The following is a 72089-nucleotide window of genomic DNA, read 5'->3' on the forward strand; positions in this document are numbered from 1 at the left end:
AAGTGGTATCAGTAACCCAGGGTTTTTTCCCTTGAAATTCACATTGGTATGTTGTAATTCGTTCTTGTGAAACTACTACATATCCCCTGAAAAAGTAGCAGGAGATAGAAACACAGTATTAAGTACCAGGTAAATATACAGTGACTCAGTGTTTCTTATTATGCAATCATAGATACCAGTTCAAATAATACAATATTCATGGCAGTCTCAGCAGGGGGGAAAGGAATGAATAGGTATGGAGACCGACCTACCCTCTGACTCTTAAAACTGATCCATAAGGATAGAGTTGCATTGACTGGGGAGAAGGGGGCAGTACTGGAAAGCTTGTATCTGATCTATGGCCAAATACAGGATTTCAATATCCAGGCCTGCAGTAACTTCATTTTAAAATTTGAGGCCAGATCCTCAGCTGGTGCAAATCAGCAGAGTTCTTTTGACTTTAAGTGAGCGATTCAAATTTTTACCAGCTGAGGATCTGATTTTGTTTAAGTATCACTAATAAGATGACAAAGAATGTAACTCTTTAAGACAGGAAAATGTATAGGCTCTGTCCCTAATAAGTGGAAAGACTCATTTACTTCAGTGAGGTTTATAAAAAATTGACTGTCACACAATATATTAGACATAGGCCATTTAAAATGTTTATTATTAAACTGAAGAAACCAAGTAATTTCCATTAGGGATTATTGCTTCAGTTGTTTGGAAAACAGTGGAAATTAACATCCTATATTTCTGCAGTGCTTTTCATCCAGAAGGATGCCCCAGTCTTTTATAATATGCATAGAAAGATATACTTTCAGACAGACTTATTAAAGGTATACTTAGAATATCAATTTGTAACAATTGCCATCTTGGTTGATGAATCATGGATTGAACTGGCGACCACCAGCATAAAACACAGGAGCTGTGCTAGACACTATAACAGACTTGTAACCTCCACCGATAAGCACAAAGGGTGACTTATAGCACACACTCATCAGTGGGTTACACACTTTCTCTGCTCAAAGGAAGCTTGTCCTGAGCATCAGAAGTCCACAGTAGTTTGAATCCTAGGCGACCCTCTACTTGTGTAACATTTTCCATCATGGCCAACAGACCAGCCATTGAACCAGGGATCTCCAGAGCAAAAAGCAGGCATAGCTGTAGCTTGAATTAGTGAGCCAAAGCTTTGTATGCTAGCAGCATAATCAGTCATGTCCTCTGGAGACCAGGCACAGAGTGTGACCTGACAGACACTCACCAATGGGTTACATTTACCCATGCTTGAATTTGGCTATAGACACAGAAAACCAGTTTTGATTAGGTGTTTATAATGTAAATACCTAATTAAAACTGGTTTTTATTATAAACACTTAAATAGTTTTCATTGGAAACATCCTTGACTTCCCTCCTAAAAATTGGATGGAGAGTGGGGTCAGTGCAAAATGGCTTTCTTGTAAGTGTAACTACTTCTAGCTCCAAACTTAAGTGACCAGGAGAGAATGATTAATAATAACGTACTCATGTAAAAAGTGCTGTGGCATCTTCTAATGTTCACAAATGTCAGGACCTCAACTTTAAGTATCACCTGAAAAATACCACTTGCAACTAATTCCTCTTAACACCATTCAGGGGCTCTGGTTCAGCACTGACTCAGAAAAGAATACGACCTACTGAATCATTGCTTCCATTACTACATTATTCTCTGCAGCACCCTGGAATTTCCTTCGAAGTCTCCCATCCAAGTACTTAAACAGGTCCAAACCAGTTTGCTTTCTGATGTTTGGCAAGATTGGACAACCCAAGGTGGTACATAGCTAAAGGCAACAGAATAGGTAAGGATTATCCCCAGTAATGAACTCTGTGATTATTTGATAGAGAATAAAATTCACCTGCATGCAAAAAACACTTTCAGTTCTCTAGAGAACGTAATTTGCCTCACATGTCTGCCACATCTATAAAAGTTGCTATTTCCTCAAGAAGATAAGCAAACTGAAGGTAACTGTGGTAACTCAGTCCCTTTCTCTGGCTGGCCAAAGTGGAGTACTGCTGTTAGTGGAGCAACACATGTATTTTGAACTCCTCTGCATAATAAAACAGAGATGTTGTCATTTTTTAGGCCAGAGTGCAGTAGCATATTCTGCTGTCAACCTCTTCCACCAATTTGGAGTGAATTGATAATGATAATACCTAGCTTTTATAAGGGCTTTTCTTCAGTAGATCTCAAAGCACTTTACAAAGGAGGACAGGATCGTTATTTCACAGATGGGGACACAGTGGCACAGAGAGATGAAGTGGCTGGCCCCAGGTCACCCAGCAGGACAGTGGCAGAGCTGGGAATGCAACCTAGGTCTTCTATGTCCTAGTCCAGTAGCCTTCCAAAACCAAAAGACACAATAGGCACTAAGTATTAGACAAGCACTCACTCCTCATGAAGGAGATCCAGTCACATAAATAATATTGCTACATCTCTTTAGAAAATGGAAAGTAAGATCACTCTTTGTTAGTGCAGGAACCTCACCAGGTCCGTGTATTGGGGGAGGAGAAGGGCTTGTCCTGAAGAAGTAACTCAAGTAGCTAGATCCCCTGATGCTGTTCTTCTGGGAGAATCTGGCCATAGAGCTAATGTATCCAGGCCCCAGGTGAATCACTCCAGTACAAGAGGACTCCTCTGGTGATATAATGGCTTCTGGGCCACCAACTGCTTGCTGACAGTGTAGGGGGTGTGACTGCAAGAAGGGAACATGGACGGGATGCCTCTCTGCTGCCTTAGTACCCATCTGAGATTTCAGCCAGTTGGGCCACTAGCAGCTGGCTTAAGCAAGAACAGCCCTCCGTCTGCTCTAACTTATGCTAGGGGACTGGCCATGCATACAGTGGCCCCAGGATCTGAGTCGTGCAATGGTGTAAAGGTGAGCTTTACACCATTTTTGCACACACACACATCCCCATGCTCTGTATGTAGTTTGGCCAGGCCTACGGATCTCTCCTACAGAATCCAATGGAAGCAATCATTGTATTTTGTGTGCTCTTCTGAGTGCGTCGGGGAGGGTTGTCACAGCTGGCCCTTATTTTCCTAGGAGGTCTATGGCAATTGTGGTGGTTCTTATTTCACTGGAACTTCATCTTCCTGAAAATTCACTTTTCCTGTGATGCCTAAAAAATACAGCCTATAAATAACAGTCAAGCTATCTAGTGGACTGTTATATAGTGCACAGAGCTGGTCTACTCAAAAACATGCTCATAGTCACCTTGGCCTCCATTCCCTCACCCATCACCACTTTTTTCTACCCACCAGTTGTATCTTGTCATTTACCAAGGCCCCAATCCTACAAAGACCAGTGGCGGATTATCCAATGGGCCCATGGGACTCGTGCCCAGGGCCCCCGGACAATTGGGGGCCCCTGGAAAATGGGCTGTGCAGCCCGCAGCATAAATCTGCCATAGGGTGGAGGAAGCCTGGAGCCCTGTCAGAAGTCATGGGGCAGCCCAGCACCCCAACCCATCCCTGGCAGCAGCGTCAGGCAGGTAGGGTCGGAGAAGCCCCAGCGCCCTGACCCCGGTCCCCAGCAGCAGCCCTGGGTGACACGGGGGAAGCTCCAGAGCCACAACTCTGGTCCCCAGCATCAGAGCTGGGTGGGCAGCGTGGGGGAAGCCCCAGCACCCGGACCCTAGGTGTGGTCCCAGGACTGGAGAAGCTCTTGCTCCCCACTGCGGCCCCAGGGCTATGGCGGGGTGTGTGTGTGTGTGTGTGCGCGCGCGGGTGGGGGGTGGGGAAGAGCTTCTCTGGTCTTGGGACTGCAGTGGGGGGGACAGAAAGAAGAAATGGGGGCTAGACTGCAGTGGGGGGGACGGAATGGGCCAGGGCTGCGGTGGAAGTGGCAGAATGGGGGCAGGGCCATGGGTGGGGCCATGGTTTCAGCGGGGGGGGGACACTTGCTCTGGCCCAGGGCCCTAGGAGACCTTATTCTGCCTCTGAGACTAACACATGTGCTCAACTTTACACACGGTGAGTAATCCCCAGGGGTGGCTCCAGCTTTTTTGCCACCCCAAGCACAGCAGTCAGGATGCCTTCGGCGGCTTGCCTGCGGGAGGTCCGCCGGTCCTGCGGCTTTGGCGTACCTGCCGCTGAATTGCCGCCAAATCCGCAGGACCGATGGACCTCCCTCAGGCAAGCCGCTGAAGGCAGCCTGACTGCTGCACTCGTAGGGACTGGCAGGGCGCCCCCCGCGGCTTGCTGCCCCAGGCACACGCTTGGAGTGCTGGTGCCTGGAGCCGCTGCTGGTAATCCCATTGAAGTCACACTGCATAAAGGCAAGCACATGTGTAAATCTTTTGCAGGATTAGGTCTCAAGACTGCAAGCTCTTTGGGTCTGGAACTATCTTTTTACTACATATGTGTACAGCACCAAGCACAAAGGGGCCCTGATCTCTGACTGGGGCTTCTAGGTGTTGTTATAATAATTTGGCCATACCTACCAGAGAACACAAATAGTTCATTTAAATTTTAACATTAAATGTATAAACTGCAATGACTACGTACATTTAAAGATCTCGTTTTGCTTTGAGTGTAGTAGGTCTACTCTGCCTTTCAATGGTATATTTCTGCTTCAAAACTTGTCGAGTACCATTCTCAGAAGAGAAATTGCACAGAGTTCTTCAGCTTATGACATATCTGGTGTAGGTAGGTGCAACTGAGCTACGGTCTATGGAGATCTTACATCAGGTTACAATTGAATCACTGTCTGAGATGCTTACTACCAGTTTTAGGTCATAGTACGTGTATAATTTATAATCATGGGGAAGCCACTAACAATGTTTTGAAGGAATCAAAGTCCTCAATTTCCAATTGAATTGGCTTTCAGGTGGACTATCTTCCAAAAATTGTACTTTTGTGCAAGTAAAATTGGCATAAGCAAGCTTGAAGTCGTTTAAAGGTTTTCCCTCCCCAGTTGCTAAGCTTATGGCTAGTAGCTTCCTGTCAAGGAAACGTTTAGTCTGCTTTTGGCTTTGTTAGTCAAGTCTGGCATTCCCCTCTTTAGAAAAAAAAGTAGATCTGTAAAAAAAAAGAATGCAAGCAAGCAAGGCCATCTATATATAGATAGATAGATAGATAGATATAGATACTCATGCTGGTGGCCTGAAATATTCACCACAATGCTTACCACTTCCAAAGGACATTCATTTCTAAGAAAATAGTAGCTTCTGATTGCCAGATGCCATAGGTCAGCACAAAATGATGTGAAGAATATCACATGCACTTTTTCCCCAGCCCAGCTAAGCCCATAATATAACGTACATTTTCACTGCATGAATCGGCCAAGGAACAAACATGATGTGCCAGCGACTTAAATCTTATCTGCCCTTGCCTCAAATAGCTATGCCAGCAAGTGACCCAGATAAGCCATTCTTTGGGTGATACTCATCGTGTGACCGGGGTGAAGAAAAATGGTTGTGTGTCAGCAGCTGCTCCTAAGCAACAACTGATCTGTTCTGGCCACTGATGGTGATGAAGAGAGGGGAAGGCTGACAAAGATTTAAAAATCTGGACTAGAAAATTCATCACTTTGGGAGACCTACTGTCATAAACGTAAACATTTTGTAGTTTCATATATTGGGGAAGCAAGAGGAAAGCCTGGGGTGGTTTGACCTCACCTCATTTCTCAGATTAGCAATTCTTATTGAACAATTTTCCTTTTGGAGATATGTGCATACTAAGAGAAAAGCACCTGCTGTCTATAGCTGCAGTGGTAATGCGAATGACCTCCCACACTACTTTGCAGTATTGCATAAACTACAATATGTTACCATGTAACTCCACTGAATGGAGTTATTGCATAACATGTCATGATATGTAAGCCACAATATGTGCATTCACAGGTGAACATATACACACACCATTGAGTTGACTCCTAACATCCCACAGGCAATGCCTGTCGGCTGGCAAATGCACACACTGAAATGTCTGATTTTATTTGTGGGGCAAGATTTTCCAAAGTGGCTAGTAGAGGTGAGTGAGCAGCCCACCCTTTGAAAATCAGGTCTCTATAAAGTTGCCTAAGTTAGGCATCCAAAAATTGAGGCACTCAAAATTAATGAGTCGTTTTTGAAAACCTTAGAAAGTAGTTATTTTAATTTTTTAAAAACTGTTAATGGTTGTACTATTTTCAAATTCAGCCTACATATAATTTTCTAAACAGGACATTTGTACTTTTTATTTGTACATATTATTCAGTTACAAGATTATATGTGAAATTGTCCATTACCTAATTTGGCGGTGGTTTTTCTTTAGAAATCAGAGCTGCTGTGCTGATACTGCCACTCCGGGAGGGAGTTAAAACAACTCTTCTTCCTGAAATGTTTAATAGAATGGTGTCTTCTTACATATTAAGTAGAGTGGATAATGATTTGGTGGGGGAAGAGAATTTATATCCTAATGCCTATGCTTGTAGAAAAATTAAGTCAATGGATTTAGAATCCACCTCAGCCAAATAGATTGCAACTTTCATCCAAGACATCCTATAAATGTCAGTATCCCACTAGCTAACTAGAGTGAGCATCAAGTCTTTGTAAAATAATAACAATGGCATGAGTTAGCATCTAGGGCCTGGGCTACACAATTTTTATACCAGTATAGCTGTACCAGTTAGGGGTGTGATTTTATACTAAAATATTTTACCAATAGAACCCATAGTGTGGAGGCAGTTATATCAGTATAAAGATACCTCATACCCATATAGATTATTTCCCTACCCATAGGGGAATAGCTATATCAATATAGAGCACCTTTATACCAATATAAATGCATCCACACTAGGGTGGGGTTGTACCACATTAGCTATACATTTGTGTGTAGACAAGGGGTAAAATTTTCAAAACACCTAAGTGACCCAGAAGTCTAAGTCTCATTTTCAAAGGACACTTAAGTAGCTAAGTCTCAATGTAAGTGCCACTTAGGCTCTTAACTAAGTCAGTTAGAGGTGTGATTTTTTGCTGACATAGTTATGCCCACAAAAGCCCCAGTGTATATGCACTTGTACCAGCAGAAGGTGCTTTATACTGGTATGCCTTATTTCATTTCCTGAACGACAATGAGCTCTACTTGCATAAGCACTATTATCCGTCACGACCTAGACTGGATCCAACCACAACAGATATCCAGTCAGGGACTGGGAATTGACCAAGTTGTGAAATATGGCAAGCATTTTTGCAGTTTTAACTATGCCAGTATAGTTAAGTAACAGACCTTAGCACAGACAAGGCCTAAGATGCTTTTGAAAATTAAATACTTTTGAAAATCTCATTCAAGCCTTTATTATGCAAAGATTACGTGTGGTTGGTTTTTGTGACCAGTTTATCTGGCAGTGGGATGTTTCAGTGTATGTGTATCTGCAAAGTGACCAACTGATATTTCATAGATTCATAGGCCCATTAGACCCTCTAGTCTGATCTCCTGTATACCACTGACCATTCAATTTCATAGAATTAACCCCATATTGAACCCAATAAGTTGTGTTTGGCTACAGTATAACTTGTGTTTCACTAGAGCGTATCTTCCAGAAAGGCATCCAGTCTTGATGTGATGACAAGAAATGGAGAATCCACTTCTTGCCTTAGTAGTTTATTCCAATGGTTAATCGCCCTCACTGTTAAGAAATTATGCCTTATTTCAAATTTGAATTTGTCTCACTTCAGCTTCCAGCTACTGGCTCTTGTTATGCCTTTCTCCTCTAAATTAAAGAGCCTTTTAGTGCCTGTGAAAGAACTTAGATACTATAATCAAGTCACCTCTTGTTGGTAAACTTAGCAGATTGAATTTTTTAAGTCTCTCACTGAAAGTCATTTTCTCCATTCCTCAAATCATTTGTATCTCTTTTCTATACCAATTTTTCAACAGCCTTTTTAAAATGTGAATGCCAGAACCACATGCAGCAATCCAGTATTGGTCTCATCAATGCTGTATACAGAGGTAAAATCACCTCTCTATTCCTACTCACCAGTTTATACATCCAAGGATCACATTAATCTTTCCAAGCATTTAGAATTTGAAGAACATAGAATTTGCAGTATATAGTTTGACAGTTCTTGGAGTACCGAGGCCTGTGAGTCATCCTGTTACACGCTGCCTCAAGCATGAACGAGTACCGCTTGTGGTAACCAGATGTCAGTTCCTTAGCACCACCAGACTTTCAGTCACTGAAGCATTTTCTTCTGGGTCACTCCAGTCCTATCTTTGCCTTGCAGATTAACAGAAGGTGCACCCCAGTCCCTTGAAGTGTTCCTCTGATATCCAACCCCATGACACTGGCTACTCACAAAAATCCCAGATGCTCTGTCCCCAAAGAAGCATTATGTCCCACTTTAACCATAACCCACCGCTCTTGTATAATACAGCTCTTGTAATGAAACAAAAGGTTTATTTATGAAAGGATAGAGATTCTACTAGACACAAGAGAGTACTCCACATGTGGCCTCACCAATGTCGAATAGAGGGGAATGATCACATCCCTTGATCTGCTGGCAATGCCCCTATTTATACAGCCTAAAATACCATTAGCCTTCTTGGCCTTCTTGGCAACAAGGGCACCTACTTATATAGCCCAAAATACCATTACCCTTCTTGGCAACAAGGGCACACTTTGACTCATATCCAGCTTCTCGTCCACTGTAACCCCTAGGTCCTTTTCTGCAGAACTGCTGCCTAGCCATTCGGTCCCTAGTCTGTAGCAATGCATGGGATTCTTCCGTCCTAAGTGCAGGACTCTGCACTTGTCCTTGTTGAACCTCATCAAGTTTCTTTTGGCCCAATCCTGTAATTTATCTAGGTCCCTCTGTATCCTATCCCTACCCTCCAGCATATCTACCACTCCTCCCAGTTTAGTGTCATCTGCAAACTTGCTAAGGGTGCAGTCCACGCCATCCTCCAGATCGTTAATGAAGATATTGAACAAAACCGGCCCCAGGACCGACCCTTGGGGCACTCCGCTTGATACCGGCTGCCAACTAGAAATGGAGCCATTGATCACTACCCGTTGAGCCTGATGATCTAGCCAACTTTCTATCCACCTTATAGTCCATTCATCCAGCCCATATTTCTTTAACTTGCCAGCAAGAATACTGTAGGAGACCATATCAAAAGCTTTGCTAACCTTGCTCGATCCCAGATAACACTGATATAGACAGTGTTAGAGCAAGACAGCAGGGGAGCAGAATAGGTCATTAAAAGCACAGGAGAGACAGGGTCCCTGTTCACAGTCCTGGTGCCCAGGCCCACCCCAGCCCAGAGCAGCTGGGAGGAGCCATTATAGGGAAAGGCCAGCTTCACCCCTGTAACTCCTGGGCTTGGAAGGATCATAATCAGCGGCTCTAGGGGACAGGTTCATGCACAGTCCTCTCAGATACAATAGCTGTGCGGGGACAGAGCATGCTCAGTGAGGATGAACTCTTCTGAGATTTTAGTTGTTAAACATTAAGTCTCTACTGATCATGTGCAAACTCTGATTTTGCAAAGGCTTAAACAAATTTGGACAGATTTTCATAGGGGTGGCCAAAGGCCAGGGCCGGATTTACACCTTACACCCCCTTAGGCACAGCATCTTCAGCGCCCCCCTCTCCATCTGCTTACAGCTGACCTTTGTTGTTTTCCATAAAAAATTAAACTTTTAACCCACTTTTTACTTTTAGGTGCCCCTAGAATGCCGATGCCACTAGGCACGTGCCTACTGTGCCTAATTGGAAATCCAACCCTGCCAAAGGCACATTCCTAACACATCCCTGCCAAATTTCAAGCCTCTGCTCCAAAGCAAGGAAGCACTAGAGCTGTTCAAAGAAAAGGTTACCAGAATTTTCTCCTACCCTTATTCTCAGAAACAGCTGAACGATTTTGGCTGAAAATTTCCAAAAAATTCAGCTTGAGGCAGACACCTGATATGGAAAATTTCAGCACAAAATGTTAAAGTTTGGCAAAGTTATCAGCAACTGAAACCAGTTTTATAATGGGAAGTGCTGGGCAACCTTAATAATAAGCAGCGCTGCTAGACTTGCCTATAATTGCAAGTAAGGGCTGCAAATCATTTTTTGACATGTTAACTTACCCTGCTGGGATTCATTGTCTCAGGCATCTCCAAACAATAATCAACATGGTGCTTTAAAATGACGGTGGCAGCCAGTGATCGTTGGAGTCTGGAGTAAAAGAGCTGTTGTGGTTAAAGTAAAGAAAACCTGCTGCAATGTCACTTGTTCTATAAGATGTTTCCACTGTAAAACAAGATGACTGCTATGATCCTTACTTTGTTAAGGCCAGATTGTAGCTTGTCCTTATACAGCTGCACAGGAGTCAGAAAAGCACAAGGAACCTTTCTTATGCAAGATGTATAGGAAGCAGCCAAAAATGCAAGATGGGGAACAGAGACTGCTCCCTCCCTACGTCCAGAGGGATGCACTCAACCACAAAAGGAGACAAGTGAAGGCCCGCCTACGGCCTCATTCTAGCCCACAGAGGAGCAGCACATAGGGTGAGAGTATGCTGCAATTGCACCACTGAAGGTGTGTAGCGGCAGGAGCTCAGAGATTGTCTTTTTGTCCAGTGCTTGTACACTGTTAGCACAATGGGGCCCTGGTTTATGATGAGGCTTCTGGGCACTACTGGCTTCTGGGCACTACTTGCTGCTACTACCACTGCTAGTAACAACTATGGAGGAATTCTGCCTCAGAGACAGTGTATCTCGGCTCCACACGACCACTTACTCCAGGCTGTGTATAATTTGTACTATCTTGCCTTTAATGACCATATGACAGGGCACCTCTTGAGCCATATGGAGGTTGAGAAACAGTACCCTGAACAGATGATCTGGTGGTATCAGAAGAAGAGTCTGAAGCTTATCACCACACTTTATTTTCTGTCACTCTGAAATGAATCGGGTTATTGCCTTGGCTGTGTGTTAGCTCGGAATCACATTCATCACTGAGCACAATGTTTTTAAACCCACGTGATACTCAAAATCTGGTATTTTCTTGTTCAGGTGGGTGAATGCTGATGCAGAAGCAGTGATGGAGAGATGTGAAAGTTCAGTTCAGTTTGGATCATTTTTGTTACTGTAGTAATAGTAGCAATCATTTGAGCAGACCGAATGCACACAACATTTCACAAATCACAAGGTGTCAAAGGGTTCATGGGGCAGGGTCAGAAAACCCACTGCTGAGTGCATCAAAAGGGAAAAGTGTCATTGGGAAATTTATGGAGATGACTTCTCCAAACTATGGAGTTTCAGCCCTCAGTCTGGGAGAGCTCCAAGATCTCTATTCCTATCATTCACGTTCGGCTGCCTCTTTCACCCTGACATCTGTCCTCCTTTGTTTCCTCCCACACCCTCATGTCCCTGTATTTGTTTGGTGATGATAAAACCATTGATAAACACAGGAATTACACTGTACATTCTGCTTGGCTAAGTTACTAATTCAGTTAGAATCAGTTTAAACAGGAAATCCATTCTGATCTCACAAAGTTTTGCATTTAGGAGCTGCTCCCTGATGACTCCCACCTTCTTGAAGGTTATGTCATCCATGTTCCCACAGTGCCTTGCAGACATGCATATGCTGCAGACAGCCCTAGTTTTGGTGACATACTATACTGTCATTTTATTTTCCCTCCACCTGGCCCTTCTAAGCTCTTTCTTATTTACATTACATAAAACTGTCTATCTGTTTGTCCCCAGATAATGCAAATCAATTATGTCTCCCTCTTCCTCTGAGCTACAATCACCACTCAAATGCAGCCTCCTCTTAGGTGGAATGAGGAAGCTGCTAAACAGTGCACAAAATTACACAAGGACATTACATTAGGACAGGAAATGAAAAAATGCTGTGACCCAACTGAATTCGCCAGTGGAACCTAGGTAGGCAGATGTACTGTAATTACCCAAGTTGAAGTTTGGTCAAGACAGCAAAGTTAATAACCCTACAGTTGTAAAAAATTCCATGGAATCTTTAATGACCATGAAAACCTTGTGTTTATGTCTCATGTATTTTCATAAAGTTTCATGATAATGTTTTGGAAAATTAATCATCTACTTAGTTTTTCTTTTGTATCTGTTTAAAAAACTTTTGGGGGTGTTTTTTTTGGGGGGGAGTGTTTGTTTTTGTAATACATATAAACATAAAAGGGAAAAATGACATTAGCAGAAGAGAGGAAGTGTACATGCAAAGAACAACTTGCAATGCAACTTGAAACTGCTGTGCACTGGCCTTTTAGGTTAATTGTTCGATTGCTGCTTCAGGAGGCAAACAAGCACTTACTGGAATAAAGCCTTAGGTACTGTATCTGTATTTCCACTACTGAACTTTTGACCAGCCTTGAAACAGGCCACAATGGGAAACATCCCTAGATTCATACCAACTGTCAAGAAACAACAACAAAAATCTGCTAAATCTTCTTACACGCAATAGCTATTCTTCTATAGAAAGAGAACTTCAAGTGTAAACAAATTTTCAGCCTGCTCTTAATGGACCGAGTTTCATTTTAGAAGCTCTCCAGCTTAAATGATCTAATTTAGTAATAGGAAAGGCACAGAAATCCAGTGTATTAAATAAAATGTTCCTAGTCTAAATAGTGGTCTAAATTCATCTCTCTGATTACAAAATTAAACAAAACCTACAGTGCCTTTTTGAACAATCAACAATTATAGCTCAATGTCAAAGGCCAAATAATTTTAGCCACTCAAAAAGTACAAAAATTTCCCTGCAATGCAGAGTCTGAAATATCTTCTGAAATGGAATTCTTCTATTCCCTAAAAATACGGGAAACAGACAGACTGGTGCTTTTGCTGGATATCATTGATACAGAACAATCAGTAAGCCTCATTTTTATACTGTAGGACTGTCACTACTTATCACTGGGGTGCATCCTGGCAGCTCATCTGGGGATTGGCTCTCGGCCAGGCTGACACCCCCCTCCTTTGGTTGCTCTCCCTCTCTCTGGGCTCGGCCCTTCAGCCACATCACTATAGTTCTCCCTTTCCAGGGTAGCAAAGACCCACCAGCCAAACAATCTATCTGCAGTCTCAGTCTTCTGATCCACTTCCCAACCCATGCGACTTTCCCAGTGGCCAGCAGAACTCAGACCCATCCATTACTCCAGGTTCCAGCCCAGGGACCCTATGCCCAGTAACCATGGTCTACTCAAGCTCTGACCTTGTTGCTGATTCCCATGACTTTTTCCTACCTTTCTTCCCCATCTTCTGCCCTCCAACCCCCGTCAGGTTACCCATACGAAGAGCTCTACAAATTCATGACCAGGAAAAACACATCACAGGCTGTGAAATCTGGCCATTTGTGTGCTTTTACCCTGTACTATACAGATTTCACAGGGGAGACTGGAATTTCTCAAACTGGGGGCCCTGAGCCAAAAGGGAGTTGCACTGGGGTCACAAGGTAATTGGGGGGGGGGGGGATTGCAATATTTCCATCCTTACTTCTGTGCTGCCTTCAGAGCTGGGTGACCAGAGAGCAATGGCTGCTGGCCAGGCATCCAGCTCTGAAGGCGGCACCCCGCCAACAGCAGCACAGATTAAGGTAATACCATATCATGCCACTCTTACTTCTGCGCTGCTACCTGCAGAGCTGGCGGCCGGAGAGTGGTGGCTGCTGACTGAGGGCCCAGCTCTGCAGGCAGCAGAGCAGAAGTGAAGGTGGCCATACCATACCATGGCATCCTTCCTTCTGTGCTGCTGCTGGTGGCGGCTCTGCCTTCAGAGCTGGGCTCCCGGCCAGCAGTCACCACTCTCCAGCTGCCCAACTCTGAAGGCAGCGCCAAGAGCAGCAGCAAAGTAAGGAAAGCAGTACTGCAACCCCCCCTACAATAACCTTGTGACCGCCTCCCCCCACACAACTCCTTTTTGGGTCAGGATCCCTACAAACACAACACTGTGAAATTTCCAATTTAAATAGCTGAAATCCTGAACAACAATTTTTAAAATTTTAAAATCCTATGACCATGAAATTGACAAAAATGGACCCTGAATTTGGTAGGGCCCTACCCATAGGCACTGACATTTTATTTTGCCAGTGCATGCACCACACTGGCTCCGCCCCCTCACCCAAGGCCACACCCCCTCTCTGCCCCCAGGGCCCTGCCCCACGCCATCTCTTCTCACCCTTGCTCTGCCCCCTCCCCCAAGACCCCCTCTGCTGAGCACCTCCCACCTGCCTCTCACTTCTTCCTGCCCCCTCCTGCCTTAAGGGCAGGGAGGGGGCAGAGAGCAGCGAGCGGTGGGGCAGCCCCACTCAACAGCTGAAGGGTGAGGCAACTGCTGAAGAGCTGCTACGAGCATAGGGCCAGATGCTGAGCAGCTGATTGCCAGCCAGCCCCAGGGCCACCAGAGCAGTAGCCCCAGACAGCCCTGGAGGTGCTGAGCACCCCTTATTTTTTCTTCAGGGGTGTTTGAGCCCGAGCACCCATGGAGTCAGGGCCTATGATGTTACAACTGGGTTTCCGCTCCGTGTGGCAACTTCACCCCATCTCAGGTTCTTGCCACAGTCTATAGTCCAAGGTAGGATTCCAGGGCTTACTCCTTCCCTATATTGCCTCTTTGTACCTAGCTGACTCTCCTCCCCTCTAGAGAGTGACTCCACAGCTCCCCAACAGCCCCCTCTTACCATAACTTCCTCTCTTGATACCTAACCCCACTCCTCCCCCAGCTGGGCTTCATTAGTCTCATCAGTCCCGGGCTTCCCTCTGGGTACAGCCTATAAAGTTAATTGGTCTATTTTACCTCTTCAGGCCTTGTGTAGAATAGATACTCCATCATGAGGACCTTGATGATTTAAAGGCAATTAATAGGAATACTTGATAGGGGAGCAATAAGCCCTCTTTCAACCCAGGTATTGCCAACCATGTGAAGCAGTGATGAAGGCAGCAGTGACTGGCTTTTTATTCTGTGCTTGTACAGCTCCTAGCACAGTGGGATCCTGGTCCATGATTGGGACTCATAAGTGTGACGATGATGATAATAACGTGGGACCCCATGAATGGGGTAGCATGCTGAGAAGATACTCCCATCTTCTGTGTTCTCAAAACCATCTTCAACAGCTTTTGCTTCCCTCCACCCACATATGTAGAGGAGAGCACCAGGCTAATAGTAATTTATAGCAGGCAGTTTGTGGGTTGTGGTTTGTAGCAGCAGCAGTTATAGAAGTCGGGGCATGTAACAAAACTACCAAAACATTCCCTATTTGGGGATGCCAAGATCTTACACACAAATCTCTATTTTAGTTTGGAATAAAGGATATTATTAGTCTCAGCAATAAATACTGTCACTGTCAAGATAGTGAGCCTGATTCTCCTCTTTCTGACACTGGTGCAAATCCGGAGAAATTCCACTGAACACAATAGACTTAAGCCAGTGTAAAACTTGGTCAAGTGAGGTCAGAATCAGGCCCACTGGAGTTGATTACATTGAACCCATATATGTACAGCAAATATCTGATTTCCCCTCAAAAGGTTTATTTCCTATAAATTAACAAAACCATGGCACTCTTGTTGTTTCATTTGGGAACAAAGTGCTGTAATTCCCATCCACGTCCAAACATCCTTCTTTGGCGGATTTTTCTTGGGAAAATTCTGACTGCACTGATTCAGGATGAATTCGGTTCTCTCCATATGACACATTAGGCTAGATTTCCTGGACACTCATTAGGGCACGTTGTCGTGGCTGGTTATTCCCCATGCACAGGATATGCCTTACATTTGGGAAATGTCTTTCCAAAGGACAGGAATGAATTGCGTTTCCTTATTGCCATAAAATGTGTCCACATACTTGAACTTTGAACGTAACCCAGGTTTATTTAACCTGTTAAAATACAAGCTCTTGGGCCCAAAATGATACCAGTCCTAGGACAAAACACTGCTTTGCTGGTCTCGTCAGGGACTGTCTGTATCTCCTAGACTTACTTTGAATTAGGCTTTAGAGTAAGCTTTTTGGGTCAGAGACCTCTTTGCACACTGATTAAATCAAGACTGAATCTCTTTTGAAATGACAGGCTATAGCTCAAACAGAAGTTAAGGGTAGAGCTGGTTGGGAATTTGTTGAAAAAATTGTTTTTGTTGGCAAATGCTGAATCATTAAAATGGAAATGTTTTGTGGGAAGATTTGGTTTTGATAAAACTTCCATTGGGAAGGTCTCTTAGGTTCAGAATGGACTTTCTGGTTAAAAAGAGCAACAGCCTGGTGGTCTAGGCATAGGCCTGTAGGAGAACCAGGTTTAAATCCCTACTCAATCTTATTTGGAGGAGGGACTAGAACCTGGGTCTCTTGCCTCACAGGTGAGTGCTTAACCAGGTGGCTTCTTTTCAATCTTTCCTGTTGGAGCTGTTCCACATCTCCGGTGAGTGCCCTAACACCTGGCTATTCGGGACAGGTCTTTCTCTCTCTCTCACCTCGAAAGTTCTCAGTTTCATCCCGATCTAGAATGGGAGAGTTATTTGAAATCTTAAATGTTTTTGAAGGGTGATAAACAATTTCCCACCCTGCTCTAGTTGTGGCTTTACAGAATGCAGAAATGATTGGGTGAGGTTCTTTGGCTAGGGTTACTTAGGTGCTCAGAATGGATTATGACAATGGATCCTTCTAAATGGAAACTCTATGAATGTTGTGTGCTTCTTTAAAAATCCACCAATAAAAATATAATCTTCATCTGGAGTGCATTAGCAAAAGACAAACAGTTCCATCCTGCCAAGAGGAAAAGCAGCAAGATGAATCATGGGAAAACTGTAAATTACACAGGAGGAAGGGGAACATGGGAGTGACTCACCACTAATGGTTACCCTAATGTGATCACTTCGGATTCATGAAGAAGGCCCTAAACAATTCCATTTTTGATGAGGAGAGGGGGCTGTTTCCATTCTTATAGAGGCTCCACTGATTCTTCCGCATTAGTAAGGAATGATACAGAGTCATTCATACACATGTTCACAGAGCATATGGAAATTACCTAAAATAGTGTTATTTGAACCACACACACACCAAAAAATAAAACATTGCAAAGGGGAGCTTAATGATGGCTTAAAAATGAAAATGCAAAGGAAAATACAATGGGAAACATCAGAAAAAAGTAAGAAAAAGTGATACTGAATCTTCACATCCAGGCTATATAAACAGCATTTGTTATAGCTCAGAATAATAGCTGCCAGAGAAACCAGATTTCATCCTGAAAGGTGACTGGAAAGGACTCAGGGACATTCAGCCAAAGTGCTAAAGGCCAGGGCTATGTATGACCAGGAAATCTGAAAAGAGGCAACGAGCTGACCTGTCTAAGGAAACTCAGCCCATTTCATTATGCTTGTGGAGCTGTACAGGGAATGGGAGACAGAACAGAAAAGGCCTTTATTAGCTCTGCAACTTCCCAGCTGGATCCTGGACCCAGTCCTCTTCCCTGATTGGGCAGCCTCGATCTCGCAAATTATTTCAACCGTAGGGAGTTACTCCCTCAAATGATCCTATCAGTCAAACAGATGGATCTCTCTCTGGTTGCCTTTTTGTCTAATAAAAACAAGAGTTTGAGGAAGGAGACTCTCCTCTCTTGCTAGCTTTTTCAAGGTAACTCCTGCCCCTGATCACGGTATTTGCTACGCCGGGCTGGCATGGTTGGTTGAGAAATGCTTCCTCCTCATCCACTCTCCCACTGATAGGGAGGAATTTGTGGCCCGGTGATCCCTCTTCTCCTCCAGGAAGATGTGTTTTCATGCCATGGAATCCCTTTAAATTTTGGTCCATGACTAACTGTTATGAGTCAATTATTGCAGACCCCCTCATCCATATTAATGTATTGAATGTGTGTCCTTGGACCCCATTTCCATAAACCTAACTACCCACACAATTTGGTTAGTGGCCATGTAATATGGGCACTGCCAAGGAGGAACTTCCTCCTTCAGAAGAAGGGCTGGTCTTTGTGGCTACACAGCACAAGAGATTCACAGAGCTGGCAACTCCAGAGGCAATTTTGGGCTTCTTAATAGCTTGATTTGCTGATAATTCCTAACCCTATATCTTTGATCTGATGATGTCTCATAGACCATAGTCACAGGATGAGAGGTGTTGAGGTCTCATGAGGTCTGGTGAACAGGTAGATAGGAAACCCAGAAGAAAACAAAACAGTGGTAACACTAGGTCACACTTTAGATGAGACTGTCTATAATTCGCCTCAGTTGCACATTTTCTTATTAAGGAAGTGCAATTCCACAGCAGCAAAGCAGCTCACTGAAGTGAGAGTTCTCTCTTGGAATTCCTGATACTATTTTGGAGCCCCCTACTGTGATTCGGGCAATAGAACAGCTACCCCAGCATGTAAGCGGATATAAAACCTAAAACAACATTGGCCCACCTAGCTAAGGGACAGTCCGTTGCTCTGTGCAGTTGAGGGGTGTGAAGTGCTAATCATCCCATTTTGAGAAGATAGGCTCATCTCTGTCACAAACCCACAACCATGAAATATTATCCCTTCAAATGTTTGATTATTTGTATTGCAGCAGTGGTTAAAGCTCACAAGTTACATCAGGGTCTCATTCTGATATACAAAAACTCATAGTCGGAGAAAGTTAGTTTACTTCAATTGTAAGCTTGCGGGAGTGGGGGGCAGAGAAGATTTTTAAAAAATGTTTGTACAGGGCCTAGGACAATGGGGTAGGGGCCTCTAGATACTACTACAATATAAAAAATAAGTAATAGCCTCTACACTGAAGAGTTTACAATCTAACAAACAGAAATGACAGGTAAAAGTAGGAGAAAGGAAATATTATTATCACTTTACAGATGTCTACACTTTGAGCTGAGGGTGCGATTCATTGCTTAAGGAGAGATACTTGCATTAGCTCTGATCAAGCTAGTGTACTAAAAGTAGGGTGTAGCTGCAGCAGCAGGACGGGTGGGAGGGCACAGTCATCTAAGTACATGCTTAGTGTCTTGGACAACTACGTGCTCAGGGCGGCTAGCCCCTCCTGTCACTAGTACTGCTGTACTACGCTGCTATTTTTGCCTGCTATCTCAGTCAAAGCTAGTGTCTGTATGTCTCCTCAGTTACACCCCCGGCTCGAAGTGTAGACATACTCTGAGGCAGTAAGGCCCAGATCTTCAAAGGTATTTAGGCACCTAAGGCCTTGTCAACACTTGAGAAGGCATGTAGGGCATGGGTAGCCACACATAATAAAAGGCAAGCTGTGGTGCGTAGCTACACATGGCAATAAAAGGCTCTGGCAGCGGGCAAGCAGCTGGGAAAGACTCTGGCAGCCTCCCCCCTGCCAGGATCTTTCCCCACTGCCAGAGTCTTTCACTGCTGAGGGGAAAGGCTCCAGCAGCAGGACATTACGCTGTTAAAAACAGCAGTTTAGACATGGGAGGCACTGCTCGGGCGTGTAGAGAGCCATGTAGGGTACATGCTCTAGGGTTCTGGCAAATACTAACCGAATCCTACTAGCCTAAGCAGGCCCTCACCATTTACACTGTTATTTATACCCATGCTGGGGGGCACACAGTGCCTGAATGCTGCAAGTGCAGACCTGCTCTAAGTTACACTGAAATCAATGGGCGTTAGGCATCTAAATACTTTTGAGGATCTGGGTCTAAGAGATTAACTGACTTGCCCATGGTCACAGAGGAAGCCTTGGCAGAGCTGAGAACAGAACTCAGAACCGAGTGCCAGTCAAGTAGCTTAGCGACACAACCATTCCACTTCTCTGACTAGGTATCAAAATCCATTCATGGCATCTTTTTAGATAAGGCTAAAAACATTTTTGTTGCGTGTTGCGCTGCATCTTTATTGCTGGTGGCTTGTTAGGTTTTTCTACGCTGGCTCGCATATTGCATTTGGTTATTAATTTTGAGTCATGTTTCTCTGTCCAAAGTGTAAAATTTTAGCTATATATTTTTGTGCAACTCTCAGAGGCCTTTGGGCCTCCAGTGTTCAGATACCACAGTGATGGCTTCCATCCAAAACCTTAGGTGGAAAGATATTATTATTTAGAATTGTTACTATTTCCCAAACTTTCAGAGTGTGCTGGGGGGGGAAGGGGGAAGATGAGGAAAGCACAATCCAGTGATATGAGCTCAGGATCAGGGACCAAGGAATGCCCTACATTCTAATTTAGCCTCTAATGCTGACTGCTCCCCAAAAGCCTCACTGGGAATCCTGAGTTTATTTTATTGTATTCGAATGAGTACAATGGAAAATTAGCAAAACAGTTTAGCTCTTGCTAAGTGGCAGCGGTGAGTTTGGGTAATTTCTGCCAGTAGTAACTGACTCAGTAGTAAGTACCAGTTCTCTGTCTGACAGATATTTTAGGGATTTTCCTCCCTCCTTCTCCCATTCATAGTTAGGCATGTCTCATCAGTGCTCTTTGGTCAGGACAAGCAGTGAAGCAGCCACATGAACCCTGGAAGTCATGGATGCCGAACTCAAGCATGACCTCTAGCTGTGGTATCATAATAGAAGGAATTTCCTTCTTTTCCCTCTCACCCTCTTCCTCCCTTAGAGGTGAGTCACACCTTTTCCAAGACTGTCTGGGGCATGAAAAGTCTCTAGACGGGCTGGCTGATGAGAAGGTTATTATAACCCATATTTATTATTAATTATTATTATTATAATAATTATTTGTATACCATAGTTTCTAGGAGCTGTGGTCATAACATCATAGAAATGTAGGGCTGGAAGGATCTCGAAAGGTCACCATGTCCAGCCACCTGCACTGAGGCAGGACCATGTAAACCAAGATTATCTCTGACAGGTGTTTGTCCAACCCGTTCTTAAAAACCTCCAATGATGGGGATTCCACAACCTCCCTTGGAAACCTGTTCCAGAGCTTAACTACACTTACAGTTAGAAAGTTTTTCCTAATATCTAACCTAAATCTCCCTTGCTGCAGATTAAGCCCATTCCTTCTTGTCCTACCTTCACTGGACATGGAGAACAATCAAGGGCAGTCCTCTTTATAACAGCCCTTAACATATTTGAAGACTGTTATCAGGTCCCCCTCCAGTCTTCTTTTCTCAAGACTAAGCATGCCCAGTTTTTTTAACCTTTCCTCACAAGTCAGGTTTTCTAAATCTTTTATAATGTTTGTAGCTCTCCTCTGGATTCTCTCTCATTTGTCCACATCTTTCTTAAAGTGTGGTAGCCATAACTGTACAAAATACTCCAGCTGAGGTCTCCCCAGGGCCAAGCAAAGCAGGACAATTACCACCCGTGTCCTACTTCATGGTTTGTAATAGCAATCATGACCTCTTGTCTTGACAGGTATTTCCTAATAGTCAGTGGCTTCACTGTGAGTCCACCACTCCCATTATTCAGAACAGACAGGTAATACCTGACAGGGTCTACATAACTTCCTTACTCATACCCATCTTCACTCTTCCTTCCCTCCAGGGCTAAAATTAAAGGGGAGCAGTGCCACTTGCTGCTGCTTCTTGCACATATCAGGTACACTGGATAAACCACACCTCTAGGTCTGCCCTGCTTACCAGATAAATCACTTAGGACTAGATCCACAAAGGAATTTAAGTGTCCAACTACCATTTAGGTGCCTAAATCCAAAATGTAGATTCCCCCAAAGCCCTGCTCATCTGCCTAACCCTGAAGGCATCTAAATTCTCTAGGTGCCTAAGTTTCTACTAGCAAAGATCTCTAGGCACCTAAATTTCTGCTGGTGGGCATGAGCCCAGCGGGCTTCTCGAATTAGGCATTCCCCGACCTCTCTCATCTATGGGGCTTGCCTACCAGACTGGACCCTACACAAACCACAGCTGAAGGAGGAGCCCCATTTTACCCTATTTCCCAGCAGTTAGAGCACGCACCCAGAATGTGGGAGATATGGACTCAAGTCCCTCTTCCAAAGCACACAGAAGGTGGACTTGAACCTGGGGTTCCTGCATTATGAGTGAGTGAGCAAAGGACTTGGTTATAGGGGGCACCACCACTTCCTCAGTGTTTTCTGAGAACGGACTGCCTTGCATAACTCCAGGAGAGGGTTCGTGGCTGTGAATCCCAAATAGACAGCCCAGAGTTAGGCACCTAAATCTCTTTGTAGGGCAGGTTTTAAGCCCCACCCATTACACTGACATTTCCTACTGCCTAGGTTAGGCAGCTCCCTGCTCATCTTGTTGACTTTTCCCATTCTTAGGCGCCTAACTCTCTCCATGCCTTGTGTAGGGAGCCTGTGCAAATAACTCCGGGTTGTGGATTACACTAGGCAGAAGGGCACCTTAAAGGTGGAACTGCAGTGAAAAAAGGAAAAACAAATCAGTTAGTTTAATCTATATGGGGATTACCCTTTTCCCAAGCACAGTCCTGACTCAGTGAACACGGGGCAGAGAGAAGGGGAGGGCATATGGATGCCTGAATCTCACTGTCACCAAGGTTCTGAGCAACCCCAGCTCCCAGAGAAGTCAATGGGGAGTGCTCAGGACCCTGGGAGGAGTTCAGCGCTTTGGGAGATCAGGCCCTTTATTACTACATGACATTCCATTGTGCGGGATTCTGTTACACGTGTGTGTGCCTGTAGGTTGTCAGCTTTCTGGGCAGGAACCTGTTGTTTGTTCTGTACGAATCACTTACACAAACAGCAATAATGGGTGGCTGCTTTGTTTATGGCATGTTAGAAGGTGGCTATTGGGCTTTTCCAACACACAGTTTTGAGAGTATTGCTTTAAAAAATACTTGGTGCTTATTAATTAACATGATATGTATATAGCCTGATAAATATAACTGACTCTTTACAAAGAGATACAAATTACAGATCTCTGTCTTGATGAATTTACAATGTTAGGCCCCAGTCCTCATATGAGTAACTTTACTTACGCAAGTAGTCCTGCAGTCCTGTGGTCAATTACAATGGAACTATTCACCTGCAAGACCAGATTAAGGCATATTAAAGCATTATAGGCCCATGCCTAAAGCCCCACCCCCTGGAGTCATGGGATTACATCAGAATCTAACCTTTCATTGAAACAAATAGTAAGTTTCTATCAGGGTTACCAAGCAAAGCTTGAAAATGTGAACCAAGTATAACCAAAGTAGTGATGCTATATAGTGCAGACAGTGTGCAACAATAGTTATGAGTGGGGTGAAATGCCCATGCATCTTAATGGAGTGTCAACTCCACAACCTACTGTTCTGGGGGACTCTGCCAGCAGAGAGCTTTGTGTGGCAAGAGAAGAGTGCAGTGGTCCTGGCCCGCCCAAGCAGATACATTCCAGCAGGTGGGGTAAATACTGGGAACCTCCATCGCCACCTGTACCTGTCTTGGGGGTGAGAGGGAACCCACACTGATCATGAAAGGAGGGACAACTGCAGGGGCGGCTCCAGGCCCCAGCATGCCAAGCGCATGCTTGGGGCGGCAAGCCGCGGGGGGCGCTCTGCCGGCGCCACAAGGGCGGCAGGCAGGCTGCCTCCGGCGGCTTGCCTGCGGAGGGTTCGCTGGTCCCGCAGCTTCGGAGGACCCTCGGCAGGCAAACCGCCAAAGGCAGCCTGCCTGCTGTGCTTGGGGCGGCAAAATCCCTAGAGCCGCCCCTGGACAACTGTCATTCCTGGCAGGAGAGATGAGGGCCCCGTGTTGCTGCCCCCTGCCTTTCTGGGAGAGAAGACAGCCCCCACCCCCCATATCAGTGCCACTCTAAGTGGGAGGAAAAGTCACCAGTGCAAGGGCAGGGCCATGCGGGAAGAGTTACAGTGCCTAGGCACCAGACTGCCATTATTCACCCCAGGCAGTTAATGGTGCAAATAAGGCCTGAGTTACAAGCCCATTTGTATGGGTGTATCTGCCGGTTAGAGGCATGGCTTTGTACTTAGGTAGTTATACCAGCACAAATGCAGTTATACCTGTATGAGGGTGCCTTCCTGATCTGGTATAATCCCTATGACCACCACTAGGTACACACTGGGAAGGCTGAACCGCTTTAACGATACCCGCATACACCGGGACACTTTTGGTGGGTGGACCAGAGGTTGGGACACTTTTCACCTCCAGGGCACCTGACAAGCAATTAACGATTGCGTCATGTTTGTGCTTAATTAGTCCTGTCATTAGCTAAGCACGCGGCTGCGTGTGTGCGGGGTGCAGGACACGGCACAGGTGCCCCCGGGGCTTTGCCGGCGGCAGCGGCAGCTGCTGTGCTGTGCTTTGCAGGGCTGAAGCGGGCCAGGCACAGTTAATCACCGCCCTGCTGCCGCCGCTGCTGCGCGGAGAGGAAAAAGGGAATAATGCCCAACACCTCACAGCCCCGGCGCCGAAATGCCCCGCGCCGCGGTGACTCAGGCGGGGCAAGCCCCGCTGCGAGCGGCGAGGAATTTCTCCGGCTCAGACGCACCGGGATGGGGGGGGGGCGGCGGCTGCGAAGCGGGCGGGCCCGTGGGATCTGCCGCGGCGCGGTGCGAGGGGCCGGACTGCTCGCGCAGCGCCATCTAGGGGCCGGCAGGGCAGCTGTTGGGCGGCGTGTCACATGTCGGAAAGTCCCTGGCGCTGGGGGTGGAAATCCCCGCTCTGCTGGGGCTTTTTTCTCTGCTTAGTAAAATAGAAAGGAAAAAACAAGAGTCTTTACAGTTTATAGCCAGCGCAGCAGCAGCAGCAACAGGGAGGGGGCGGCTGAGGGAAGCCCAGCCAGGCGCTACTAAGGAGCCTGATTCTCTTGCAACCCCGTCTGGTCGGGCATTCATGGCTCCCAAGCTTGGCTCTGTCCTAACCTTGGTGCACTGGATCTGAGAAGGATTTTATCCGCCGCGCTGCGCTTTTGGAGGAGCCCTTCTGCAGAAAGGTACCCGGCTCTGTGCTGCTCTTTGCAATGGCTTTGCATGGCGGCTCCGGAGCACCGAGGGGCTTTGGGGGTGGCCCCCGAGCATGCCCTGGCTCGGATTTCTGGCTTGTTTCTGTGGGTGAGGGTGCAGTTCAGAGGGCCGGTTGGTAACACGAGCAAATACTCTGAAGGGAAGACTCGCGCGGAGGCAGCAGGATGTAGCAGATCTAATAGAGCTGTGTTTTAATCCAGCCCCCGACCCCCATCTCGGGAAGTTTGGTGTGTTCTTAACTTTAAAAACTTCGCTGGCCATTCTAGAACGTAAATACGAGGAGGAAAGGGGATTTGGAGAACAGATAGAAGAAGGGGCAGGTATACATGTAGTTATGTGCTGACACACAGCTGTGGTGTTGTAAGTTACATAATTATTGATGACAGCTCCTGTAGGTAGTTATGAAAGACCTATTGTTCTGATTGTTTAAAAAACGTGTATAACTATTTGGTGGGTTATGGAATAGTAACGATGGATGAGGAGAATTGGATTGGCTATTATCGTCTTGTCTACACTAGCAGTTTTGTTCCAATTTCCCACCTTATAATACCACTAGTGCAGTTCTACCGGTGGAGTGTTAGTCTAGACAGGTTGCCACTGTCATTTGGACCTCTACTGGGTAGAGTTCAACAACACAGTGGGTAAAACACCAGTGGGTTGTCTACACTGGTGTTCCCACCATTGCTAGGTTGCAGCAGTGAGAAATTTTGAAGAAAAACAACCTGCATGTACACATGTCAAATTGCCCAGTAGGGAGTACAGAGCTGGACTGCAAACTCAGAGCCAGGGTCTGTTCTATTAAAATCTTACAGCAGAAGTATAATGTATGTAAACATATGCTTAAATCTTCTATTTGTGATATTTAAAAAAAAAAAGCACCTCCTTGTTATTACTTAGTAGTTCCAGGTTTCTTTTTTAAATAAGAATCTGGCCTTATTTACAGAGTGCATTCATATATAATACTGCTCACTTACGTAACACGTTCCATCTGAGCCCCTAGACTGGAAGTTGCTAAACACTTAATAATTTGTACTGTACTTTATAAATATCAGTAAATCAAACTTCCTATCATGCTCATGAGCTAGGTAGGAAACTGTGGCAAGACAAGAAAACAACACCATATAAATTAATAGGAATTTTGCATGGAAAGGGGAGCATAATTGGTTGTTTACTTGTACCCAGTTCTGTAAAGTGTATGTTCCTTATTCCACCATTTGCTGTAAAGCGTACTATGATACTTTATGAAGATTAAATACAGTTGATATATATCAGCAGTGACAATTTTGGGTATTACTTTGATTTTTTTATTAGTTTTTTATCCAGTATTACAGTAGTTAGCATTCAGAGATGTTACATTCTTTGGTTTATACACTTATTACCTAAAAGGCTTCTAATGAAGTTGTTGGCCAGCCCATTTTGTTTGTACGTGGTGTCCCACATCCTGCCCCCCAGTGGCCTAGGGAGGCCTTATTCTGGTTTCTCTGCTATTATATTTCTATTAGGTCTACAAATCCTGCTCATGCCTGACAACCAACTTTTCACCTTGAAACAACGTCCCCTCAATCTGCTAGGCGAATTACACAACCACTCATTTGTTTCTTTCACAATCAGACCATCATAGTGCACCAACAAGCCAGATCCAGCAAGATGTTGATTGCCTTGTGTAAGATGTAAAATACCCTCACCTCCCATTCTTTTAAAATTATTATTTGTTAAACGTTGACAATGTGCCATGCACTACAAGGCCCACATAAAGACCATCCCTGCCCCACTGAAGTCAATGAAATTTGGGGGTACTAAGTATCAGGCAAGATTACTCTAATAATACCCAGCTGTTACATACCACATTTCATCAGTAGATCTCGAAGTGCTTTGGTTGGTAGCATTATCCTATCCCCATTTTACATATGGGGAAATTGAGGCACAGAGCAGTTATGTGACTGGCCCAAGGTCACTCATCAGGCCAAGGGTAGAGACAGGGATACAATGTAGATCTCCTGAGTCCCATCCAGTGCTCTGTGTACAGTTACATAAATATGAAAAGTATTATTGAATACAAAGGCTGATTTTTAAATAATTTTGGTTGCTCCATTTCACGGAATTCTTACAAATGACTTAGATCAGATTTTTTTATTTGTTTTTTTAACACCTCAAGAATTTTCTGTGCTTTGGTTTCTTTATCTTATCTGGGTGTAAACTGCTTTTTGTTTTGTTTTTTAAATTGTACTACTTTAAGCACTATCTTTTTTTTTTTTTAAAAGAATCGTTCTTTTTAAATTGCGCCATTTATGATTATTAGTTGTCAGACAGCAGTTTTCACATGTAGTGTGTGTGTGGGGGGGAATGCACTTAGAATAAAGGGGAGATGGGAATCTAGTTCTGAATAACCCATAGATTTAATTTGCCTTCTTTAAACAAATTGGGTGTTCCATTGTTTCTTAATATTGGAAAGATCCATTTCCAGGGCCCAAACTTGCAACACATAATCAGGTGATGAGTCCTTATTCATGCAAAAAATTCTATTGAATCAATGAGTCTCTTGTGTACGTAAGAGTTTGATGGATCAGGGATTGGAAGCTGTTGAAGAGGGTAAAGAAAAGTACAGCTGCGATTATAGTATATAATAAATTGATGACATTTTTATCTTTTTTGTTTTTTATTGTCTCATTCCATTTTTAACTTTAAAAATTAGTATGATGTGGAAAATAGGTGCAGGGACTGCGGGAAATGGACAAGATAGGAAATGAGTTAGTTAACATACACCTCTACCTCAATATAATGCTGTCCTTGGGAGCCAAAAAATCTTACCGCGTTATAGGTAAAACCGTGTTATATTGAACTTGCTTTGATCCACCAGAGTGCACAGGCCCCCCCCCTCCCCTGGAGCATTGCTTTACCGTGTTATATCCAAATTCGTGTTATATCGGGTGGCGTTATATTGAGGTAGCGATGTATATACCTTATAAAAACATCCTGTAGTGTGTATGTTTTTAATACGCAGTCTTTGCTTATAAAAGGTGCCTTCTTTGCATGTTCCAAGACATAATGGCCTTGACAAATGGCCAAATCTCCCACCCCCATTTGTATGAGCAAAGGAGATCCTGTGTGGACAGAACTCCCCCGGGTTGAGCAGAAATGGGGTATACAGCTTCTTCAGCATCAGACATCCCACCACTTCCACCCAGGACTCCATAGAAACTCTTCTAAGCGTGCCCACTGAGGTCTTCTGTCACAGATTCTTGGTAGGGGATGTACAAAGCAGCTCTGGGCAGAGCAGTTTGGGGCAATAATAACGGCTAGGCAGTTCCCTTTGTAGCTATTGACCAGCTGCAGGGGAACTATCACAAGGGCAGCTACCAGAGCCAGGCAGATGTAGAGGGAGGCCAATATAGCTATGTGGAGGAGCAGTCTTCCATGCAGGATATCTTTGCCTCTGCAGATAGGGGGTTCCCTTCCTGGTGTATCTGTGAGATTGTAATACCTTTCCACCTGCTTGCTCTGTGCCCCTCCAGGCTCTTATCACTAGAGAGGAGAATTTCCTGACAGATGTGAAGTTTGCTTTTCATTTGCCATTGGCCCCTCTTTGTTTCACCCAAAATTAGAAATCACAATATAGGTGTCATATTCTTTTAAGATATTTGATGAGAAAAGACTTGCTGAGTTCTCAAGTGCTAGAACATTTAAAGTTTATATGCATTTGCTTTCCTAGAAAAAAGTTAATTTTAAAACATTGAATGGGGGTGAGCACTGAGAGAACCAATGAAAGTACATGCGTGCGGATGTACTCTGTGTTCACATTTGGCTCTAGCCTGACAATGTGAAAAGACCTGATTTGCCTAGAACAAGCATGAGACGTCGGGTCCCCAGTGGAATGCCATTCATATCTATGGGTTTACGTTCTCCTCGCCTTATCCAGTGTGATAAGGAAAGGGGCAAATGGCGGTGAGCATTACTTGCCCCACAACGGAAAAATATTGGGGTTTTTTGAGCAAAGTGGAAATGCTTCTTCAGCTCTGTTGATTTACCATTGAGTAATAATGGGCCTCTAATTCCGTACCTCCCCACCCCCACGCACACATGCATGTGCCTCTGCAATAATTCTAGCATTAACATAACCTAAGGAATGTTCCTCTTATGTAGGAGTCTTATTCAATACCAGGTGCCTGCCTTGTTAGAAATGTTTAATTTGCTACTTGGTTAGTTTTAAACATCATCTGAAGTTATAAGCCTGGGCTGGGTGCTAACATTACATGTAACTATTCTAGATGTCTGGGCGCTTTTGAATATTGCACTGCGCATCACGTTGCTTTGTGCATGCTCTGCTACTCATGTATAAATCTGAAGTGGTCAGAATCCGTTTTCTCTGGCATGTGGTCAAGTTGAAAGCTTAAAGTTCAACAGGTTCACTGGAGCTTACCCTGCTCCATTGCTGATTAGACAAAGCTCTTGTTGTAATTTCCCCTCCTCTTGATCTCCCCTCCTCTTCACCCCACTTCCATTTAAACTTCTCCTTTTAAAAGTGCTGTAATTTCATTATGAATATATTCTCTTTTTTTTTTTTTTATTAAAGAGAAGACCGAGTAAAGAGACTGATTAGTAGTTGAGGATCTATAGCCGAGTAATGCTAAGAGATTCTTAGGTATGGATTTCATATTAACTATATAGTGCTCACCGTGGACTGTGTGGTTTACAGACAAAGTTGCAAACAAGATCTCTTCCTAAAGAATTTGCAGTCTAAATCTCGATACTAGCAAGAGTCCTGTGATGTACATTAAGTGAGACTAAAAGAATTGTCTTTTTTTTTTTTTCTTTCTTTTTTCCTTCAGGTTTCTTCTCGGAAAATGGCTGGCCAACAAGTTCTTCCCCAAGCTTTGTATCTGAGCAATATGCTGAAAGCCGTGAAGATTAGGGAGAGAATTCCTGAAGACCTTGTCATACCCACCAATGGAATAATTCATCACTTTAAAACAATGTACAGATACACAGTAGAAATGTTCAGAATGTGCCAGTTTTGTCCTCAGTTTCGGGAAATCCTTCAGAAAGCTTTAATTGACCGATCCACCCAGAGCTCACTGGAACATCAGAGGAAGCTGAACTGGTGCAGGGAAGTTAGGAAACTTGTGCCGTTAAAGACTAATGGTAAGTTATGTGTGTGTCCCTCTACTAGTATTAAGACAGGATGTAGCATGTTGTGTTAATAGGCTTGTAGTTTGCATTGCTAAGATAAAAACAATTTGCTTTATTAAAATAAACATGTCTGTTTTTATTTTAGCAACACAAATTAAAATCCTATTAACACAATATGCCAAACGAATTCTTAATCTCTAAGGATGCACAGTGTTCGTCACTGATATATCAACAGGTCGGAAAGTCTCATGGATGTTTAATCATATCATAAATCTTTGGTATGGTAGAGTGATATGTCTTTATCAATGAGGACCTCAACTCTTACAATGCTGGCATTTTCCATGATGCCTTCTAAGGACCTGATTCTGTAATAGTAGTTAGTATAGTATTATAACCCCTCCTCGTTGTAGTTTGCAGGCTGAACTCAGTTGCTAATGATTTTTTGGTATAACTCTAAGTACTGTATCGGTTGGAGTGTCTTAGATTTCCAGCCTTTAGCTCCCTGGCTGTGGAGTCAGCCCCTGATTAAGCTAACTAATATTGAATTGCATTATGGGATAATAGGGCTTTCTTTTTTCCCCACTTTTTGTGCATAGCTCCTATTTTCATTAATGACAGGTACATAATTCCCCTTGATTTTTAAATGAGAGTTAAAGAAAAGTAGCACGTGGTGCTGCTTTTAATATATTTTTATGTTATTTCAGGGCCTTGGGGATGACTTGGGAGAGGTGTTTCATAAATGTGTGTCTTATAATATCCCTAAAGAAAACAAGGCAAATATAGTAGATCATGGGGCTGGAGTCCAAAGATTTTGTGAGCAAGAGACTTGTATTTAAATTAATTAGCAGTAAGTTCTAATGAATGAGAGTGTGAGCTGTGAAATAGTGCATGTTCCTCAATCATTTCTTTTCATATGGACATACATGCACACTACCCAGTCCTCCTAGTTCATATTTCTTTCTCAAAATCTACAGTGTCCTATTACTGCTGTTCTTCCTACATATGATTATATTTTACAAAGACTAATACAAATTTAATCATGAGCATAGAAGCATCATCTAGCGGTAACTAACCCAACGACTAAGAAAACAATATAGGTCTATAAGTCTGTAACAGAAGCCCCAATGCCGCAATAAACCCCACATAGATCGTCCACTGTACTTGCACAGAGTTCCACTGACTTCCGTGAGCCTCTGCATGGGGTATGCGCACATGGAGGTCATCGCAGGACTGAGGCCACATTTAGCACTTGTTGCAGCATTTTGCAAACATTAAATAAGTAATCTTGTCACAAGTGTTGTATCACACACTCTATTTCATGCAGTATAATTGTAGCCATGCCAGTTCCAGAATATTAGAGAGGCAAGGGGGTTCAATAAAAGATATTACCTCACCCACAATATATTTCAGTCAAACAGATTTACTAAGAAAAATGTATAATCTAGTGGATTGCTCCCTGAAATGAATAGAAACATTTTAGGCCCAATTCTGCTATTACAATAACAAGGAGCTGCATAGCACCCACTGAATACATTTTACTGGCTTAGATCAGGAGTGGAGGACATTATTTGAAATGGAAATAATGCAGTGGTTTCAGGATGTGACTTATATACCACCTGTACATATGTGTACTAGAGGCATTTCTGGGATGTTAAAACTGCCCCTTTTTAAAATTTTATTGAGTTCAGTCCACTGCTCTCAGGTCAGTAGGGGCTGTTGGTACTGCAAGGGATTGGGGAAGAAGAAACACATCTCGTTACCTTCTGTGGTTTATGCAAAATCACCACAACAAAAGGCCTGTTCAGGACAAAGAAGATAAACAGTGTGGGTTGGAGGGAAGGATGCTTCAGCGTAGGAGTGGGGCTTGCAGGAACCCCTTAATTTCCCTGGAAACAATGTTAAGTCTTAATGAATGGAACAAGTTTTTCACATAGCATAAAAAAACTTTTTTAAGGGAGTTGGTTTACTTAACCTTTAGATTCGTACAGTGTGAATTTGACAGTTCTTTTAGTCAAAGACGGATTTACTATTTAGAACTCCTTACGGCTGCAGTTTTTTGAAAGCCAAGGAAACACATGCTTCTTCTAGGATTTTGGTAACGTTAACTTTACCTAATATGTACAAAAGAGTATATATCTGGGTGATTCACCATGTATGCTCTGAGGATATGAGAATGGAGTAAATGAGGAAGGGAGTAGGAGGTATAAAAATTGAAACCGTGTTTAAAAAAAAATTCCAGTGTCTATTGGCTGTAGAGATTTCACTTGTATAATGATTAGGCAGTCATTCCAGCTCACCCTAACCACACCCACTTGGAAAGTCCAGTATGTACTTCATAGTTCAAATGTGAATACATCAGAACAAGAAGTACAATAGCTGTTGCTCAATTGCTAGTCAAATAACTTAACCCTGGGGAATTCCAAGTATTGCATAGGGAATTTTGTACTGGTGGTTCTCAATAAAGAACTGAAAGTAAGTGCTAAAATAAAAAAAAAAATCTTATCTTTGCTCTCGATTTTTGCAAAGGGAAAATTTTAACAGGATGTATTAATTCTCTTACTTTTATGTCAAATTTCTTCTAGTTCAGGCAGAAGACTTTTCAGTTAATGTTGTGTATTTTCCCCTGATTGAGCCCATAATGTGTGGTCTCATTTTAAAGGAGATTTTGCAAGAAAAGGTTAGGAAATCAGAAAATGAATTTCACCCTATTCAGAAGGTCTGAAATTTATGCAGCAAGTCTGTAACAAATTACAAGTTTACAAAGGATTCATAGAGTGCTCAAGAACTTGTGTGGGCATTGTGCATGGCTTTGATTTGATTAGGCCTTTGGAGAACAGCAGTCATGAGAATGAGAAGGGGTTTAAAGCTCCTAATGTATGTAACAAACTGATACATTGGAAAATAATCTGAAATAATTTCTTGTTGGTATCTTCAGATTTAAAAAACAAACAAACCACAACTACAAATTCTTGGTGCTTTGTTAATTTCCTTGTACTACAATCTTGCAAGGAGATTAATGTGTCTTCATGTCCTTAGATGACTTAAGTACCTTTGCCTTTGATGACTTAAATACCTCATACGTCTGAGGAAGTGGGTATTCACCCACGATAGCTCATGCTCCAATTCGTCTGTTAGTCTATAAGGTGCCAAGTCTTTGCTGCTTGTACAGATCCAGACTAACACGGCTACTCCTCTGATACATAAGTGCCTTTGTAGTGAACAGTAAATCCCAGGCTTGAATCCAAGTGGTGTCCAAGAATAGTTTCTTTGTGTCTTCCTTTCAGGATTACCCTTGGGGAGGAAGAAGGGGCATGTGGTTAAAAGCCCAGGATTGGGGGAGGGGTTAAAAACAGGTTTTATTCCCAGCTCTTAACATACTTTCTTGACTTTACCTTGGTCAAGTCACTTAACTGCCCAGAGCAGGGATGGGCAAACATTTTGGCCTGAGGGCCACATCTGGGTTTGGAAATTGTGTGGTGGGCCATGAATGCTCATGAAGTTAACAATTCAGAGATATTCAAATAAACTTTGTTTTATAAAGATTAAACCGTACTTACAATTATAAATATACCATCACAGCGAAGTATTACAATAATTAAACCAAACTTACCTCCTTTCCATGCCCTCTTTGATTAATGTGAACAATGCAGCTGGCACTCCGTGGCCAACTACTCTGTTTTATCCTCAACAATGGAAAATGAACACTACTAAAAAGCAGAGTCACCTAAAGCTAACAAGTAGCAGGCACGTGGGCTTGCACGTTCCAGGCTCTGATGGCGCATTTGGGTTGTGCAGCCGCAGTAACGTGTGCCCTCATGCAGGTCCCACCTGAACACGTGGGAGCATCGGGCAGGCAGAGCAGGGCAAGCTCCCAACCCTGCTCTCAGGGGACTGGATTAAAAGGTCTAAGGGGCCGGATGCGTCCCGCGGGCCATAGTTTTCCCACCCCTGACCCAGAGCCTCAGCCTCTCCTTCTGAAAAATGGGATAATACTTTCCTGCCTCTCCGTGGAGTTATGAGGCTTCAGTCAATAATGTTTGTAAGGTATTTTGAGATTCTTAAATGGAAGGGGCTGTGTGTAAATGAAGACCAAAATATTATTTTATTTATTTATCATTTTTAGTCTGTCTTTCAAAAAGAAACCAGTCTGACATTTTTCACCAACCTGACATTGAACAATACACTTCAGTATTAGAGTGAGAGTGCCCTAGAAAAGCAGCAGAGATTGTTTCATGTAGGTCACTTACTACTTTCTTTTTGCTTTTCCTCTTGACAGGACTCTTCTGTCATACATAACAAAGCAAAATGCAGTGCAGTGTCATCCGTTAGAGCTGAGCCCTAGACTGGTCCCCCAGCTGTGCAGTATTACATTTTTGGCACAGTCCCCAAATCTGGACCAGTATGTTTTCAATCCCTGTCTTCTATGTTGCATCTTAAAAAATTGTAAACAGTGCTTGTGGAGTAGAGGAAATCTCTCTGTTTTCTGGGTTTATTTAATATGTTCTCTTAAACTTTGTCGTTTGATTTATCCTTTTAACAGATCATAAATGTAAAGACAAATTTAATTATGTATGAGGTATTTGCAAATAACCTCAAAATTTAGCTCATGTTGCTTTATTGTAATTTTTCATCCTTTTGCCCATCAGTGTCAAATATCATGGGCTAGTTTACCCAAATTGGAGCAGGAAAGGTGGGATTTATACCTCCCTGCCACAGCCTGCCCCCCTGCATCCAGTGGAGAGGAGGGAACGGATGGTAGTTTTTGGCATCCCCTCAGGGTTTTCCTAAAGAGAGGGGCTCTAATCTCCACCTTAGGAACCCCACTAGTAGAGGCTGTTGAGAGGAATTCAGGATCAGGTCTGAACTATATAATTTGGAATTTGTTCATTGTGCTTTATGGGCCAGTTGCTCCTTTTGTTACTTCTTCAGGAATTGTTTGGTTGTTTTTTTTAATTAACCAGTAACTTTCCCATAGGTGATGGTAATTGCCTCCTGCATGCTGCATCCCAGTACATGTGGGGTGTTCAAGATGTTGACTTGGTCCTGAGGAAAACACTATTCATCGCTCTGCAGGAAGTGGATACACGCAACTTCAAGCTTCGTTGGCAACTAGAGACTGTTAAATCGCAGGAGTTTGTAGAAACAGGACTCCACTATAACACCAGGGTAAATTAATTTGACTGCATAGTGCTATGACATTGGGGTAAACTAACTGGAGTGCGAAGGCTTGGTCATGTTTACTTGGTTAGGTTTGCTTGGGTGGGGCTATAGGCTGAGAGACAATTATGACAACAATCCTAAGAAAATAAAAAGGATTGTATGTAGCTAGCTTGAGTAACTTTTTCTTTGGAAGAAAAGGAAAAAGATGAATATCTTGGGGACAGGTTTTGACATGCTGTGCTGCAAACAGTTCTCGAGCTACATGTCTGTGAGCTGGTGCTAACGAATATTTAATTCTTGCCTCAGAACTGGGAAGAGGAATGGGAGAATCTCATCAGTATGACATCCCCAGAAACATCAGTGGCCCGAAACGGGCTTCAGTACAATGCACTGGAAGAAATCCATATATTTGTCCTTGTTAACATCCTCAGAAGGCCGATCATAGTTCTTGCAGGTGAGTCCTTCATGTCAGTTGCCTTTGACCTAATGTTAAGGACGGTGTCATTAAGTGCAAAATATATATGTCTTTTTGTAAATGTTCTGTTGCAGTGTTTTAAAACCCTAGAAATAAGATGTTGCACTTGTCATAGTTGAAAGGAATTTGAGCTTACTAATATTCAGTGTTTTTTTCCTTAAATAGACAAAATGCTGAGAAGCTTGGAGTCTGGTTCAAGCTTTGCCCCTCTGAATGTTGGTGGAATTTACTTGCCTCTCCACTGGCCAGCTGAAGAATGCTATAGATATCCTATTGTCCTGGGCTATGACAGAATGCATTTCACACCACTAGTCACTCTGAAGGACAGTGGGCCAGGTATGTTGTATCTAAGTTATCTACTTGGACTATATGTAGGATTTGTATGATCTTTGGTATTTGTGTGTTTGCACCTCCCCTTTATTGACAGTAAAACATTTAAAATATAATCTGGTCGAGAGTTACCTTTTTAAAATGGACACAACAAATATAAATGAGATATTCCTATTTAAATGTTCGACAGAGTCTTCAAAATGTAAATAGTTTACATGATATATAAACCTGCTAGGGCAATGGTCCCCAAACTGGGGGGTATGCTCCCCTGCGGGGGGTACAGAGTAACATTTTTGGGGAGCACACGGGGGCCTGGGTCAGCACTTATGGGGGGCGGGGAGGGAGCACTACTCTGCCCCCAGCTCTGCTCCAGCCCTGCACCCAGCCAAGGCCCTGGCTTCAGTTCCCAGCCTCAGTGCTGGGCCGACTCTGGCCCCGCTCCCGGCCTCATCTCCTGCTCCTGCCTTCCTGCCCTGCTCACGGCCACAGCTCCCACTCCCAGCTGCAGGTCCTGGCCTTGGTCGAGGCCCCAGCTGCAGCTCCAGGCACAGCCTCAGCCCCCAGTCCCGACTCCCAGGAGGGGGCACGGACGGATTACATTACGGATAAGGGGAGTGGGGACCACTGTGCTAGGGCTTCCAAAGGAATCAAAGGTTGCATCATATGCAGCCAAAGTGCCTATTGCTACTAAAGCACCATTTAGTGGATGGCTATCTATAGATGGGTTCAGTCTCAAGCATTACCTTTGCTGCAGAGTATTGAAACTTATTGCAATGCACTGACGTTAATTGTGTGCCCTGCAGCAGAGGAAGCACTTTTTAGGGCCCATCTACATCATGTGGTTGGGGTTAGTGACATCTGTCCATGTGTTTGTCTGTGTGTTTTTTGTGTATCCTGTTGTGGATGGGACAACACATTTCTAGATCCATACTGGGAAATTGTCCTGTAATAAGGTTCAAGAAACTAAACCTACTGTCCTCTCCACGCTAAGTATAAAAAAGAATTGTTAGGACGTTGAACCCCAAATGGTTCTCAGCATGCCCCAGTGAGCATCTTCATTCCATCTGCACTGCTTGGGAACACAGATGTAATCATGCATGCTCTTTACAGGCACGATTGCTGAATTTCAGAGTAGACTGAATAAGGGGATGATATTTTGCTTATCATATTTCACGGTTATTCCCATTTGGTAAAACTCACCCGTTCTGTTTCACACAGAAATCCGGGCTGTCCCACTGGTCAGCAGTGAACGAGGCAGGTTTGAAGACTTGAAGGTGCACTTTCTGACAGACCCTGAGGAGATAGGAAAGGAGCAGCTACTGAAAGAATACCTGACGGTGATAGAGATTCCAGTGCAAGGCTGGGATCATGGTACAACTCATTTAATTTATGCTGCAAAGTGAGTGGTGTTCTTCTCTTCTTACAGCTTTATAGTTGTTGCTGATAAAAGATTGAATATGTTATCCTATAAGACTTTTTATTTCTTTATCAGCAACATGCATATTTATATACACCATTATGAAATCATGTCACAATTAATAATAATAATAATAATAATGTACCTTTTGTGGTGTAAGACTCTAGCTTGAAGCAGGCTCAAATTTAAATTCTGAAATTTCCAGTCTTCAGTTTCAGAAGGTAGTTAATAAATTAGTCCTGTTGTCAGCCAGGTAGCTAAAGGGGTGGGGCTGAAAATGAGAACTCAGAAATAATAATTAAATGCTCACATTCTTATTTAAACAGCTTTTGGGCAAATTGTGCCTTGAAGCACATTCATTGCATTAGGGAAAGTGTGCAGCTGTTGTGACCAAGTGCATGTGGCTTCCGGCATTCTGCCTGTGCAGTGCAGCTGTAGGCAGGACACTGCAGGGGTGTAGTGTGGAGGAGCAGGAGACTGACTCCATGCCCACCCTCTTATGCTTAGTATATGCCCCTTTGGGTGTAGATGGCTTTTGGCTGTGCTAACCTCCTCCTTGCTCTGAGGGCACACTAACAGCAACATTCTGCCCCGTTCCTGAACAGATGCATAAGGGAGAGACTCCCTGCAACCTCCTTTTCACTCCTGTCCCCTTGTGGCGGAAGAGCTCTTTCTGCTCATGAAAGGTTCTGGATTGACAGCCTTGAAAATTAAAATTCCCCCACCCAGGTGCAGCATGGGCAGTGGTAAAACCACTTCCCCAGTTTTGCTGGGCTCATGTGTCTCAACCCTGTACTGAATGGATTACTTCTCCACATTTGCTCAGTTGTGGCCTCTAACATCATTGCAGTGGGGTGGTGGGGGTTGTGATGTGGACATTAAACAAATAGGAACTTCTCTGAGCCACCATCTGCTCATTTCACATAAGCAGGGTTTCCAGTTTTAGATATCAAAGCAAAAATGGGAGTAGGTGTTTATACAATATATACCAACATCTTTAGAGATGGAAATTGTTTGCAAAGTGGGCTGGTGGGACCTACAAAACTCCCAGTTTACTCTGAACTGAGTGATGAACTTCAGTGGCAGTTAAGAGTTTGGAGTTTTTTAACATCAATTTACTCCATTACAAATTAGATGTAGTGTGCCTACAACTAAATGCTGAAAACCGCATTGGCCAGCATTCAGCATTCTGAGAATACTACCAACTAGGATTGTATCAAACAGCTTATTTAGAGGTGAAAGGCTCCATTGAACTTTACTAGACACCTAACTTTCAAAATAAGTCACTCTAAGCTATAGTTTACCATCATATATTTTTAATTCAGCAATATGGATATGTAATAATTATCTCTTTACCACCTTAAATTTACATTTCCTCATCCAGTGTTGCTCATATTCAATACCGTGCCCACTCCTTGCCCCTTTCAGACACTGATATACATGTTGATTGTTTGTTTTCTTATTTGGCCTTCAGGTTAGATGAAGGCAACTTACCCAAAGAGATAAATCTGGTGGAAGATTACTTTCAACTGGTACAGCACGAGTACAAGAAATGGCAAAAGAACAATACGCTTATGACGAGGGAGCCCTACACTGGGAATATACTGGAACTGTCCTTACCCCAGCTGTCTCTTGTAGAGGTGAAATGTGAAACTCCCAATTGCCCCTTCTTTATGTCTGTGAACACCCAGCCCTATTGTCATGAGTGCTTTGAGCGGAGGCAACAGGGAAATAAACCAAGGAGATCGAGCGCCAAAACGGTATCTGAAAAGTCCCGGAAGACTGGAGCAGGCTCATCTAGGGTTGAGTTTTGTGAGCCCGGGGGCGGGCTATCTGAAGAGCCAGTGACAGGGCCTCATTCTGCACCTCCAACAGCTCCAAGCCTTTTTCTGTATAGTGAAACCACTGCTATGAAATGCAGGACTCCAGACTGCCCTTTTACGTTAAATGTGCAACACAATGGACTCTGTGAACGCTGCTACAATTCCAGACAGCTCAGTCCCTCTAACAACTTGGACAACCTGCGACATATAAACAGTGTGACATGTAAAATCTGCCTTCAGGACACAAATAGAACCTTTAATGGCATCTGCAGCTCTTGTCTCAAAAGGACTACAGAGCCATCAATTGCCAATCCTGTCTTCCTGCCTACATTCCATCAGAGATCTCACTCCGACCCTTCACAGCTATCACAGAGCTTCCTCCAGCATTCCTGTCGTGCAGCACCCAGCAACGAGCTGGAGGAGCTGCCTTCTTCAGTAATGCTTCCAGCTCCTCACAATTCGGAGGAAAGGAATGGAAGTAGCCAGTGCAGAAAACCTGGCTGCATGTTTTTTGGGACTCCTCAGAATGAAGGCTTTTGCACTCTATGCTTCTTTGAGTACAAGGAAAACAACGGTAAGTGAAGCTAGTTTTAGTTCCCTAACACCTTATCTTCAGAGACAATGACCTGAAGTTACAGGGTGTTTTTTGTGGGGGAGAGGGGATGTTGCTAATACAAAAATATCAAGGATGGGCCAACCATCACAGGCATTAATGTGATGAGAATATATCCTTGACACACTTATTTTTGTGTAAACCATGGTACAAGATAAGGGTGGGTTTTCAAAAGCACTCAGGATTGGCCCAGTTCGGCTCCCACTGAAGTCTATGGTAAAATTCCCATTGACTACTGTGGAAGGAGAGCTAGGCCAGCACTGAGTTCTAGTGAAAATCTCACCCATAAACCACTTTTCAGTTGTGTTTTGGTGCAAATTGTCTGTAATTAAAGTGCTTTAATGTCAGAGTGATAAGAGTTGTAGGAATCAGTCAAATACCACTTAATTGTCACTGCCTAAAGTCAGGTTTCATTAGTAATGCAAGGGCCACGTTCATCCTTGATGTAGCTATTGAAGTTACCTGTGCAAGTTAAGTAAGAAAGGCTGTAAGAAATCTGGTTATATTAGAAGATCAGCAGTCACTTTAGTAGTGGTTACGTTTGGGAAGTTACATTATTAAAACGTACCTCTTTTAACCATTTTTTTTTTTATTAATGCTGTGTTTTATGTGAAGTCAGGCCCTCATATGGGCAATATTCTGTAGCTAAATCAAAGGATACAGTCCTTCCCATGTTACTACTCTTCTCTAAAATGAGCAAAGAACTCTCAGGGGTAGTACCTGAGAGAGGAATGTAGGAGGGGAAATAATGCATATGTCTTGCAGAATAGCTCATTTATGACACTAGTGGACTACAGTCTGAAACTTTTTTTTCCACATACTTTCAAGTTATAGAAGCTCCCCGGTAAATCATGTGGTAGCAGTTATGTGTGCTAGTAGTTTATTTTCCGAGGTCATTCACAATATAATTTTTTCCTGTTGTTGTGGAATACAGCATACACAATCTGTATATGTAGGCTTTTTAATAAACCAGTGAAATGTAACCCATTCATTGCTGGTCCTTTGCACTACCACTTCTATTTAACATTCCACTGAAATTGAGGGAGAATATTGGGAGGAAATCCTGGATCCATTGAAGTCAACAGCAAAATTTCCCTTGACTTCAATAAGGTCAGGTTTATGCTCCTGGTCCTTTTAGCAACTGCGATCTAACTTGAAAGTACAGAAGGAGACAAACTTTTTTAATTGTTTCAACAACTTTTGATTTAAAAATAAGATTAGTAGCCACCATTATTTATATATCTTTAAAAAAGGTGAATCTGTTCTGAATATTTGGGGTGGCCTCATACCTACTTGAGGCTAGATGACTTGTTTTGGAGACCAAAGAATTCCGTGTTGCCATTTTTGTCATCAAAAGTGTTGTGCTCATTGAAATAACCTCTCTCTTCTTGCTTTGTATGGTAGACAGTGCCTCACTACTTCATCAAAGAAGGTCTCAAAGGAATTCTTCTGCTTCTGGTCAGCCTGGGACCTCTGCTGCCACATTCCACAACACCATTTCCTGCCTGGGGCGAGAATGTGGCACCCTGGGCAGCAGTATGCTTGAAGGGTATTGTCAGAAATGTTTTATTGAAGCACAGACTCAGCGATTCCGTGAAGCCATAAGGACTGAACAGCAGCTAGTGGGACAATCTGAAGTAAGTGAACTTCCCCCAGTGCTGAACCCTGTACCCTTCACCCTAATATATCTTAGTGAACAGTTTCAACTGTAGAATAGAAAATCCCCACGTTACTGCACCTCCACTTTCTGAAAAGGAAAATTTTGAGTAAGTCACTACTCTGCCTTCCAGAACTGAGCACTAGGGAGGTGTGTAAGTCTTTTCCCATGTTACATCTACAGCAGACGCTGGTGATGAACACCACAAAATATCTTGCAAGAGCTTTTGTCCCATTAGCATGAAAAGCCTTGGAGCATCCTAGAAGAACAGCATCAGTGGCTATAGATTTTTCTTTCAGAGTGGTAGCCGTGTTAGTCTGTATCAGCAAAAAGAACGAGGAGTACTTGTGGCACCTTAGGCCTGGTCTACACTAAGGGGAGGGAGGTCGGCTGAACTCGAACTACCTTAGTTCGAACTACTCACCTGTCCAGACGCTGCGGGATCGAAGTCCGTGGCTCCCCCGTCGACTCCGCCACCGCCGTTCGCGTTGGTGGAGTTCCGGAGTCGACGGGAGCGCGTTCGGAGTTCGCTATATCGCGTCTAGATGAGACGTGATATAGCGAACTCCGAGAAGTCGAACGCTACCCGCCGACCTGGGCGGGTAGTATAGACGTAGCCTTAGAGACTAACACATTTACTCCTTTGAGATTTCATTTAAAAATGAAAATAAAAAGCAACACAGCCAAACCATTTCAGTTTCTAAAATCTAATACAACACATCAAGTTTACTGTATATAGGAGTTAGCCTTGCTTCATATTGATTCCAAGGCAGGGGGGAAGATTTTTCAACCATGTTCAGTGTTGCCCTAACTCTGCTCAGATTTAAGTGTATGGGAGTTTTATCATCGAGTTCACTAGGAACAGATGAGCCAGTGCTGAGTGCTTTTGGAAATCTCCCCCTTCACAGCTGTGAAACCACATCAGGCAAGTTAATCAGCTTTAATAATGTCCAGCACTACCTTTATTTAGTTAATTTGGAGAGAAGGTGGGTGGAAGTGTTGAGCAGAGTTTTCAGGGAGGAAACTTTTTGTAATAAATGAAAGCCTTTTAAGATTGTCTGTCTGATAAATCCTGGCCCATAACAAGCGTGGACCTTTGTGCTCTACTGTATTCTCAGAAGAAGGAAGTCTCTACCTAGAAATTGAAAAGACGGGTGCTTTGGAAATCAGATTCTTGGAAAGCTCTTGTAAATAGTGCTGCAGCACTTCTTGCGGCCACTGTATACTGAACAAACCTGAAGTGGCCAAATATCAAAACACAGCAGCGTCCAAGGCAATTAAAAGCCACTTATGCAGTCAGCATTGCAACTGACAATTTTTTTTTAACCTTTACAGAGAACTGGGCAACACCGAGACTTACAGGTATCAGCAGTGGGGAGCCAAAAGCGAAAGTGTGCCACGGCTTCTTGTAGGAACAACTTAGCCTGCAGAAACGATGAGCTGTGTCAGGAGTGCCAGCGAGTACAGTCTGGGAATCCTAGAGGCCCTGCTGCAGAAGAGCCTCCAAAACAGTGCTGCCGAGCCACTGGCTGTGATCATTATGGCAATAATAAGTGCAGCGGCTACTGCAACGAATGCTACCAGTTCAAAGAGATGTATGGCTAGCGGAGAAGTGCTGGCAAAGCGCAACACCTGCTTCTACCTCGCTGAAATGGTGCTATGTCCAAAACACTTAAGAGGCCAGCCATGGCAAGGTCCATTTGAACAGTGTGACGTGTGCATATATATGGCTTTGGGGGGAAAATAAGCTGTCTGGTTATGTACATATTTATTGCCGTGGGTATGAATAAATATCCACTTAATACAAACACTGCATATGTTGAACAATGAGAAGTCAGTCTGCTTTCTGCACAGAGGAATCTTGCAGGAATGGTCTGCTATAATGCTGACTCCAAACTCCCTCTCCTCTTGGATTTCAAAATTCCTCGAGTGCATACTGGGGCAAAGTGAAGCATTTGAATAGGGAGGACTTTGAAACTTTGCCTCTGCACTGATACCTCCCCTGCACCTTGTCAGAACTGACCATTCAGAGTGCAAGGACACTCAACCAATGTCTGAGGTGCAGAGCTTCTTCAATTGGCCTACGTCAGTGTTTTGCTCAAGGTGAGGCTGGCCCTTCTTGAGAGGACTCCATTCTTGTCCAGGGGAGTCTGGTGCAAGCTGGGGGTGAAGATGTAGTTAAGAAACTTGCTTTCGCTTGGTTGCCTTCGTCTAAGAGCTTTGTCTTGCATGTAGAGTGTTCTGGTTGGTTCTGTGTTTGCTGAGCCCTGGGCAGAAAGAAGTCACAAATGAAGGACAACTCGCTGCCTGCCCAGCCAACATGTTTAACCAATGCACCTCCCTTTCCAAAATGCAAAAATAATAGGGACCCAACGAGTAAGCCCATAACCGTTGGCTACAAATGCATTTACGTGAAGGGAGGCCTGAACACTCCCCTCCCCGTCCCCTAGGGAAGGAAATACCACCACAAGGTATGAGAAACAGCCCTAGGTTTCGATGCTGATGCCAAAATCACCCTGTCTGCTTTGGTGTAGGAGGAAGCACAATAGCAGTCAGTGCTGCGCAAGCTGCTCTTTTCGTATTTTATTGCCCCCCCACCCCTGTTTTTCTGGCATCAAGGGCCCAATCCTGCAAAATGATGAGCGCCTTTTGTCCAGCGTTGGGAACTATCATCTCCTGTTTTGGGAGTTAAGGGCACTCAGGATCTCAGGATTGGGCCCTGATTATCTCTGCAGTTGCTGCTCAGATATTTTTATGCCTTCCAGGGTATCTGTTTGTTCAGCTGAAGGACTTTATTTTATTTTTGTAACACTTGGTTTTCTACAGCGGCAGGGTATCCTAGTCGTAATATAGACATACAGTCAATGAGATCCAGCCCATGCCCTGCAGCTGAGAGACCAGTTCTGTCACTTACTCTTTCATATGTTAGAGATTACTTTGTAACCAAACCCAAAATGTAAGGAAGGTTTTAAAAGTAAACTCCATGGTACACAACAATGGCCACTTTTGTGGCTCCTGTAGCTGCTGTCCATGTCTAATGATTGCGAGTTTGTACCTGTCCTGGTTTTAGAATGAGATTGGGATTTACATTTGCAGGAATGGTATGGCCTGGCTTTTGTTGCTGCTGTTTGAGGTTAGAAATTAAAGGGGGCATTGCCGTGAACTTCTGTGGGGCCACAATTTCACTCCTGGAGTTCAGGTCTCCACTTCTCAAGCTACATTTCTTTCTCTAGCAAACTTGTCTGATTGCTGTACCAGAACTGCTCTTGTTTCCCTCTGCTTTTCATCCCACCCCCATCCCTCAGTTTTTTTCAGCTTTTATTGCTGCTATTATTTTGGAGGAAGCAGTGTGTACAACAGCTGCTCTGATCTACTTGTATCATTATTGAACTTTTTCTATATATATTTGTGAACTTCTACAATAAATGTGAAATTAAGATATTTATGTTATTCAAATAATGTACCTTGAAATTTGCACATATTTTAGGAAATTTTTTTAGTATAATTTACTCATTAACTTTGACAAAGTAAATGTATAATTGGAAAAAAAAATTCTCCAATATAAAGAAATAAATTATTGAAGGATTAACTTTGATATTTTACATTTGTGGTTGGTGGGAGAAGAACATAGTTAGGTTTCACAGGCACTGATCCAGGAAAGCATCTCTGTTCAGGACAGCACTGCAGCATGTGCTTCAAGTTAAATATGCCCTGAAGCGTAGTCCTGAACAAGACTGAAGAATGTGCTTTCCTGAATTGGAACCATGTAGCACAGTCCTTTGAGGAGCAAAGTGCTATTGCTGCTGAGCATGCTCAAGTGTTACTGAAGTCAGTGGCCTTGCAAAAAAAGCTTCACACCTTTCAGGATACTGCACATGAAGGGATGCGGGGAGGGATAGCTCAGTGGTTTGAGCATTGGCCTGCTAAACCCAGGGTTGTGAGTTCAATCCTTGAGGAGGCCATTTAGGGATCTGGGGCAAAAATTGGTCCTGCTAGTGAAGGCAGGGGGCTGGACTCAATGACCTTTCAAGGTCCCTTCCAGTTCTAGGAGATTGGCATATCTCCAATTATTACCTTTTCGTGGTGGAATCTCCTTCCTTAGAGGTTTTTAAGGTCAGGCTTGACAAAGCCCTGGCTGGGATGATTTAGTTGGGTTTGATCCTGCTTTGAGCAGGGGGTTGGACTAGATGACCTCCTGAGGTCCCTTCCAACCCTGAGATTCTATGATAAGCAAACATCCATAGGGACGTGGATCCTGAGTAGCTTCAGTTCTTGTTGAAGTCTGTGTGAGTTCAGGACACTCAGCAGGAGCTGAACCCATGGTGAGTAATGAAAGGACAGCTAAGAACAGTCAGTCATGTTGCTTGGAATTTCTCAGCCTGGGAAGGAAGTTCTTTCAACTGAAAGCATTAAATCCCCATGATATGTTCTTTGCAGCTTTCTGGGGCCCTTACTCATAACTCTAAAGTCACATGAAGTTCTATATCACTCTGATGTCTCTTATGTAAATGACCACACACTCTGTTTCGTGTGATCTAGTTGTGGGGGAACGACAAAGCAAATACATTTTACGCACCCTGGTATTTCCCTAATCTTATGGGGGATTTTGATCATCTGAAGCTTGATGACCTCTGCCTGTGCACCTAGTATTTCTCCTTGGGCTTCTATGCTTTTTCTTTCCTGTATTGCAAGAGAATTAAAATAGTTGGGGTTTCTCCCTTTTAGACCACTACTAAAGATCTCTGCTGTTAGATGACTAAATAAAAACCCTAGTTTGGCCAGATTTCTTTTCGTACCAAAAAAGTAACACTTTTTTATGAAATAATGGGCTTGGAAGCAGTCTTTTGTAGCTTTATAAATCCCTGTAATACAGTGCAACACGAGTCATTTTTATTTTTGGTAGGGCCAGGGTGCTTTATTACCTACACAGTGATTCTAACATGAGTCAAGCTGGGAAAATGAATGGTCAGCATGTTAGTTGTGACCTTGAGGTTAAACACCAGCGGACATGGCAATTCATTGTGATGCAATGTTATGCTAGTAGATAACTTCTGGTCCAGAAAAGAAGAAAGTCACATGCCATCCTTTAGCCTAGGTCACAGAAGAAATGTCGGTGTTTGATATTTCACTAGACTGCAAGACAGCTTTCAGAGTGCTGATCTAGGGTAATGGACCATTTAGTGCAAGGAGACAGCATGAAACGGTGAAACTACATGTGACTCATGAAAGAAATAGACTTCACCTAACTACAGTTACTCTTTAACACTGATATTCCAAAGGCTGCAGTCAGGGTCACAGCCACATTGTGGTAGTAGCATGCAAATAACTTAGGAGAGGTGGCCCCTATCTTGAAGCGCTTACAGTATAAGGGCCAGATCATGGCTGAGGCAGTACACCCACACAAGAGCATAAAACTTCACATTTTTTACTGTAGGCCATAGAGCCATGTGAGTAGGAGTAAATGGGTTTGTATCAATACTTCCCATCATCACAGCCCCTAATTAAGAAAGAGGCAGAAACTGGAAGTTCTCCGAACCATGGGGCTGCATCCTGCCTGTTGTCTTCTGGTATCCTGGTTTGGCCTGGCTCTTGGTAACTACCTCCTGGTTCCTGTCCTCCAGTTCTGTCATCTGATCCTGGCCTCCTGACTTGGCCTAATTCCTGCTAATTGGCTCCTGTGTCCTTGGTCTGAGACTGATGTTAATCCCTAAGCCAAGCTGCCCACAGCCTGGCCCTGGCACATACAGTGATCTCTAAAAATAAAGTGTGATCCCACATGCAACATAAGGGGTTTCCACAGGCTATAGGCTGCAGATGATACATATTCTCAGCTGCTGTAAATCAGCATTGCTCCATTGCCTTCAGAAGAGCTGTACCTATTCACACACCTGAGACTCTTGCCCATAATGTGCAGGGTAGCTACTTCCTAAATTACCTGTTTATGTTCATTATAGCCTAATTAGGCTCCTAAAATTAGACATCTATATTAATTTGTAGGAAGCTAAATGCCATGAGTGGCCTGATTTTCATATTTTTTTCAGAGGGAATTTTCAAAATTACCATTGAAATCAGTGCACTGATGAGCCAAAGTTCGGTGCCTCCCTCTGCTCATGATCCTCAGCTGTGAACCCTCTCCTGTAGGGTCCTATGCCTTAGCAGCTGAAATGGTCTCTCTGCCTCCTGCTCTCATTCAATACCTCTCCTATGCTTGCCCTAGGTATGCCTGTGTACCAAGCTGTCTTTTGTACAGGTGCTCTGCTGCCCTTCAACCTACCCATTGCCTGCCTCCTGATGAGGGGATTGGGCAGGTAACTGATGTTAGGTGTGCTCTGATCATGCCTATGGGATTGGGCCTCACTGGTAAAATAGTTGTTCCCCAGCCTACTTTGAAAATCCCTCTTCATGGCCTCTGGGGCTTTGACTTGAGTTAGGGCTCAGAGTAGCTCATTAGCTATGGAGCAGTGTCAGGACTTACCATTTGCAAAGCCACCCATCAGCAGAAACATAGGTGCCTCAGGGACTTAGGTGCCTAGGGTTAGGGGGCCACTGAGAAGCAGCTTTGAAAATAGCAGTGGTGCCTAAATGGTGGACTTAGGTGCCTAAGGAAGCAGCTAGATACGTAGATGCTTTTAAGGTTCTGGGCCATTTGGGTATGTCTGCACTGCAATGAAATACTCCTTGCTGTCCCATGTCACCTGATTCAGGCTCACAAGCCTGAGCCAGCTGACACGGGCCAGCCCTGGGTGTTTAATTGTAGTGTAGCCATACCCTCACTTTCCCATGGGCATAATAACACTGCTCTACCTCAGAGGTGTGGTGTAAGGATAAATACATTATTAGCTTGTGAGGGTCTCAGATACTATGAGATGGGGAGAGCCATATAAATGACTCATAGACTTTAAGGTCAGAAGGGACCATTATGATCATCTAGTCTGACCTCCTGCACAATGCAGGCCACAGAATCTCACCCATCCACTTCTATAACAAATCCCTAGCCTATGTCTGAGTTATTGAAGTCCCCAAATTGCGGTTCTCAAGCTGCAGAGAATCCTCCAGCAAGTGACCCGTGCCCCATGCTGCAGAGGAAGGCGAAAAACCTCCAGGGCCTCTGCCAATCTGCCCTGGAGGAAACTTCCTTCCCGACCCCAAATATGGTGATCAGTTAAACCCTGAGCATGTGGGCAAGACTCACCAGCCAGCACCCAGGAAAGTATTCTCTGTAGTAACTCAGATCCCAACCCATCTAACATCCCATCACAGACCACTGGGCATACTTACCTGCTGATAATCAGAGATCAAATGCCAAAATAATTGCCAAAATTAGGCTATCCCATCATACCAACCCCTCCATAAATTTATCAAGCTTAGTCTTAAAGCCAGATATGTCTTTTGCCCCCACTACTCCCCTTGGAAGGCTGTTCCAGAACTTCACTCCTCTAATGGTTAGAAACCTAACATAGAAGTTCTGTTTACTTACAGTGTTGGTCATTGGCATAGCCATGTATTTTTAGCTAGCTTAAGTATTTCTAAGGTATATAGCACTGTAGTATCTAAGGCCCCAATCCTGACATTGAGCTTACCTTAGTGCAGTGTGGTTCTAGTCACACTGTATAAAGTTAGGTGCCGATCTTGCAAAAATTTATGCATGTGCCTAAGTGAGGAGGTGTGAGATGCATATCTTGGTTTGGGGAGGGCCCCAGGGGAACAGGAATCATACCATTTTACTCCAGCATACTACACTATAACACAGTAGAAAACCACACCACCGAACAGTCACAATTTCAGCTTGTGTTATACTGACAAGGCTTTTTTAAAAAGGGGATTAAAAATAGAGGATTTAAAAACCAGTTGCTCAGTTTCTTATCTTGCTAAAGTCACATGTCATACAGCAAACATATTGTAGATGGGAAGGGGTTAAAAATTAGCATGACTATATATAGCAATTTGTGTCCTAGTGCATGTTTTCTCCCTCATTAGTGATAAATACTGTCATGACACTAGTGTTTGCTGGGGACCAAAGGGTTTTTCTCAAGCAGTAGCTTTAGGTAACCTGCTGTATCCTCTTTGATAACTTTTGGGTTTCAAAAAGAAACATGAAATAAGATCAGGTAATTTTACTAGGGAGTTTTATGGTGACTGCCTTTTGTTCCAATGTTAATTTTCAAAAAACTCCATATGTCTCATCTTGAAAGACAACCTACGTCATGTTCCCCAGACTACCACCTCCTCCAGCCTGTGCTGTCTGAATAACGTGACATGTAGAAAAGTATCGTCCCCCTATCTCCCCTCCCCACTCCTTGATGATTAACCATGATGATTCTTTTGGCTATTGGCATTTTAGTTAAATGATTATACAAATGCTTAGTGTTGGGCAGGAAATAAGATTTCCCCTGGTGAATTACCACAGTGGGGAACTTAGGTTTTTCTGTCTGGTTATAGATTTATTTCAAGGGATTCACGAGCTACTAAAATATGTGCATCTTGCCCAAATGTTCTGGCTGAGTTTAATCTCTCTAGAGTTTTATCATTTTTTAAATATTTGTACTGCCTTTTTAGTGTCATTTAACATAATGGGGCAAATTCTTTTTCAGTAACATCAGTGTAAATCCAGAATATTTCCACTGACTGAAGTGGGGATTCAGTGTGTGTGTGACATCATTCTATTCAATGTTTTATACACTGGTCTGAGTTCTTTTTCCACTGGCTATGCTGGATATACATCAAGTAACTAAAACAAAATTTGGCCCAGTGTGTTAAACTTTTAATGGAACGATGTCACACAGACAGAATCCCCACTTACTAAAATAAATCTTTATAGGAGTCATTTCACTTCCTCTTACCTAAGTCACTGGGGAGAGAACTGCATTTGCAGAGAAACCTGCTAGATATTTTAGACCAATTCTGATCAGTTATAGTGGTCTAAATCTGTAATCATAGAAGTATAGGACCGGAATGGACCTCAACAGGCCATCTAGTCCAGTCCCCTGCATTCAAGGCAGGACTGAGTAATAATTAGATATTTCCATTAGCTTCAACAGAGTTATTCCAGACTAACACTGGTGTAACTGAGATCAGAATTTGTCTCATGTAATTGGTTTCTTGTCTTCTTCTGTGCAACTTGGAGTGAATAAATATATATAATCTTCAATGCACCAGGGCAGTGTTTTGGGTCCTAATACAGCAAGATGCTTAAGGCTAAGTAGTCTCATTGACAACTCATGCTTAAAGATAGGTGCATGCTTATGTTCCTTGCTGAATCAGGGTCTTAATTCTCTATATAAAACCTCTTCTAAAAACTTAATAGTTAATCATGAGCTTAAATTAGACTAAAACTAAGTTCTATTTGAAAGAAAAAGATTTTCTAATATTTTACTTGTCTATTGTAATCCATTGTCTAATATAAACTTATAGTGCTGCATGGTTTCTTTCTAAAACACACATGCCAGGCTGCATTAGTCCTAAAAGGATTATAATTTTCAGAGCTTTTTTTGAAAAGAGTAGCCACTGGAGGCAGTGACAAAGTTGCTTGCCTTCAAAACCCTCGCTCAGGTTTTGTAATAGAAGCCAGGAAATAAGATTCAACTTGGATTCAAACCTACGCCCTGGAAGTTCATAAATCATCATCACACACACACACCCCCCATCATGATTTACAAAATGAAATAATGTTTTTTTGTCTTTTGAGGGTAGGGGGTTGAACTCTCTTGCCCATTGTGAACATGTGAGCAGCTTTGAGCTACCTTGTTGTCTCACACACACATTTGCTTCTCCAAAATTCAAATCTTGCAAAATACCTTTTATCAAAGGGTGTGTTGTGACACTGGCAGACCAGGTGCCTGCTCTTGCCAAGGCTTTAGGCCTCAGTCAAGTACTGACATATTCACTGCTGGAAACTAGTCCAGCTCACCTGTGTGTTACTATGGCTAAAACAGGTATTGAACTTCTAACACTGTTTAGTGTTTAGACTTTATGAAATGCTTGTATGTCACTTTATGACATGCTATACAATCATAGTTAACTGTAAAAACCTTTGCTCTGGAACTGTGAACCTATCAGGAGGGATCATCTCCTGCTCATCAAGAAGGATTATCAAAACTAAATGGGAAATCACAATACAAAGCCTTTCTTAATTTCCCCTTCAGATTTATGAAGAGGCAACATGCAAAGGGGCTCATCCCATCAGCTTGAATTTTAGAAGAAAGAAATTTTAAAAAATGACAAAAATCTTCATCTCTTTGCTGTTTGGACGCTGACAGGGCTAGAACTATGAAACAGCAGCAGAGATCCCAGGGTCAACCCGAGTTAGCCCGAAAAGACATTCAGTGCTGGCAGATTACTACTCTGTCAACTTTTGAAACTACAGACTGTAACTCTTTTGTGTAATTCATTTGCCTGCTTTAACCTGTAAACAACTCTCATTTCTTTTTGATAAATCCTTAGTTAGTTTGCTGTAGAATTAGCTATAAGTGTTTGTCTTTGGTTTGAGAACTACAGTACCAGTTGACCTGGGGTAAGTGACTGGCCTCTTGGGACTGGAAGCAACCTGAATTTTTTGTGATCTTTGGTGTATATAGCAACTAACTGCCACTAAGTCCAGCTTGCCTAGGTGACAAGATAGACTGGAATGCCCAAGGGACTGTCTGTGACTCCATGTTATAGTGCTTGAGGAGTTCACATTTGTTAACAGGTTGGTGGAATCTAATTATAGAATATACAACCAGTTTGGAGTCTTGGCCCTCCTTCTTGACAGTCTGCCCTGAGGTTGGCACTCTTGGTCGTGAAGCACTCCAGACAGCATGGCATATGTCTACATTGCAAAAAAAAAACACCCCAAAAAACAAAACAACCCACCACCACTGCAGCAGTCAGTCAAAGAGCCCTGGTCAACTGACTTGGGCTTGTGGGACCTTTGCTGTGAGGCTAAAATTAGCAGCAAAGACGTTCCCATTCAGGATTGAGCCTGGGTTCTGAGGTTCCCCTATGACGAAATGGGGATTTTCCCTTGTTATGTTGTATGTGAGTCTTACTCATAGACTCTCAGACTTTAAGGTCAGAAGGGACCATTATGATCTTCTAGTCTGACCTCCTGCACAATGCAGGCCACAGAATCTCACCCACCCACTCCCTTAACAAACCCCGGCTGACCTATGTCTGAGCTATTGAAGTCCTTAACTTGTAGTTTAAAGACTTCAAGATGCAGAGAATCCTCCAGCAAGTGACCCGTGCCCTGTGCTGCAGAGGAAGGCGAAAAACCCCCAGGGCCTCTGCCAATCTGCCCTGGAGGAAAATTCCTTCCCGACCCCAAATATGGCGATCAGCTAAACCCTGAGCATGTGGGCGAGACTCACCAGCCAGACACCCAGGAAATAATTCTCTGTAGTATCTCGGATCCCACCCTCTCTAGTGTCCCATCACAGGCCATTGGGCATATTTACCGCTAATAGTCAAAGATCAATTAATTGCCAAAATTAGGCTATCCCATCATACTATCCCTTCCATAAACTTATCAAGCTTAGTCTTGAAGCCAGATATGTCTTTTGCCTCTACTGCTCCCCTTGGAAGGCTATTCCAGAACTTCCTCCTTGGATGGTTAGAAACCTTCATCTAATTTCAAGTCTAAACTTCCTGATGGCCAGTTTCGTGTCATCCGCAAACTTTATTAGCACATTCCCACTTTTTGTCCCAAGGTCAGTAATAAAAAGATTAAATAAGATTGCTTCCAAAACCGATCCCTGAGGAACTCCACTAGTAACCTCCTCCAGCCTTACAGTTCACCTTTCAGTATGACCCGTTGTAGTCTCCCCTTTAACAAGTTCCTTATCCACCTTTCAATTTTCATATTGATCCCCATCTTTTCCAATTTAGCTAATAATTCCCAATGTGGAACCGTATCAAATGCCTTGCTGAAATCAAGGTAAATTAGATCCACTGTATTTCCTTTGTCTAAAAAATCTGTTACCTTCTCAAAGAAGATCAGTTTGGTTTGGCAAAATCTACCTTTTGTAAAACCATATTGTATTTTGTCCCAATTACCATTGACCTCAATGTCCTTAACAACTTTCTCCTTCAAAAATTTTTCCAAGACCTTGCATACTACAGATGTCAAACTAACAGGCCTGTAGTTACCCAGATCACGTTTTTTTCCTTTCTTAAAAATAGGAACTGTTAGCAATTCTCCAGTCATACGGTGCAACCCAAGTTTACAGATTCATTAAAAATTCTTGCTAATGGGCTTGCAATTTCATGTGCCAGTTCCTTTTAATATTCTTGGATGAAAATTATCTGGGCCCCCCGATTTCATCCCATTAAGCTGCTCAAGTTTGGCTTCTACCTCGGATGTGGTAATATCTACCTCCATATTCTCATTCCCATTTGTCATCCTACCATTATCCCTAAGCTCCTCATTAGCCTCATTAAAGATTGAGGCAAAGTATTTGTTTAGATATTGGGCCATCCCTAAATTATCCTTAACCTCCACTCCATCATCAGTGTTTAGCGGTCCCACTTCTTCTTTCTTTTTCTTCTTATTTATATGGCTATAGAACCTTTTACTATTGGTTTTAATTCCTTTTGCAAGGTCCAACTCTACATGGCTTTTGGCCTTTCTCACTTTATCCCTACATGTTCTGACCTCAATAAGGTAGCTTTCCTTGCTGATCACTCCCATCTTCCATTCCTTGTAGCCTTTCTGCTTTTTCTTAATCACCTCTCTGAGATGCTTGCTCATCCAGCTTGGTCTACAACTCCTGCCTATGAGTTTTTTCCCCTTTCTTGGGATGCAGGCTTCTGATAGTTTCTGCAACTTTGACTTGAAGTAAATCCAGGCCTCCTCCGCTTTTAGAGCCACAAGTTCTTCAGTCCAATCCACTTCCCTAACTAATTTCCTTAATTCTTTAAAGTTAGCACTTTTGAAATCAAAAACCCTAGTCACAGATCTATTTTTGTTTATCCTTCCATTTAGTTTGAACCGAATTAGCTCATGATCACTCGAACCAAGGTTGTCCCCTACAACCATTTCCTCTATGAGGTCCTCACTACTCACCAAAACCAAATCTAAAATGGTATCCCCTCTTGTTGATTCAGCTATCGCATCTATGAAAATCTGAGTCCTATTATTATTACTTGCACTTGTTCTCCAGTCTATATCTGGGAAGTTAAAGTCTCCCATGATCGCACAATTCCCGTTAGTATTTACTTCATTAAAAACATTAAAGAGGTCTCTATCCATATCCAGATTGGATCCCGGCTATCTATAGCACACCCCAAGCACTATCCCAGGGGAAGCTCTAGTAGCTTTCTTCCCCAATGTGATTATTGCCCAGACAGACTCTGTCTTATGCATTCCATCACTTCTTATTTCTTTACTATCTACTTCATCACTGATATACAATGTTACTCCACCACCTTTGCCTTTATTTCTATCTTTCCTAAACAGCACATACCCTTCAATACCTGTACTCCAGTCATGACTACTATTCCACCATGTTTCTGTTATCCCTATAATATCCAGTTTCACTTCCTGCATCAGTAGCTCTAGTGCCTCCATTTTGTTACCTAGGCTTCTCGCATTAGTGTACAAACATCTTAATTTTTGCTGTTTGGCTTCTCTCACATTCTTTACCCGATTAGGCCCACCAGTATCTACCTATTAGAATGTTATCTACAGTACCCTTCCTCCTTATGTCCATTCTTACTCACAGCTGTATCCTTTCTTACTTTGTTTTCTTCCCTCTCAATGTTAAAATCCGGCGTGGAGATTACCTGGACATCTCCCACCATCTCCCCCAAATTCCTAGTTTAAAGCTCTCTTAATCAGTTGTGCCAGCCTCCATCCTAGAAATCTATTTCCCTCCCTACTCAGGTGAAGTCCATCCCGAGAGAACAGTCTTCTGTCCATGAATGCTTCCCAGAGGCCATACATCCCAAAGCCCTCCTTATAGCACCACTACCCGAGCCATCTGTTGATTATCATAATCTTGTCACACCTTTGTTGCTCTTCTCTAGGAACAGGCAGAATCCCACTGAAGATCACCTGAGCCTCAATTTCCTTAAGCGTCTTCCCCAGCTTGGCATAGTCTCCCTTGATACGTTCCAGCGAGAATCTCGCTGTATCATTTGTTCCCACATGAAGGACAAACAGTGGATTCTTTCCCGCTCCCATTAGGATCCTCTTCAGCCTCAGGTCCACATCCCATATCTTAGCACCCGGCAGACAGCACACCCTTCTGTTCTCTGGATCAGCTCTAGTTACAGGCCTGTCTATTCTTCTCAGTAAGGAGTCCCCAGTCATGTAGACCTGCCTTTTCCTGGTGGTGGTGCGATTCTCCGGTCTATCCCCTGTTCCCTCCAGCTGCAAGTCCTCTCAATTCCTATTGTCCCTTGCAATCCTCCACAACTCATCCCGTATCCTCCTGGGGCTCATATTTGGTTTTATCTCCATTGACTCTTTCCCTCTTCCTATAGGACTAGCTGCTCTTCTCTTCTTCCTTGCCCTCTCACCTGCAGCGACCGCCTGCTGTGCCCCCTCTTCATTTTCCAACTCCGCAAACCTGTTCCTGAGCTCTGTTTCTCCTTCACTAGCCTGTCTTTTCCTCTGCCTGGTTCTCTTAGTGACATGCTTCCACTGTCCACTTTCCTCACCCAGCAGTCTCCCTTCAGAGTTCTTTGATCCTGCTTCCATCTGCAAGTCTGAGCTTTTCCCCTCAGCCTCCTCATGTCTTTGCTCCATCATCCGCTCGAACCCCCTTCTAAACTCAACCAGAGTTTCCACCTGCACCTCCAGTCCTTGGATCTTTTCTTCCATCAGCTCTATCAGGCGGCACTTCATGCAGACGAAGCTCTTTTCAGATACCCTCTCCAGGATCATTTACATGCCGCAGCTTCCACATTCAGTCATCTTCATTGTGTCTTCCACTGCTTGGGTCACTACCACTGCTGCCTCTGTGTCTGTCATAGCCTTCCCACCGAAGTCCTGTTAGACTGGGAAACACAAACCAAACCAAAACACCACCAGCCACAGCAACACAAACCCGCAACGAGCACCAAAACACTGCCAGATCACCACGCACTCCCTTCACTAGCCTGGCTCTCGTAGTCTTCCCCTCAAACTCCACTTGCAAACTCCCACTCAAACTCCCCTGTTTACAGCTCTGTTTGCTGGCTCCTGTGTGGCTGCAGCTGTCTATCTGCCTGTTGAGCCTATGTAAGTTTTACTGTTTTGCATGAATACTGTGTGTGCCCCAGTTTCCCTGTGTGCTGCACCAATACCTCGGTGGTGGGAATAGGGGTGTGTGACTTTGGCTGAGACCTCTGGGGGCAGGTGAGGCTGCTTCAGCTGCCTGCACATATGCTATGACCAGTGCCTTTCGTAACCTGAGACCCCGGAGGGGAATGCAACCAGGTGACTATCAGGTGACCCTGTTCCCGGAAAGCAAGACAAAGACAAGGAGGAGGAGCAACGGGGACGTCTGAGGTTGGGTCACTGGAAACTGGCAGTCTGCTTGTGGGGACTGGAAGAGGGGGAGTTCAGGGCATCTGGTCCAGGACTCCCCAAGATGGAACTGGCTGAAAGTCACTGATTTCTGTGCTAATAAGTTCTGGTCTATGCTGTGCTCCTGTTGAATAATAAACCTTCTGTTTTACTGGCTGGCTGAGAGTCATGTCTGACTGTGAAGCTGGGGTGCAAGGCTCTCTGGCTTCCCCAGGAGCCCCGCCTGTGCAGACTCACTGCGGGAAGTGCACGGTGGGGAAGGGGATGCTGAATGCTCCGAGGTCAGACCCAGGAAGGTCAAAGCTGTGTAAGCTTCTTGCCCTGGTGACAGTATGCTCAGAGAGAGGAGGCATACTCCCCCAGAGTCTTGACTGGCTTCGTATGAAGTAGTTCCAGAGTATCACCCAGTGACTTCGTGACACCCTCCTCCCCCACCAGGTTTCAGAGTCCAGGCTCCAGCCTGAGCGGGAATATCCACATGGCTAATTTTAGTCCTGTAGCACAAGACCAAGTCAGTTGACCCAGGCTCTGAGACTTGCAGTGGAGTTTTGGGGGGAGCTGTTCATTTGTTTGAAGTATTGGATGTAAGAACCAAGCAGTAAAGTTGATACAAAAGTGTATGACATGTTGCCTGCCTGATGGTGTGGAACTTGGAGCTAGTGCCCAAACTACCAATTAATTATTTCTGTACCCTTACTGTCCACCCTCACTTCTGTCCCTTTTATTGCAGATTCAGAGATTTACGAGGCTAGGCGGTGTGTCAGCTCTTGGGATTCTTACACCCCCAAGGCCTGGAGAAGCAGAGCCCTGCTGGAGGTACTGCCTGCCCCAAGGCTTGGGGCAGGCAGTACCTCCAGCAGGGCTCTGCTTCTCCCCCTTCCCAGGCCTGGTGGTGTTGGGATAGAGAAGAGTGGAGGAGGAGAGAGGAGTGCAGAGAACCACTCTATTTTCACAGGAAGGGAGGAGGGAGTAAGGCTGCTTTTTGTTGCTGGTCTCTTTGCTTCATCTTCCCCTATTCCCTCTGATGCCAATCATATCAGCTGCTCCCTTTCTCTGCTCCCCTACCCATAAACTTCTGTGGATTCTTTGGCCTCCTGCTGAAGCTACGATGAGCTATTCCTCCTCAGGAGGCAGGGAAGTGGGGAAGGCACCCAATTGGAGGGGGTTTTCCCCTAGCTGGTCTGAAACTTTCCTGGAACCTTTTGTGTTATCATGAGGCTGCCTTCAGCACGGGCCAAAATTGTGAGAAAGGGCCACACTGTTACTACAAATGCCAACTAAACTCTTACTCATTATTGTATTATTACACAACATATTTTTCAGGTGGCTTGCCTTTTTTAAATGCTTTAATCCCCTTATTCAGAGTGCAAACCTGCATTTGAGACTAGGCGGAAACTGGTATGCTGTAATGGAAGGAATAATGACTCAAGACTTGTACACTTGATTTCACATGATGAAAACAAGAGAATATCTAATTATCCCAGGGCCTATCTACTCTAGGGCCTACTTGTAGTTCACAAAAGGAATTGTTTGACACCCAAGAGGTACTAAAGAAAGCACCATTTAGACTGTAAAAATTCATCCAGCACCAAGCTGATGAAACCCAAAGTTATGTGACTTTATCTGAGACCATTAGGGAAAGCCTGGCTAATATCACCAGAAAGCTTGGGCAAGTGAGGGAGGTCTGATGGTTTATATGGGAAAAGAGTGCTTTGGCTTGCTCTCACCCAGGATTCCAATGCTCTCACCTGCCAGAGACACCAAAGTCTCTAGATGAGGACCCTAAAAGAATGAGGTTGTATATTTACTTTTATATGTATAATGTATATACTGTTTACACATGCCTTATTCAAGTTAAACTCCTATCAAAGTTAAAAGGTGACAAGTGCAGTTAGGACTGGGCTTTATCTCTTTGTGTTCTTTATAGCTTCTTTTCCTCCTTGCATTACCAATGCCTCTAATCTAGTTCTCAGTATTGTGGTTTATTTCATAATATTCTTTCATCATAATGTTTCCTTTACTGTGTTTAACCTTCTGTGTGGTACAAATAAATCTTTTCAGTTTTGTATATAATTTAAATAAATCATATCAGGACTTTTTCTGTAAACAGTAGAAAAATTAGCCTAGTATAGATTTTCTAAATATCTTGTAAAAGAATGAAGAAAACTGTTTATAGATAATATAGTGATGGATGCTCTAGAAATAATAAGTATATAGATTTCATGGAGTAAATCTAACATGGAGAGTGATAATGATGGAGGTCAGTAGAAACTGGCAAGTAGTCAGTGCGTATCTATGACTGTGGAAAGGACCAGGGTTTTAAACTTGTGCACTCAAAGCACTCTATTGTTTTGAGCTGGGTGAAGCAGGGAGCAGCAGTTTCAGAAAAAGGAACAAACAAATTCTTCAGTCTGGAGCTATATTAGGGCATTCTAAAGATAGCATGTGTGATGGAATGCTGGGAAAGTCCCTGGAGCCATTTCTGTAATTTTTGGGGTTGAATCCTAGACAAGATGATCAAAGTCACTGTACGTTGGGTTTTAGTCTCTCAGAATAGCTGGAAGTTAGACTGTGTCTCAGACATCCCTTTTTCTAGGGTCACTCTGCACCACACAGAGAATATGGAGCAAGTCTATATGTCAACTTCCTCCCATCTCATTTTCTCCACCAATTTGTTTGTTTAACATTGAGTAGTCAGATGTTGACTGTCTCACTTTTCCCATTTGTAAAATTGAAATAATATTCACCTACCTCACAGGCATGCTAATGAGGCTAAATTAATTACTGATTGTAAAGGGCATTGACATCCTTAGACAGAATGCCCAAAAGAAATGCAAAGTATTATTTTAATATTTATATTGGGAATAGGTTTCGCTTCTTGCTAACAGCAGGAATCACATGGTATCTTCACCTTCTGAAACTCATCTTCTCCTTTATTTCATTAGATTGCCATGTCTTTCTCTCTCAGGTACCACATAGGCTGGGCTCTTTTTAGTCACATTGGGCATTATCAGAGACCTGTCCTCCTTCAAAAAGTCCTTCCAGCTATCGGGGTGCTCAGTCTCCAAGTGGTTAGAAAAAAATCTTGTTTATGAAGATGGGGTACAGCTAGACTCAGAGTCAGGGCTTATCTTCAATGCCTCCCAGCAGCGATCAGCTTGCACCTGGTCTGATGGGTCCTTGCTGGCAGCAAAGATTCACAAGCTCTCTTCCTCTCAGCAGCTCTGTTGGAAGAGTCTGCTAACTCTGGTGCATAGCATCTTTTCTTCTGGTTGCCTCCCCTTCCAGTGACAAACTCTCCCGTTTAAGCTAATTTATCCAAGTGCAGCAGGCTCTGTAGGTATAACTATTTAGTGCTGATTGATCCCAGAGCTGTTCGTTAGCCTTTTCCTGATTGAGAAGTGGGGGAAGATGCACCATCACAGACACCAATGGAACAAAAATAACCCCCCTGGACAGGATACTGCATCCCACATCAGTCAGTCATATAAATGTTAACTGTACTTGCTTTAACTCTTCCCTAAGTTAATTTACCATTGTTTTAGAAAAAGATTCAGTCCTCACAAATGACCCACCTTGGGGCATCAATACATTTTAAAAAAATGTAATTTTCTTGCTTTCAGTTACTGCTTTAAATAATCTTATTTTTACTGGATTATATGGGATCTAGGATCAGCCAATCTAAGACAGGCCTAGGTAAACCTTGCTACTTAGCTAAATGAAAAGCATTTTGACTAACAGTCTATCTGCTCTCCAATTAATGCTGCTGTTAGTGTACCCATCACTGGTTTGATGCCATCCAGTACAGATTATTGCAATGTGACTGTTTTGGCCTCTTTCTGACCTTTTGTCCACACTATAAACCAAATGTTACTCTACTGAAATAAAACTAGTATGAGATCAACTCAGGCTCCTGCTCTTAAACATTCTCTGCTTGGTTTCCTCCACCTTACCTCAGTTTAGAATCTGAGCAATTCCCCCAAGGTCAGAGGAGTTATTTCAGTGTAAAACTGGTGGGAGAGCTGAAATAGGCCCTCTAATTTGTTTTTGTAAGCAACTATTTTTTCTGGCATAGTGATACCTACATAAGATTCTTTCTTTTTCAAATTAAACTTGTAAATGTTCCAAAACATCTGTTGCCATTTCTTAACATACTGTACCAGCAATAAGCCACAACAAGATTTACATTACCAGGGGCGGCTCCAGGCCCCAGCATGCCAAGTGTGTGCTTGGGGTGGCAAGCTATTGGGGGCGCTCTGCTGGCGCCGCGAGGATGGCAGGCAGGCTGCCCTCGGCGACTTGCCTGCGGCAGATCCACTGATCCTGCGGCTTCGGCGGACCTCCCGCAGGCGTGCCTGCAGAGGGTCCGCTGGTCCCACGGGACCAGCGGACCCTCCTCAAGCAAACCGCCGAAGGCAGCCTGCCTGCCGTGCTTGGGGCGGCAAAATGCCTAGAGCCGCCCCTGTACATTACATGGCTATTGGTGCACTTTCAGTTCATTGAAAGCCCTTAACTTGAGGCCCGAGGCCTCAGACCACACCGCAAATATATCAAGCAATGCACACCCTAACCTGCCATTGCTTACGGCTGCAAGATTCAGGAAACAGCCGGCATATTTGCCCAATTTGAGATTTCCAAGGCTATCAAGCGGGGCAAAAATAAACCATTCTGACATGAACAGGGAAGCTCAGTGATAATCATCTCCTTCTTTCTTGCTTGCTGTTGTCTCTTTCTACAGTGCTTTATCATCATAATCCAGGAACTGCCACCTACTCTAATGGAAACTTTCTTCATAAAGGGAAGAATAAGAGATGTTGTCATAGAGTTTAAGGCCAGAAGGGACCATTAGATCATCTAGTGTGATCTCCCGTATTGCAAGGCCCTTAAAGTTCACACAGTTACCACTATACTGAGCCCAGTAACTATGTCTGACTAAAGCATAATATAGTTGGCTAAAGCTTATCTTTCAGAAAGTCATCCAAGAGAATCCACCTCTTCCTTTGGTAATTTGTTAATTGCCCTCACTGTTTTAAAAATAATGTGCCTAATTTCCTATTTGAATTTGTCTGGCTTCAGCTTCCCAGCTATTGGTTCTTGTTATGCATTTCTCCTCTAGATTAAAGAGCCCTTTAGTGCCAGGTATTTTCTTCCCATGAAGGTACATACACTGTAGTCAAGTCACCTCTCAATCTTCTTTTTGATAAACTAAACAGATCTTTAAATCTTCCACTGGAAGGAATTTTATCCAGCCTTCAAATCAATTTTGTGGCTCTTTTCTGCATACACCACAATTTTTCAACATCCTTTCAAAACATGGACACTAGAACTGGATTCCAGCATTGATCTCACCAATGCTATATCTAGAGGTAAAATCACCTCCCCACTCTCCTGTTAATACATCCAAGGATTGCATTATCCCTTTTTTGCCACAGCTGGGAACTCATGGTGAGATTAGGGGTTCATTACATCTCTAAATTCTTTTCAGACTCACTGCTTTCCAGAATACAGTCCCCAACCTCTGTAGGTATGGCCTGCATTCCTTCTTCCTAGATGTATAACTTACCACTTGGCTTTTTTAAATGCATTTTATTTGAATGGGCCCAGCTTACTGAGTGATCCAGATTGCTCTATATCACTGTCCTATCCTCCTCATTATTCACCACTCCGCCAATCTTTGTGTCATTTGCAAATTTTGTCAGCAGTGATTTATATTTACTTCCAGCTCACTGATGAAAACGTGGAATAGCGTCGGGCCTAGTACCGATCCTGCAGAGCCTTACTAGAAATTCGCTGATGGTTCCCCATTGACAAGTACTTTTGAGATTTGTCAGTTAGCCAGTTCTTAATCCATTTAATATATGCTTTATTGATATTGTATAGTGCTATTTTTTTAACTGAAGTGTCATGCAGTACTAAATCAAATGCCTTACAACAGTCTAAATATATAACATCTACACAGTTATCTTTATTAACCAAACTCATAATCTCCTCAGAGACTAAAATCAGGTTTGTTTGACAGAAATCAATTGCCTGGCATTAATTACAGAGCTATAATATTGCTAAGATTTCTTTTGTTAGTTTTAAACTTTATCAAACACCTTCTTCTTGTCCGTAGACCATCCAGCACTGGATTTTCTTCTGATGTCTGTGCAACCTAGACCTGGAAGGACCACCACAAGGTTCTAAGAAGGAAGTTAATCCTCTATGTACAGATAAGCTGTTGACCCATTCCACGAGGGATGCTCATTTTTATGGTGTATTTTTGTTATGTGAAACGGTGTATTTTTGTTATGTGAAACTAGACTGAAAGGATCAAGTCATTTCACATACGTCATCAAACACTCTGAGTTTCAGGCACTGTCATCCTGAACAAAAACTGAACTACTAGCAAAAGGTTCCTTATAACTGTGAATAACCCTTTTAGCCATCTAATCCTTCATTTCAAGTCTCTACGTTTGTTTAAAGAGACTCAGTTTTAAAATAAAAGCAATAGGCATCAGCGATAGCATTTTAGTTACTTTAACCAAGAAGAAAATCTACAGCTGTCTCTTTGAATATGCTTTTTTAAAGGAAAAAAAGTTTGTTTTTATTACTAGTTCAAAAACTTGCAGGGAAAATCCTCAATACTGATTTAAAGGAATATGGATCACATTGTGCTTAGAACAGACATGAGTAGGGTGACCAGATGTCCTGTTTTTAAAGGGACAGTCCCATTTTTGGGGTCTTTTTCTTATATAGGCACCTATTATCCTCCACACCCTATCCCGTTTTTTTTCACAGTTGCTATCTGATAGACATCAGGAACAATAATGTAAATGATACCCATTTTCTCTACAAAGAAAATTTGGGTGCTCCGTGCTAAAATCCATGCCACACTGAAGTCCAACTCATTGGAAAAAATGAAACAAAGCAGAAAATCACTAAGTAATTACGGGTGTTATGTACCATGCATGCTCTCTAAATACTGAATTGTATACATGCTCCACAGTGCAATTAAAAGAAATCTTGGGAGTGTTTTTCACACCAATGGGAACACTGCTCCCACTCAGATTATTTTTCAGAGCTCAATCAAGTCTAGTCACACTTAGACAAGACAGTGAATTAAAGAGTTGCTAAATCTACCAACAGTGCAATAAACCTAAATTGATCCAGTATGGTTAATCATTTGGTCCAGCTAATCCAGTACTTTTGCTTCTGGTGACAACTAATACTATATCTGTCTGCCTGTGGCATTTGTAATCCCATTGCTATAGTATGTTGATCTCCAGTCACTACTTATATAATATAGAAAAGTTTCACCTATATAATACATTTAACCAGTTAAGCAATGCTGTATGTGAAGGGAACCCTCCAAAGCACTGAGGATTAGAGTGCAGCTTGGATCCCAGCACAAGTACATCACTTACAAAGAATCATTGATGGCGTATGTGCCCCACACTGGCACTAGAGAGCTCAATTAGGCCTGTGGTGAGTGGGCTAAGCCCATCTGAAGATGAAGCCCATCTGGCGTAGGAGCTGGGTGGTAAGCATCAAGGGAAGAAGCCCAGATACAAAAAAGGCTACAGTAAGAGAAGAACTCTGCAGTTTCTCTAGTTGCTAAAGAGTAGAAGAAAGGACTACAGAGAAGCAGATTTACAACAAGTGGAGGGAGGGGCTGTGGGAAAGGGCCTGAAGGAAGGCCGAGGTAGGAAGAAATCCAAGGAGGCAGCAAGAAGTCTGAGGGAACAGACCTTAGCTACTCACCACAGGTTCCCTGGACTGGAACCCAGAAGAGAGAGAAGGCCTGGTTTCCTCTACCTGTCCAGTATGAAGAGCTGCATGGAAACACCTTGGTCCAAAGGGGAGATGCACTTTGGAGCTGGGCCTTCTGGATAGTGTTTTACCTGGACAGTCCGGTTTTTGGCTTCTGTGTCCAGGTGCCCAGTTTTTGACCAGAAAGTCTGGTCAAAAGGGGGACCTGGCAGTGTCTGGTCAAATGCACTGCACGGACACCAAAAGTCTGGTTACTGCAGGGCAGAGGGAGACACTGGGTTATTAACCCAAGCTAGCCCCTGCTCAGCTGGGGCTGTCTCCTACCTGCAGGCAGGCTCCTTGTCACACTGCAGCAGCTCTGGCCTCAGCCCCAGAGCAGAGGGAGCCCAGCTGGGATGGGGGAGGAAGGTGGAGACAATCCAGAGAGTGATGGGGAGAGAAGGGGAGAGGAGCAAGCAATGGGGATGGGGTCTAGGGGTGAAGAGCTGAAGTGGGGGCAGGGCCGTAAGGGTCCAGTTACCAGCCATTAGAAAGATGGCAACCCTACTTCAGGAAGAAAGTCCTAGGAAGCAGCACTCCTCAGAACCCTGAAGAGCCTGGGAAGGGATGCCGATGCCGTGGCCCTGGCCCTGGCAGTTGGACTCTGTTTACTCTGGAATGAGGAGAGAGGAGACTATAAGAGACCCTGCCATAGGGCTAAGTCACAAGAAAAGGCCAACCACCACATGGCTGGAGCAGCTGCAGGAGACCCTGCTACACCGTACGCAGTCATCTGGGGGCACAACAGCAGTGAGTCCACACTCTTACACAGGGGCGGCTCTAGCAATTTCGCCGCCCCAAGCACGGCGGCACGCCGCGGGGGGCGCTCTGCCAGTCGCCGGTCCCGCGGCTCTGGTGGACCTCCTGCAGGCACGCCTGCGGATGCTCCACCAAAGGCACGGGACCAGCGGACTCTCCACAGGCACGCCTGCGGGAGGTCCACCGGAGCTGCCTGCCGCCCTCCCGGTGACCGGCAGAGCGCCCCCCGCAGCATGCTGCCCCAAGCACGCGCTTGGCGTGCTGGGGCCTGGAGCCGCCCCTGCTCTTACAGGATGCCTTTTTTTCTCATTTAAAAAAAAAGTCTACTGTGGTACATCATTTCTCCTTGTGATATTAATAGCTAAACTGTAATCAAATGATAGGCAAAACAAATGGCAGGATATGTTGCTTGGCTGTTGAAAAGACCCTTTTGGTTTGGCTGGAGAAGAGTGGTGAAGAATGCCTTATTGACGTAAGAGAGCTGGGAATTCCCAGGATCTCCCTTAATCTCTTACCTTCAAACTGGTGTGTGTGTGTGTACACACATGGCAATAGTCAAAGTCTTGGTTCCTGTTTTGATTAGGAGAGAGGCTTCCAGAAATGCAGATGCAGGGGACTTTTCTGGTCAACATTATGTCCTATATTTTAGTCACTGGCCCAGGTCAGGGACATGGCTCCATAGCTAACTGCTCAGTCACTTCTCGGAGTGGAAAATGAACACTCCAAAGATCAACTAAATTCGAAAAGACTCCTTCGCAAAATAACACATGACTCTAAAGGTGAGCCGCATATCTATTCAAGGGACACCATCATAGGACCTAACCATATCAGCCACACCATTAGGGCCTCGTTCACCTGCACATCTACCAATGTGATATAGGCCATCATGTGCCAGCAATGCCCCTCTGCCATGTACATTGGCCAAACTGGACAGTCTCTATGCAAAAGAATAAATGGACACAAATCAGACGTCAAGAATTATAAAATTCAAAAACCAGTCAGAGAACACTTCAATCTCCCTGGACACTCAATAACAGACTTAAAAGTGGTAATTCTTCAACAAAAAAACTTCAAAAACAGACTCCAATGAGAAACTGCAGAACTGGAATTGATTTGCAAATTTGACACCACCAAATTAGGCCTGAATAAAGAGTGGGAATGGATGGGTCACTACAAAAATTAATTTCCCTATACTAATTTCCCCCTACTGTTACTCACACCTTCTTGTCAGCTATTTGAAATGGGCCACCCTGATTACATTGGCCTCATTACCACTACAAAAGTGATTTTTCCTCCCTTGGTCTTCTACTGTTGAGAATAGCTCACTTCCACTTTAACTGAATTATCTCGTTAGCACTGACCCCTCCCCACACTTGGTAAGGCAACTCCCATCTTTTCATGTACTGTGTATATATACCTCCCTACTGTATTTTCCACTCCATGCATCTGATGAAGTGGGTTTTAGCCCACAAAAGCTTATGCCCAAATAAATTTGTTAGTCTCTAAGATGCCACAAGTACTGCTTGTTGTTTTTGCTGATACAGACTAATACAGCTACCACTCTAAAACCCAAACAGGATATGTAAACTTAGAAAATACCGTGGACTTGATTTTCCATTCCATCCTAGCCTATTTTCAACTGTTGTGCTGTGTTATAACTATACTAGCAGCAAGCAAAGTGGAATAAGAGAATTTTTCAAAAATCAAATAAAACCATATGCATAGGGTAGTTAATACAATACTCATCTATATGCTATGGGTTTGCTAGCCAATCAATCAAAACTTTGTGGAAAGACACCAGTGTTAAAGGAAACAATAATATATACTTCTTAGAGGTTCCATGGAGACACAATTCAAAGCAGAACTACCGACTCCTAAACAAGTACTTACTGAGATAAATGGTGATAGAGGCTGTTATTTCTACAGGAATGTTGTTTCCATCAGATAATATGAGAGAGGAGAGTCCTTCCAACAGATCAAGCCACTTTTCCCCAGCATTTTTTACTAAAGAAATATAACTAATGTAAGAATACTGTAGGCCAGTGGTCCCAACCTGTGGTCCATGGAATACTTGCTTGTGGCTCATGAGGTCAATATGGGGCCTGATCCCAAACTCACCAAAGTCACTAAATTTCAATGGACTTTGATTCAGGGCCATAGTGCTGACTCTCCTCTTTGTTTTCCCCTGCTGATTAACATGAGAACACAAGAATGGCCATATTGAGTCAAACCCATGGTCCATCTAACCCAGTATCCTATCATCTGACAGTGGCCAGTGCCAGATGCTTCAGACGGAATTAACAGAAGACAAATATCAGTGTCCCTGTGACAACATAAACCTTCAGTGTTCCCTTTGGGTATAAATTATGTAGATACTCTGCCAGCAAAGAAATGGATGGAGACCTTTTGTCAGGCACAAGGCCTTTGCACAAATCACAGGTGGATAGTTATCAAACAGTTGTTTCTGGCAAGTCATGCGGCTATTTTGCTAAATAAAGTAATTTCTACAAATTTCCTGTAGTTAAAATCTTCCCTACATATTACAGCATTTCCATCTTAGTAGAGTTGAGCGCGTAAAACATAATCCAGCCATCTTTTGAATTAAAATGATCAGGCATTCCAAAAACATCAATAAATCCTAGATGAGAAGGTTGGAAAAGATTTCTTAATTAGTGTAGTCCATCTCTTTCCCCTTCTCTCATGAGGAGAGGAACTACTTTCTGTCCTTCAAGCATTTGATCTTCCCTGTGTAAGGTGACTGTTGTCCCCCTACTAAAACTCAGTGTGTGGGGGGTTTGGTTGGCTAGCTCCAAGTACCAAAAGAAAGGGGAAGGGTCAATGGGAAAGCACTGCCCTGAGACTGACAGTCCGCAGGGGCAATGGGGAGAGGCCAATGCTCCAGGTCAGCCTGATTGACAGGGCGGGCAGGCTAATGAGGGAGTCAGGACGCCCGGGAGGTCCTGTCCTCCGTGTGAGCTGGAATTGCCTGGGTCAGACAGAGTGGGGCCGAGCTAAGGAGGGGGCAGGGGCCCAAGCTGAGCTGGGGAGCAGAGCTGTGCCATATCCAGAGGGGCCAGAGAAGCAGCCCAGGAAGCAGGTCAGTGCTGGGAGCAGAGTCACAGAAGCAGCCCACAGAGCAGACCTGTGCTGGTAGCAGAGCTGCAGCAACCAGAGCCAAAGGGGCCGGAGAAGCAGCCCAGGGAGCTGGAGGCAGAGCAGCAGCAGCAGCCGTGCTGAGGCAGAGTGGAGCTGGAGCAGGCCAGAGCCGAGTGCAGTGAACAGCTGGGGAGAGCAAGGGGGACCTGGGCAGCGGGCCCAGCACAGGGAGATGGCCCCAGCCAAGAGGCCTGGCAGGCCAGACTTGGAGGGGGATCGTAACCCTGACGGGGTGGGGGCGACGCTGGGAAGAAGGGTCTTGCGACATAAAGCCCGAGGGCGTGTGGCCAGCACCAGAGCAAGTGTCCGACCCACAGCATCCCTGCAGCACAGCCAGGGCCTGAGAAGGAGGCCTGGGACATGTGAGGAACAGACTGAACTTCCCTTACATTCCAGTGGGGACACCCTAGTCCCTGCCCTAAGTGACCACAACGAGGTTGGGGGTCAAGCCCCCCAGAAATCCTGGGCCCAGCCTTGTTGGGGTTACATGGACTTTGTCACCCAGGAGAGTGGAAGGGGAGCCCTTGAGGTCAGGCAGGCCTCTGGGTAAAGGAAGTGGGAGTGAGGACTCAGATCCTTTCGCTAGCCCATTTCACAGGGCTAGTGTATAAGCCAGGAAAGTTCCCCACCATAACGGGACCATTCCCCCACTTACACCTGCTTGCAGACACCTTTTAGCACTGAAGCCTCAAATGCTTATTCATAGATTTGTTTTCCTTTATCTCAGTTTCAAGATGTGCTATTTCAGACCCTACTGTCATATCCTGTCTCTCTTTTCCCCTCCTCCACCCCTTTCAGCCCTGTCTCTTTTTCTCCAAGCCACATGAAAACATTATCACATTGCTTCAAAATGTCATCTCTATGCCAACTATGGCATGGGCACTTCCATACGCTTCAGAATTATTTCAATTATAACCCAGAAAACCTCAAATGTGTGGCAGTCGTATGACTCCTTTCCCTCTCCTCTGCCTGTTTTGTGTTTGTTTTAACATGTTGGGCATTATTTGTCCACCCCCAGGACAGTCAGCTGCCTATCCAAATACCGCCCACCACTTCCCCTGTATGCTGCATGGGTAAGTGAGTGTTCAGAAGCTGGGCTGACCTGAGAATAGGCATCAGAACTTCTTCCCCAGTTCTTTGTCTGAAACTCTGCTCCTTCCCAAGTTCTTTGTCTGAAACTCTGTTCCTTCCCAAGCCAGAAGCTCCTACTCTGCAGTTCCCCTCATTCCTGAGGTGACCAGTTCCCAGCTCCCCCACACCATGGATGCCCTTTCCCCTAGGAATCACCCCCACCCGCTTCTCCTTGCTTTACTGCCTGTCATGCCACCTCCTCTCATGCTTGCATTCTTCCCTTTCTGGCAGTCACTACCCACCCCTACTAATCCACTCCTCTATCAGCATACTATCTGAGTGCCTCATAATCTTTAATGTCGTATCCTCGCAACACCGCTGTGAGATAAGCAAGTGCTTTTATCCCCATTTTACAAATGGGGTACTGAGCCACAGAGTCTCTCATCTTCAGTGGAACTAAAGTCGGGGGCCCGTGTTCCCTGGAGGGCTTATTACTGACAGGACATCAGGGAAGGTGGGGAGTTAGGCTGGGAGCAACATAGCCACATGGACAGAGCAGTGCACGGGTTTAATAAAGACCAACTTCTTTGATTTAACCTGTACTCAGCTTCACTGTGCGCTGTTGGAACATGGTGGCAGGGGCAGAGCTGTGACTTCACTGCAGTGCAGCAATTGGCAGCGTGAGCTGTTGAATCTGAAGCCCTCCAGCGCCCTGGATTTTGTAGACACCAACCTAGCCCAGCAATAGACCCAGTGGAAGAAGTTGTTGGAGCTCTACCCAGACCTGGCCATGCAGAAGGACAACAACCACAGGAAAGTAAAACTGTTATTTTACTTAATCTGCGAAGAAGCAGAGAGAGCTGTGCCACTTCTATTCCTGGGAGAATTTTGTGACACTGCACATGCAGTATTTGCACAAAAAATTAATATTGTGTGTGCAGTATTTCCTTTTTCTCCCACTGAAATGGGTTGCAGAGCTGCTGTCTGCCACTAGGGGCCACTGGACCCGGCAGAGCCCAGCTCATAAATAGAAGACACTGGGGGGGGGGAGAGGGGAGAAGAGAGAGGACGAGCTGGAGGATTCCTGGCAGCTGCACTTCTCAACATGCCCTGAAGGAAGGCGGCAGCGTGCAGGAAACTCCATACAAGCCCAGGACCCAGCATCAAGCTGTTTCTCCCTCTGGATCCCTGGGTTCTGGGGCTGTGGGTGTCTGGGCTGGGGGGGGGACTCAGCTGGGCACTGGGGAGGCCCTATGGCTGGGCTATGAGGGTTAGAGGGTGTGGGTGTCTCGCCTGGGGAAGGCCCCACAGCTCAGTGCTGGGGGGTCCCCATAGCTGATCTTTGGGGGATAAGGGGTACAGGTATCTGGACTGAGGTGGGCCCCATAGCTGGACTCTGGTTGGGAGGGGGTGTATGTGAGTGTCCGGGGGGGGGAGACTCTGCAGCTGGTCTCTGGGAGGTAGGGGGGGCGGATGTCTGGCCCCTTTTCTGGGCTCTGAGGGGGAGGGGCCAGAGAAACAGGTGTTCCTTTAACTCTACTCCTGGGGGAATTTTTTGTGCGTCTGTACTATCACAGACATAGTTGCTGGCAGGTATTTTGAAATAAATTACCAGATAATTGAAACTGGCGTGATTATATAGTGTTATTTTGGCAAATAAAATATACAAAATTTTAAAATATCGTGCACAGAATTTTTAATTTTTTGTTGCAGAATTCCCCCAAGAGTACACTTTGAAGCTCATCACTGCTCCAAGCATCATAGGAGTCCTAGGAGCTCTGGGGAACTATTGCTGTCGAAAGCAAAACAAAACTGGAGCAACACAGGCTTTTCACTAGAGACTAGTCTGAAGGGGAGGGGATAGACCCCTGTGTTACTGCCTTATGTACACTGACTGCTACATGCAATTATGGGGACTTTACAGATTCAGAACTTACTAATTCAGAACAGGACAGTCTGAGGCACTTGCAATCACCTTCTTCAGGAATGGCTGCTCCAGAAAGGTGAACAGTTCTGCTTGTTCAGCCTGCATTCACCTTCACTCTGCTATTGAAACACAGAGGCTAAGGGCTAGATTCACAAAGGGACATAGCACCTATTTGCTTCTTTGGGTGCCTAAGGCTAACACTTAGGCACCACTGACTTTCACAAAACCACTGCTCAGCTGCTGCCTATCCTTGTAGGCATCTACATTTCTGCCTGTAGGTATGCATAAAATTGCCTACATGTGCCAAACTGCTGGGCACCCTCGTTCATGCCAAAGTCCTATTGGAATTCTCAAATTAGGCATTCCTCTGCCTAGCTCATCTATGGGGCCTGATCTGGCAGGGACCTGAACCTGCACAAAAGACATCTGGGACAAGTTAGCTGACTCCTTATGAATGCCAGTTTATCCAATAGTCCAATGTTTAGCACACTC

The 72089-nt window shown here is 44.0% G+C and overlaps 1 protein-coding gene across 1 annotated transcript; it reads left to right on the top strand.

The window, feature by feature from the left end:
* Nucleotides 1-24458: 24458 nt before the first annotated feature.
* Nucleotides 24459-44969, top strand: TNFAIP3 (TNF alpha induced protein 3). Its single transcript, XM_045011861.1, has 9 exons — nucleotides 24459-24770; nucleotides 29628-29940; nucleotides 34904-35094; nucleotides 35395-35542; nucleotides 35729-35899; nucleotides 37112-37292; nucleotides 38785-39707; nucleotides 41151-41383; nucleotides 42739-44969. The coding sequence occupies exons 2-9, from the start codon at nucleotides 29643-29645 to the stop codon at nucleotides 43006-43008; spliced, it is 2415 nt and encodes an 804-aa protein (XP_044867796.1). The 5' UTR covers nucleotides 24459-24770; nucleotides 29628-29642; the 3' UTR covers nucleotides 43009-44969.
* The last annotated feature ends 27120 nt before the right edge of the window (nucleotides 44970-72089 follow it).

This window comes from Mauremys mutica, chromosome 3 (assembly GCF_020497125.1).
Source record: "Mauremys mutica isolate MM-2020 ecotype Southern chromosome 3, ASM2049712v1, whole genome shotgun sequence".
Lineage (NCBI taxonomy): Eukaryota > Metazoa > Chordata > Testudines > Geoemydidae > Mauremys > Mauremys mutica.

Coding starts and splice junctions, on each gene's coding strand:
- TNFAIP3 (XM_045011861.1), top strand. CDS start 29,643: ATGGCTGGCCAACAAGTTCTTCCCCAAGCTTTGTATCTGAGCAATATG. Junction 29,941..34,903: donor TGTGCCGTTAAAGACTAATG/GTAAGTTATGTG, acceptor ACTTTCCCATAG/GTGATGGTAATTGCCTCCTG. Junction 37,293..38,784: donor CATTTAATTTATGCTGCAAA/GTGAGTGGTGTT, acceptor TTTGGCCTTCAG/GTTAGATGAAGGCAACTTAC.